Source organism: Bos grunniens, chromosome 29 (assembly GCF_055505025.1).
Source record: "Bos grunniens cultivar Pamir isolate PY7600 chromosome 29, Bosgru_T2T1.0, whole genome shotgun sequence".
In the NCBI taxonomy this organism is placed as follows: Eukaryota; Metazoa; Chordata; class Mammalia; order Artiodactyla; family Bovidae; genus Bos; species Bos grunniens.
In genome coordinates, this window is record NC_141193.1 from 47187337 (window position 1) to 47259425 (window position 72089).

Consider the following 72089-nt stretch of genomic DNA (forward strand, 5'->3'; position numbering starts at 1 on the left):
ACATTATCATGAAATAAATATTACACTGGAATATACATCAGAATACTGAAGATGTCACTTCAGCTTCATCGATTTCCAACATGGAGTGTATCTGGCATGATGTACTTCTCATTCAGAAAGTTGTGCTAAAAAAACAGAACACCCCAATCTTCTGTTTACATTTGGGAAACAAAAATAGGACAAGATAATATTATTTGTTGAATTAAACTGAATTTGTTAAATAAGAATGATACAATGGACAGTTCACAATTATCAGTAAACAATAAATAAAATGACCTTATGCAGGCCATTTTGAGCCACTCCAACAAAGTTCCTTGAGCATGTACTGTGAATAACATTCTATAATAGATGATACAAAGATAAATTCAACACTTTAATCTTTCAGGACCTTTGATGCTGTTTAGTCACTAAGTCCTGTCTGACTCTTTGTGACCTCGTGGACTGCAGAGCACCAGCCTTCATTGTCTTTCATTACCTTCCAGAGTTTGCTCAAAATTCATATTCATTAGTTGGTGATGCTATCTAACCATCTTATCCTCTGTCACTGCCATCTCCTTTTGCCTTCAATCTTTCCCAGTATCAAGGTCTTTTCCAATTAATTGGCTCTCTGCATCAGGTGGCCAAAGTATTGGAGTTTCAGTCTCAGCATCGTCCATTTCAACGAAAATGCAGGGTTGATGCCCTGTAGGATTGACTGGTTTGAGCTCCTTGGAAGTCCAAGGGACTCTTGAGAGTCTTCTCCAACACCACAGATCAAAAGCATCAATTCTTTGGTGCTCAGCCTTTTTTATGGTCCAACTCTCCCATCCATATATGACCACTGGAAAAATGATAACCTTGACTTGACAGAAATTTGCTGGCAAAGTGATTTCTCAGGTTTTTAATATGCTGTCTAGGTTTGTCATAGCTTTCTCTCAAAGGAGCAGAAGAATTGAAACAGAAACTAAGAAACAGAAGAACTGTACATGGCTAGATATATTCCACAGTTATATGGGAATGCTTTTAGGAAAACAGGTCACTGTGCCAGACTGATTAGTGTCCCTATCTGTTCAATCTGTCGATAGAATTTACCAAATGCCTGCTTTGTGCAAGCAATGGTACAAGGCTGCTCTCTCCCTTAATATCAGACCCTGGCTTAGGACTGCTTCTAAATTTAGGACTGTTTTTTAAATTTTTAATTGGAGGATAATTGCTTTATGATGTTGTGTTGGTTTTTGCTTTACAACATCACATATCAGTCATAACTGCATATATATATCAGATCAGATCAATCACTCAGTCGTGTCCCACTCCTAGCGACCCCATGAATCGCAGCACTCCAGGCCTCCCAGGCCATCACCAACTCCCGGAGTTCACTCAGACTCACGTCCATCGAGTCAGTGATGCCATCCAGCCATCTCATCCTCTGTCATCCCCTTCTCCTCCTGCCCCCAATCCCTCCCAGCATCAGAGTCTTTTCCAATGAGTCAACTGTTCGCAAGAGGTGGCCAAAGTACTGGAGTTTCAGCTTTAGCATCATTCCTTCCAAAGAAATCCCAGGGTTGATCTCCTTCAGAATGGACCGGTTGGATCTCCTTGCAGTCCAAGGGACTCTAAAGAATCTTCTCCAACACTACAGTTCAAAAGCATCAATTCTTCAGCGTTCAGCCTTCTTCAAAGTCCAACTTTCACATCCATACATGACCACAGGAAAAACCATAGCCTTGACTAGATGAACCTTTGTTGGCAAAGTAATGTCTCTGCTTTTCAATATGCTATCTAGGTTGGTCACAACATTCCTTCCAAGGAGTAAGTGTCTTTTAATTTCATGGCTGCAGTCACCATTTGTAGTGATTTTGGAGCCCAGAAAAATAAAGTCTGACACTGTTTCCACTGTTTCCCCATCTATTTCCCATAAAGTGGTGGGACCGGATGCCATGATCTTAGTTTTCTGAATGTTGAGCTTCAAGCCAACTTTTTCACTCTCCACTTTCACCTTCATCAAGAGGCTTTTGAGTTCCTCTTCACTTTCTGCCATAAGGGTGGTGTCATCTGCATATCTGAGGTTATTGATATTTCTCCCAGCAACCTTGATTCCAGTTTGTGTTTCTTCCAGTCCAGCGTTTCTCATGATGTATTCTGCATATAAGTTAAATAAACAGGGTGACAATATACAGCCTTGACGAACTCCTTTTCCTATTGGAACCAGTCTGTTGTTCCATGTCCAGTTCTAACTGTTGCTTCCTGACCTGCATACAGATTTCTCAAGAGGCAGGTCAGGTGTTCTGGTATTCCCATGTCTTTCAGAATTTTCCACAGTTTATTGTGATCTACACAGTCAAAGGCTTTGGCATAGTCAATAAAGCAGAAATAGATGCCTCTCTGGAACTCTCTTGCTTTTCCCATGATCCAGCGGATGTTGGCAATTTGATCTCTGGTTCCTCTGCCTTTTCTAAAACCAGCTTGAACATCAGGAAGTTCATGCTTCACATATTGCTGAAGCCTGGCTTGGAGAATTTTGAGCATTACTTTACTAGCGTGTGAGATGAGTGTAATTGTGCGGTAGTTTGAGAATTCTTTGGCATTGCCTTTCTTTGGGATTGGAATGAAAACTAACCTTTTCCAGTCCTGTGGCCACTGCTGAGTTTTCCAAATTTGCTGGCATATTGAGTGCAGCACTTTCACAGCATCATCTTTCAGGATTTGGAATAGCTCAACTGGAATTCCATCACCTCCACTAGCTTTGTTCATAATGATGCTTTCTAAGGCCCACTTGCCTTCACATTCCAGGATGGCTGGCTCTAGGTGAGTGATCACACCATCGTGATTATCTGGGTCGTGAAGATCTTTTTTGTACAGTTCTTCTGTGTGTTCTTGCCATCTCTTTTTAATATCTTCTGCTTCTGTTAGGTCCATACCATTTCTGTCCTTTATCGAGCCCATCTTTGCATGAAATGTTCCCTTGGTATCTCTGATTTTCTTGAAGAGATCCCTAGTCTTTCCCTTTCTGTTGTTTTCCTCTATTTCTTTGCATTGATCGCTGAGGAAGGCTTTCTTATCTCTTCTTGCTATTCTTTGGAACTCTGCATTCAGATGTTTATATCTTTCCTTTTCTCCTTTGCTTTTTCTCTTCTTTTCACAGCTATTTGTAAGGCCTCCCCAGACAGCCATTTTGTTTTTTTGAATTTCTTTTCTATGGGAACAGTCTTGATCCCTGTCTCCTGTACAACATCATGAACCTCATTCCATAGTTCATCAGGCACTCTATCTATCAGATCTAGGCCCTTAAATCTATTTTTCACTTCCACTGTATAATCATAAGGGATTTGATTTAGGTCATACCTGAATGGTCTAGTGATATTCCCTACTTTCTTCAACTTAAGTCTGAATTTGGCAATAAGGAGTTCATGATCTGAGCCACAGTCAACTCCCGGTCTTGTTTTTGCTGACTGTATAGAGCTTCTCCATCTTTGGCTGCAAAGAATACAATCAATCTAATTTCGGTGTTGACCATCTGGTGATGTCCATGTATAGAGTCTTCTCTTTTGTTGTTGGAAGAGGGTGTTTGCTATGACTAGTGCATTTTCTTGGCAAAACTCTATTAGTCTTTACCCTGCTTCATTCCATATTCCAAGGCCAAATTTGCCTGTTACTCCAGGTGTTTCTTGACTTCTTAGTTTGCATTCCAGTCCCCTATAATGAAAAGGACATCTTTTTTGGGTGTTAGTTCTAAAAAGGTTGTAGGTCTTCATAGAACCATTCAACTTCAGCTTCTTCAGCATTACTGGTTGGGGCATAGACTTGGATTACTGTGGTATTGAATGGTTTGCCTTGGAAATGAACAGAGATCATTCTGTCGTTTTTGAGATTTCATCCAAGTACTGCATTTCAGACTCTTTTGTTGACCATGATGGCCACTCCATTTCTTCTGAGGGATTCCTGCCCGCAGTGGCAGATATAATGGTCATCTGAGTTAAATTCACCCATTCCAGTCCATTTCATTTGCTGATTCCTAGAATGTCGACATTCACTCTGCCATCTCTTGTTTGACCACTTCCAATTTGCATTGATTCATGGACCTGCATTCCAAGTTCCTATGCAATATTGTTCTTTACAGCATCGGACCTTACTTCTATCACCAGTCACATCCACAACTGGGTATTGTTTTTGCTTTGGCTCCATCCCTTCATTCTTTCTGGAGTTATTTCTCCACTGATCTCCAGTAGCATATTGGGCACCTACTGACCTGGGGAGTTTCTCTTTCCGTATCCTATCATTTTGCCTTTTCATGCTGTTCATGGGGTTCTCAAGGCAAGAATACTGAAGTGGTTTGCCATTCCCTTCTCCAGTGGACCACATTCTGTCAAATCTCTCCACCATGACCCATCCGTCTTGGGTTGCCCCACGGGCATGGCTTAGTTTCATTGAGTTAGACAAGGCTGTGGTCCTAGTGTGATTAGATTGACTAGTTTTCTGTGAGTATGGTTTCAGTGTGTTTGCCCTCTGATGCCCTCTTCCAACACCTACCATCTTACTTGGGTTTCTCTTACCTTGGACGTGGGGTATCTCTTCACGGCTGCTCCAGCAAAGCGCAGCCATTGCTCCTTACCTTGGACGAGGGGTATCTCCTCACTGCTGCCCTTCCTGACCTTCAATGTGGGATAGCTCCTCTAGGCCCTCCTGCGCCCGCGCAGCCACGGCTCCTTGGATGTGGGATTGGATCTCCCGGCCACCGCCCCTGGCCTCGGTCGTGCGATTGCTCCTCCCCACCGCCGCCCTTGGCCTAGTGCTTGGGGCGTGGGGTAGCTCCTCCCGCCTGTCGCCCCTGTGTGTATATATATATACATACATACACATGTGTGTGTGTGTATATATATATATATAATATATATATCCTCCTTCATAAATATCCCTCTCTGCTCTGCCCTGCCCCCAAACTCTTTCTTTTTGGCTGTGTTGGACTTTTCTTAAGTTGCACAGGCAGCACTTTCACCTGTGTCTATTTAGATTCTTATGTACGCTTGCTGCTCTCTGAAGCGTGCATTTAATTTTTCAAAAGAAAATACCAAACAAGCGATAGATAAAATCTACCCTCAAAGATTCAATTAATTGTGAGTAACTTGAATTTCACACAGTGTTAGTTTATGCTACTTCATAATCTAAAGTGAGGTGGAAAAAATATTAATTTGACCAATGCAAGCCAGTGGAGCTGTTATGACCATGCAGATGATGACACTTAGATGGATAGCTGTCCATCTCAAATAGCAAGTTAATAATGAGCATTTTTTTTTGTCACGTGAGCCCTCAGAGAGCCTCTTATGAGTGCCCACCCTTCCACAGAATTTGCAGAAGCAGGTCAAGCACAGGGGATCATGATAATTTACAACAAAACTGTGACAGAGGTAAAGGAAGGGGATTGTTAAAGGTGCTTACTGACTTCCAGGCACTTTTATATGTATCACTTCACTTAATTCTCATGACAACCATGTGAATTAGGTATTATTATTAATATTTCTTAGTAATACAATTTAGGCACAGAGGGACTAAACAACACCATCAGGATCATATTGCGAGGTATGAACAGAATCAATTTCCCATTTTCACTACATCAATGTTTCTATAAATTGCCTGTTTAAAAAAAAAAAATCTCATGGATACACTTTAAAATTCCCAGGCTTTTTCTTTGGAAATTCTGATTTGGCATTTCTAGAATAAGGACAGAAAGTTGAAATTTTCACAAAATTTATCCCAGTTTTTTTTTTTTTTTTTTAATTGCCAGGCAAGTTTTGGAACTATTGTACCATATCATGATGTGGAGTTGACCCCAGACATCCTTTTTATGAGGCTTTTGTTTCTCTGTGGCCCTTTACTCTCCAGCCCTTTCCCTTAGGTCTCTCCCCATGTCAGTATCTACTGCTTGGGAAATGGTTTTATATCAGTCATTGGCACCTGAGTATGAATTTAATTTATAGTGTTTCCTTTCCTAGGGAGTCTGCATTTTTAGCTCTAGCTCAGGATGTGGGAGGAAAGGTTTTGCCTTATGTTTAAAGAAATATTCAGAAAACTGGCAGGTGAGGAATGTGGGAGGAATGAATAAGAAGCTATTTTAGGACCCTTGAAATCATAGCAGAGGAAAGGCAACCTTCGAGCCCTATGTTTAAAACTGCTCTGAGTTAAATTGAGGATGTGAAGAATGATTATATGAATATAACATTTTTTGTAGGAACTCGAGTGTTCACTTGGAATTTATACTTTCAAATGATTGTGACTAAAATGTAATGGAAAGGAAGAAAATCATGATGCTGTCAGGAGAAAGCACAGAGATTTCCCCATGAATACACTGCTTATACCTTAGCTGCCAGAAGCAAACATATTTCTGGTACAGTGCAAAACTTCCCAACTGAAATAATAAATGGGTCTTCTGGTTTATGGCAAAGCATTTATCAGCTGAAGTGCTTTCATTTCCAGTGTAATAAGGGATATTATCCCTTGGGTTTTGCAAATCAGTAAATTGCTCATCTTTCCCTGCACCCTATGGAGTAATGCTAGATATACTTATGAAAACAAAACAGTGACAGGATAAGATTTGCTTTGATGTACCCTGCAAATACTGTAGCTATAAGCTGAACACATGTAAGAAGTAGGAAAGTTCAATTCAGACCTGATAATAAACCATAAGTGCCCTAGCAGGTCATAAAGACAGATATTTTGTTACTACAGATACCATAGTTCATGTTGAAGTAACTTACATTCTGTAGCTCTTTTTTCTTGTTTTACTAGTGATACATAGAAATATGAAAGACATAACACCCAACATGCAGTTCACTGAAAAATGCAGTTATGTGTTGTTGATGTACACTAATATGGTGGTCATAAAAGCTCAGCTATTTATTTCTAAGGGTAGTGATATGGTTGATATATAAATAGGTAAAATTTCTATCTGACAGAATGACAGTTATTTGGAGGTTGATTTCCTAAAGTCTGCACTGAGACTGCTTGCATTATAATCCTGGATTCACATACCAACTCAAGGTCCTGCAGATAATTAGTTAACCTCTGTGTGTCTTATTTTTTGTAAAATTAGAACTAAAAGGTACACATTTCATAGTTGTTGTGCTTATTAAATGAGATATGGAGAATACAGTTACCTAGTTAGTTCATGCATTTGTTGGTTGATTAGTTACTGAGTCCCAAAGGAAATATATATAGCACATTCAAATTAAGATAACTGAAGAAGAGATTATCATCAAGAGGGTTAGTAACAGGGATGTGGGTGGAGTTTGGAGGAGCTACAAAGAATAGGGCAAAACTCTGAGCAAATGCAGCATTGTCACCACTCTGAGGCTCAAAGAGACAAGAGGAAGGAGCCTCCGGAAGCCTGAAGTGGGGTTCTGTTTACTAGGGAGGAGTAGGGGCCTTTTGTCAAGGGACAGAGCCTATGAAAAGAGAGTTCGTTTTGGAAAGGAAACATGGTTATTGAGTACCTGTTGTGTTTCAAAAAGATAAATTTTATTCTGGTTGCCTAGGTCAGTGGTTCTCAAATTTTGAGACCCCCAGGATCCTTTCATACTCTTAGAAATTATTGAGAATGTCGAAGAACTTGTGCATGCAAAGTTATTATATCTTGATATTTACAATCTTAGAAATTGACAATTAAAAAAAATGTTAGTTTATTTGAAGATAGCAATAATAAACTCAGAGATCAGCATACTTTTTCTGTAAAGGGCCAGACAGTGAATATTTTTGGCTTTATGAACCATAAAGTCTCTTGTAACTATTCAACTCTGCTATTGTAGTGCCAAAGCAGCCATAGACAATATGTTATGAGTGTGTTACCTGTTAAAGCATTTAGTAAAATCATGCATCAGTCATGTAAAAACTATTGTTCAGTATAGTGATGCAGAGCTTTCAAATATTGACACATTTTATTATACAATATTTTAAAAACCACATTTATGGATCTCATCATTATCTCTTCACAAAAATCTTAAACTGTTGAGAAGATATCAAATTCACAGTAGCAGATACAGGTTTTCCAACATTCTAATTTTTGCTTGAAAACTCCAATTTTATCACAGACAAGAAATGCTGTTTATAGTTTTCCCTGAAGTGACTGCCTTACTTTGTTTGTTTTCAAGACTATATCTGCCAAAAGTCTACATTTGAATTACTATGATTTGTAAGTCTGTTCTTCTTTCAAGTTAAAATATTCTATGAATAAAGCAGTTAATTCAGTTTGTACATCATATTAATTGCTGTTCCTCAAGACAGTCTCCAAACTTAGGTGTCCAAAAATGGTTTTAATTGTACTTATCATTTCATCACACAGAATAATTTTTACAAAATTTACTTAAGGATAGAAACTTAGAACTTAAATTTTTTTTGCTTCATCAAAAACATAGTGATAAATGTTAGTACAGTTGGGTGTTCTTGCCTCAATCTGTGATAAGGCCACAGCAGCTTTACTCACCGTTGTTTCCCACCATCAGTGCAAACATCAACACAGGAAAAATGTAAATATTTTAGCATTTTATAAAGATACTTTTGGCCTCACATCCCCCTTAAAGTGGTCCTGGTTATCTCCAAGAGTCCATATTCCATACTTTAAGAACCTTTGTCATACATGTTACCAATGAGAAAAAACTGAGACCCAAGAAAGAGTAAAAAGATCAGTTTGGTGTCAAAAACAGTTGTCTTGTGACAGAATCAAAACAAGACTTTCTCTTAACTGTAATCAGAGGTCTGTCCAGAACACTCTGCTATCTCATTTGTATACTAAGAAATCTTATAAATACTTGTCTTGCTTACCTAAGAAGTTTGTTTTAGGGGTCAAAAAAGAGAAGGGATTTTGAACTTTTAAGTTCCTACTCATTTTCAAGGTTCTAATAGTAAATCTCTGTCCTAATATTTCTTCTCACTGCTTTATTTTCTTCTGAAACATGAGTTTACCACCCTGGAACAGATGTAGCATCCTGGCTATAGAAGGGCAAGCAGGCTTCCCCAGTGGCTCAGTGGTAAAATAATCTGTCTGCTAAGCAGAAGATGTGAGTTCAATCCTTGGGTCAGGAAAATTGCCCAGAGAAGGAAATGGCAACCCACTCCAGTAGTCTTGCCTGGGAAATCCCATGGACAGAGGAACTCGTGAGCTTACAGTCCAAGGGGTGCAAAAGAGTTGGACATGACTTAAGAGACTGAACAACAACAGCAAATAGAAGGATAAAGCAGTGAACAGTTCAGTTAATCCAGATAAAAGGCTGGTTTGTTGTCAGTTGACAAAGATGCATAGTTAATTTATATTTTTACTCTGCAGTTTTTAAATTTTCTTATAATTAGGAGCTGTTCTTCCAATCAGCAAATGTAATAATCAGTTTACAGGATGCATTGCTTTTGCTTTTCTAAAGTGTTTTAGAAGTGTTAAGTAACATTTCAGAACTAAAGAAAAAGGTTTTCATGGAATGATTAAGCTCAAAAATGAAGACACTATGTTAATTAAAGCAAACCGTGCTGCTTGCTTAGATTTAGGTAGGAATTAATATTAAAGTAAATGCTCCATCAAGATTTCAAATTAACTAAAATTATTATTTTCATACCATAACTACACCCATCCCTCAATATCTGCTGAGGATCAGTTCCTGGACACCAATTGCCTACCACCATGGATACCATAACCTGTGCATATCCTCTTATCTACTTTAAATTATCTCTATACTACTTAAAATACCTAATAAAAAGCAGATGTCATATAAAGAGTTGTTGGAGTATAATAAAGTTTTGTTTTTTGGAACTTTCTTTAACATTTTTGGATATTTATGACCCAGAGTTTGTTGAATCTGTGGATCCAGAATCAATGGGTACAGAAGGCCAATCTACTAATTTCACCAAGAAACAGAAATAAGAGTCAATAATTCACTGCACCTTTACTTCTGAAAAATAATTATATATTTTCTATAACTCTAAATATGATTTATTAATATTTTCATGAATTATAACATGCACATTGCAAGATCCATCTTGGTTTTTAAATGTTAATTTTAAATTAAAATTATGTATCACTGAAACGTACTTATTTACTGGGACTTCAGTCCACCGTAGTAGAGTTGGTTAGATCTTGTTTATGATCTTGAGTGATTGGTCCATGATAATGCTATTAATCCCACACTCTGAGTTGGTAATATTGTTGATCCTTGAAAAATGTAGGGCTTCCCTGGTGGCTCAGAGGTTAAAGCGTCTGCCTGCAAAGCGGGAAACCCGGATTTGATCCCTGGGTCGGGAAGATCCCCTGGAGAAGGAAATGGCAATCTACTCCAGTATTCTTGCCTGGTGAATCCCATGGAGGGAGGAGCCTGGTAAGCTACAGTCCACAGGGTCGCAAAGAGTCGGACACGACTGAGCGATTTCACTTTAGAGACCTACCCCTTGTGTAGATGATAATCCATGTATCACTTTACAGTTGGCCCTCTATATCTGTAGTTCTACATCCACAAATTCAACCTTCTGAGTAAATATAGTACTGTAGTATGTATTTGGTGGTGCTAGTGGTGAAGAACCCACTTGCCAAGGTAGGCGACATAAGAGACTCGATCTTATGTCAATCCCTGGGTTGAGAAGATTGCTTGGAGGAGGGCACAGCAACCCTCTGCAGTATTCTTGCCTTGAAAATTCCATGGACAGAGGAGCTTGGCGGGCTACGGTTCATAGGGTCACAAAGAGTCAGACACAATTGAAACAATTGAGCACACAGTATGTTATTTACTGTAAAAGATTCACATATAAGTGGATCTGTGCTGTTCAAAAAATAAGTGTATTCAAGGGTCAAGTTTACAGTGATCTACCTACTTAACCAACTTTTTAAAAGTTTCTGTTTAAACACAACATGAATTCCCTAATAACACTGGACATTGCCTTTTTTTTTTTTTTCTTTTTTTTCAGAATTCAAACTCAATTTTCCAGTTGCTTTTTTCCAGGCTCCAACCTTGCCAAATAGCAATTTTAATAACAGGAAGTGAAAATGGTAAATACTGGGTTAATACTATAATAGTGTTATGTAAGCTGTCAAATTGTTGTGCTAAGATTATTTTATTGGTGCACAGAAATCCCTGCATCCCTGTATCAGTTCTTTTGGAGCCATTGTCTAGCAGTAGCAAGCATCAGAAAGAGCCAGAATGCAATTAGGAGCTAGTTGTGAATTTGGTAGCCCTAAAGGTACAAGCCAGGGAAAAAAATTCTGTTTCTAAACACAATTGCTAACTTTTGGTCAAAGCCAATAATGTCACAATGGACAAGGAAATGGCAACCCACTCCAATATCCTTGCCTGGAAAATCAAAGGACCCTGGAAGGCTATAGTCCATGGGGTCACAAAAGAGTCAGGCACAACTAAGGGACTAAACAGCAACAGATGTCATGAACAGTGTTCAAATAATGGTCAAAGCCAATGGTTTCCAAAGATGATAGTTAAAGAATTGTCATAGTCAAGGATTTAGAAGCCAGGAAGATTTTCATTGTGAATATTTACTTTCATGTGTCAACTTTCCTGGGCCGTGGCTTGCCCAGACATTTGGTTAAATACTATTCTGAATGTCTTTGTAAGAAAGCTTTTGAATGAGATTAACATTGGAATTGGTAGACAATTGCCCTCTCTAATGTGGGTGGCCCTCTTCCAATCAAATGAAGGCCTGAACAGAACAGAAAGGTTGATTGAGACAGAACTTTGCTGGCCTGGCTCCTTGAGCTTTGACATCAGTGTTTCCTTGCCCTCAAACTAGAACTCACACCACTGGCTTTCCTAAGTTCTAAGATCAGCAGACTCTGGAATGTGTAGTGTTTGCTCTTCTGAGTCTATATATATACATATATATATATACACACACATACACACACACACATATATATGCTACTGCTAAGTGGCTTCAGTCGTGTCCAACTCTGTGCGACCCCATAGACGGCAGCCCACCAGGCTCCCCCGTCCCTGGGATTCTCCAGGCAAGAACACTGGAGTGGGTTAGAAAACAAGAATAAGGGGTAAGTTAAAGGACTGGATTGGCTGAGAGTTCTTTTTATTGTGTACTCTTAGATTTTTATATATTTCTGATTATTTCTTATACAGCATAAAAAACATATCATCAGAAGTAGTTAAGAATAATTGAGGAGCATCATTAACAGAAAGCTATAATAAATAATTTGTCAAACATTTAATACTAAGCAGTTTATTTTAATAAAAATTTATTGAATTCCCTAAGTATGTACATTTGTGAAGAAAATTTGTCTAAAGTGATATAATGTCAGGTACAGTATGCTTATATATTTCAAAATTATTATTTAATTTCAGCTTATTATCAGATTTTCTATTTTATTTATGTTATAGTACAGTTATGATTATATTATATCCTTTCTTTGAATATATATTACTGAAATCTTTCAGATTCGTATGTAGTCAATTGACCAGAGCTAAAGAAAATCCAAAATTCATTTACATAGGTCAGGAAAAAATTTCTGGTTTCTAAGATAAGCATCATAGTTTGATACTAAAATTTTATGATGCTGAGACTTGATGCATATTTATATCATACCACATATATATTCTGATTACTTGGGGTCCTCTACAATATCAACAGGAGTTTTTAGCTGCAATCGATTTGAGGAATTCATTCAGTATAAGAAGCCAGGGTAGATTCCAGGCCTTGGAATAAAGAGAGTATCTATAAGTTTAAATGCTATGTCATCTATAAATAGGCATGTACTGAAGACCAATTTAGTGAAACTATTATATTAATTTCTTATATTTTCTTATGGAAAGGTCTAGTGAAATTTGCCCATTTCTCAAAATGAGAGTGTATCACTATTACTTTAGTTTTAGAAATATAAAAGTAATAGCACATCATAAGTATTCTAACATAAGCAAAGGACATAAAAAAACTGCACATATACTCACCATTACAATTACTGATATCATTTGAGTATTTTCTTTTAAATGCTTCCTTTAGACATTTTCATTATATTTTTATAACATAGTACATTATGGTAACAGTTCATGTATCCCCTTGGTTATAATATCATAAACACATGATATGTATTTAAGAAACACAAGCTTACTAATCATCAGTTTTAACAGATACCTAACATTCCACTGGGTAGATACATCAAAATTTTAAAATTTAATTTTATGTATTCAAATAGAGAAAAAGTTTTTGTGGGCAATGGGAAAAGGAGCATAGAAGCTATGAAACAAGTCAGAATATAAATTTATTTCATCTAATTTCTGTTACACAAGAGGTGCAACAAAATAAGTGAGACACATATAAGTGGTCAACATTGGTCACAAGAGAAATTCCCTTTCTGTGAAATATAGCTATAAGGATTAATGGGAACAAATTCCAATCTCCCAATTCTAATTTGTGAACACAATCTGACCCAGAATAAAGTGAAAAAAAGTAATGAGAGCCATATATCTTTTTTCTCAATAAATTGTACCATGTACCACTAAATTGAAAATATAATATTGAGCTGTCACAGAGAACATCTCCCACAGAGGGGAATGGAAGATCAGAGAGATCTTGCCCATAGAGATAGATACACAAGAAAGACATGTACACATCCACACACCACGCTCACACACATGGACATTGTCAATAAGATAGAGGGAACTAGTGAAACGTGTATGACCTAAATCATAACACTGGCTTTCAGAAGAAGAAAATTTCCCCAATGTATAACATTCAGGCAAATGTGAGGGGTTGTAAGGAATGACATTTACACTGATCTTTGAGGTCTTGCAAAATTTGAACACTAGAGGTAGAGATAGAGGGATAGTAGTTAAGACAGAAGAAAAATAATATAGAATGAATAAATGTAAGAAAGAAGAAAAAAATCACAAGAGATACAGGCAGAACAGTAAGTTCACAGAGGTCTAAATAAAAGCAGTACTGCTTTATTAAAATTCTATAAAAATTATGGTTATAAAAATCTCTTTAGTGAAGAAAATGAAAAGAAAATGAAAGTGAGTGAATGAAAATGTAATTTGGGGGAGAATAAAATAGGGATGTTTAGGAATTACAAGGAAGCAAGTTAGGGGAGAGAGATGATATCTCTAATGCAATGAGTATTGATAGTAAATCCCTGATTCCTTCATCAGACAGTAAACTGTTTCATACCAGAAGCTGCATCTCTTTTTTAATGCTACATCTTCTACTGAGTAAAGTGTCTGACATATAATAAATGTTTAGTAAATATTTCTGGAATGAGAGTGATACTTAAGAAAAACTTCTCAGATATCTACCAAGTAGAAGTAAGAAGGAGCAACAGAAAAAAATATATATAATGGACTGGAGAAAAATATGATTAAGATAAAGCAGTGTCATATGGTAATTTTAGAAAGAGAACAGTATAATACAGTATTAAATCTTACAGAATGAGACCAAAGTTACCTTTGGTCTTTGTCTTTGGGCTTTATCTTTAGTTACGTATAAAATTATATAGTTTCTGCAGGAAGATGATGACTATAAGATTCAGAAGGACCAAGAGATACTAGTAAGACATTGTAAGTAAGCAATTTCATGTGAGAAAATATAAGTAGCATCAACATATGTATTTTTAGAATAGAAAACAAATGATGGCTACTCCATTTCTTCTAAGGGATTCCTGCCCACAGTAGGAGATATAATGGTCATCTGAGTTAAATTCACCCATTCCAGTCCATCTTAGTTCGCTGATTCCTAGAATGTCTATGTTCACTCTTGTCATCTTCTGTTTGACCACTTCCAATTCGCCTTGATTCATGGACCTAACATTCCAGGTTCCTACGCAATATTGCTCTTTACAACATCAAAACCAGATGTTCAAGCTGGTTTTAGAAAAGGCAGAGGAACCAGAGATCAAATTGCCAACATCCACTGGATCATCGAAAAAGTAAGAGAGTTCCAGAAAAATATCTATTCCTGCTTTACTGATTACGCCAAAGCCTTTGGCTGTGTGGATCACAATAAACTGTGGAAAATTCTGAAAGAGATGGGAATACCAGACGATCTGACCTTCCTCTTGAGAAACCTGTATGCAGGTCACGAAGCAACAGTTAGAACTGGACATGGAACAACAGACTGGTTCCAAATAGGAAAAGGAGTACGTCAAGGCTGTATATTGTCACCCTGCTTATTTAACGTCTATGAAGAGTCCATCATGAGAAATGCTGGGCTGAAAGAAGCACAAGCTGGAATCAAGATTGCCGGGAGAAATATCAATAACCTCAGATATGCAGATGACACCACCCTTATGGCAGAAAGTGAAGAAGAACTAAAGAGCCTCTTGATGAAAATGAAAGAGGAGAGTGAAAAAGTTGGCTTAAACCTCAGCATTCAGAAAACAAAGATCATGGCATCTGGTCCCATCACTTCATGGCAAATACATGGGGAAATAGTGGAAACAGTGGCTGACTTTATTTTTCTGGGCTCCAAAATCACTGCAGATGGTGATTGCAGCCATGAAATTAAAAGACGCTTACTCCTTGGAAAGAAAGTTGCTCATCAACCTAGATAGCATATTATAAAGCAGAGACATTACTTTGTCAACAAAGGTCTATCTAGTCAAGGCTATGGCTTTTCCAGTGGTCATGTATGGATGTGAGAGTTGGACTGTGAAGGAAGCTGAGCACTAAAGAATTGATGCTTTTGAACTGTGGTGTTGGAGAAGACTCTTGAGAGTCCCTTGGACTGCAAGGAGATCCAACCAGTACACCCTAAAGGAGATCAGTCCTGGGTGTTCATTGGAAGGACTGATGCTGAGGCTGAAACTCTAATACATTGGCCACCTGATATGAAGAGCTGACTCATTGGAAAAGACTCTGATGCTGGAAAAGATTGAAGACAGGAGGAGAAGGGGATGACATAGGATGAGATGGTTGGATGGCATCACCAACTCAATGGACATGTGTTTGGGTAAACTCCGGGAGTTGGTAATGGACAGGGAGGCCTGGCATGCTGTGGTTCATGGGGTCTTAAAGAGTCGGACACGACTGAGCAACTGAACTGAACTGAGCTGATTTATTTTTACCATAATGGAATTTCATGTTGGAACTAGAGGACTGGATGATAATACCTGGAGATTATGTGCAAGGGGAGGGCTGCCTTTGAATTTCAGATTATAGATGCTGACAACAGGGTATTTCATAAGCTTTGAAGATTCCTTTGATAGTCGGACATAACACAATGATACACAGATGGATGGAAGGCAGAACAATTTGTTTCTTACAGCTTCAGAGGAGAGAGGGCTACTCACCTGGACCAAACAATAGGAGAGTCTATCCAAGGACTCAGTAAGAGCAAGCTGGAATCATAGGAAGCAGCTTATGTGCACAGAGTGGGGTGAGGTTAGCTAGGTTTTTCAAGTTCTTCTTGAATTGATTAATTTGAATGATTTACCTGGCTCATAGGGGCACTCCCTAGTTGTCTGATACCTGATCTGGGAAGTTTAAGGCTGGTATACAGTGGTCCTGAGTGTGAGAGGTAAATGATACAGGTATAGATCTAATCAGATGATCAAGAATAAAATTTGACTGGTCTCTCACCAGCATTTTAAAACCTAATTAAGACAGCATTAAAAAAACAAAACACTGTTTTACACGGGGACTACACATGAATCAGGTTATATTGGAAGAGGTGGATAGAATTTTCTCATGTTGTAAATTAGAGGGAAAGGGGTTGTACATTAATTTTGATTTATATGTGACAGAAGAATTTTTTGTGTGATTTGCGCTTTATGCGTGACAGAGAAGAGCTATGCCTTTGAGCTGAAGTTAAGAAAAGACATGGCTAAAGTTTCCTGAGGAGAGTCTCTTCTTATAGGGCATCTGCTTCTAGGTGAAGGAGTGCCAGCCTTCAGTGCCAGTCTTCCTCACATTAGAAATAACCAAAACCTTAAGGAGATTATCACCTGAAAATGACCAAACATGCCTTTACAGTGACTGCTCAGAGACCAGTGGGGTACCCAGCCCTGAGTGGGCAGTTTGCACTTAGGAGATTTTTCAAGGTCTGTGATCTTGAATAGTTCACAGTTTGGCTCCATATTGTCGTAAAATTCTTGCTGACAGTTGTCAAAGTGGAAACTTATCCCTAAGCTCTATAAAATTTTCTTTATTAAATTTTATAGAGCTTAGGGAAACTACCCCATGAAATATTAATTATTGGCCTATGATTTTCCTTTTTTGTTCCTAAGAGCTCCTCATAGTTAAAGTAATTTTAATAGTATAGTTTCTCTGACAAGTATTCTGCATATTTTATGGAAGTTAATATCAGTTTCTTGAAAATGACCTAAACACCATTCAAAAATAAAACAGCACCTTCCTTGGTATTCTATTAGCTCTTTGAAAAGATGGTGAATCATTGTTTCTTCATGTAATTTTCCAGCAAAGCACCTACTCTCTTGACCTGATGGTACTATTATAGAACTGTAGCCTAAAGTTACAGATCTCTTTGAATATGTCTAAGGTTTGTTGCTCAGCAGGAGAAAACTCCTATTCCCTACAAATTATTCAAATGGATTGAATGGTTCCTAATAATGATTTTTTTGATTAAGGTTTCCTCTCTATTCCTTTTATGATTTATTTGAGCTAGAGAAATATGGCATTGTGATATGAAAACTAAAAACCATCACCATAGGCAAGAAAAAGGAATATAGGATGCATGGAATGGAACCGTGGTTTTTAAAGAATATAACAGGTATCTTTCTGTTTAGAATGGGCTAACAAATTGCACTAGAGGAAGGAAGCTGTATGAAATGAATGTGCTTATCTTTATTCATGGATGATGGGGTAACTTTCCTCCTAAACTTCCTAGAGAGGAATATATTTGATTCAAATCTTGGTGGAGGAATATGCCAGACAGTTGAGAGATGTCTGAGTTTAGAGGCAAGGCTAAGGATTTGTCAGTTTGCATGAAAATAGCATCTTTCTTGGTATTTTTTACCACCCATTGTCAGTCGTAATGAATGAAACTCAGATTAAATTCTGTTAACTTCCAGATATCAATGCTAGAACTTACTCTTATTTTTTGTCAAAGAAAAGTAGGCTAGAAGGAAAATATTGCTTTTATAGATAAGATCATTGCTGAGGAAACCGTTCAGCTGGACTCTTCCTCCATGGCCTCTCTGGCTTATTTTGTATGCATTCCATGAATAGCAACCCTATGGCTTCCTCTCAAATTCAAATTTGGAAACTATGATAACAGTCTCAAAAAGGTTTTTAGAAAGTGAGTATTATCTGATTCCAGTTACAGCATCACAGACCTTACCCACTGTTGAGCCAGTTATTTTTAAGATTCTACCGACCCAGATTCTAAGAAAGATGAGCAAATTTATAAACCTATGAGAGTTTGTTCTTGGATAGGTTTGCTATTCTCATCAAAATCAGAGATTTTGCTTAAAATATAACTTTTCCCCCCAATATCTCCCCATAATCAACATACTCTATATGCTTCACAATTTACCTTGAATTAGTGACTAACGTCACTGCCGGGCCATTCAACCTCTTGCTCTTCCTCACCTTGCGTCCTTTGTCTCTCAGTGGTATTGCTCATCAGAGGATTTCCTCAGAATTCTCACAAACAAGCACTTGCGAAACTGTGTATGTCCACTAGGACTTGTCATGGGATGAACACTACATTACTCCCAGGAAAGATTGCAGCCTTGCGCAAAGGAGATTCCTTTAGCTGAGGGAAATTCCTGGATGGGACTTTGAATCTTCATAGCTGGTATCCATTCTTCAGTCCTGAATTGAACAAGGGTGACTGAGATAGTGTTTTTTATGTATCAACTTGACTATTTACTCAGCCCTCAGTAATTTACTCAGATATTACTGTAGATATTGCTGTGAAGGTATTTTGCATATGTGATTAAAGTTCACAATCAATCAACTTTACATAAGGTAGATTATCGTCAATACTCTGGGTGGGCCTGATTCAGTTATTTGAAAGGCCTTAAAAATAGAGCAGAGGTTTCCTTGAAGAAGAAATTCTACCTGTGGATAACACCTGCAGCCTATGTTGATCTTCTCCAAAGCACATCTTACAGATTTCAGTCTTTCCTAGTCTGCACCTATAAACATGAAATCTACTTCTTGAAATAAGCCTCTTAATATATTCTCTTTCTAGCCATATTTCTTTGGTTGAATCCCTGCCTGATACACTGATGAATTACAATATCCATTCATAATACCAGTTCTATCTCTTTGCAGTAATTAATTATTTTCCAGTGCCAGGATAGACTCTTTTCTTCCTTATAGATCTCTCTGAATAAGGAGTCTAAAAGTGACTGTGTGGGTTCTAAAGATTACAGTTTAATGGAACTCTTGCTCTGTGTGTAGATTAGCATTAGCCCATTCTGGGTACAGAGCCCATAACTATGTGGGAATGGAGCACAGATTTCCCAAGTGGTCACTGGGATTGATGATAAGTTAGCCTCTACCTTCTTCTATCCCTTTATTTCCTGATCACAGATTCTACATACCGGTGGCACAATACCATATAATAATTGCTGACTTAGGGTGCATGTCCATCCTTGGGAATGGCTTCCTATCTTCTCAGGCACCATTTTCAGGATGGCACCTCATCTGAATCTATAAATAGTCATTCTGCTGTTTTACAGCAGTAGCTCTTGGATGATGCAGTATGTGTATAGAGAACCAGTGATACCCTGGTCATGTACCTATGGCCACAACTCTTTGCTATAATGTGGGTCCTTTGGTCCAATATGAGGTTATGCAGTATTACGTATTTGGGGACCAAATATGGTTTAAGCTGCCTGAGAGTGATGCTGTAATTTGGGGGGTGTGGGGGAAGAAGAAGCAGACACAAACCTGCGATGATTATAGTCAAGATGAATAACTGACACTTCACGGTGCCATCATTGAATCACCTTTCCACTACATAGATGGTTGGTTTCCTTAAAAAGTGGAACTGGTTCAGGGTTCCAAAAACTGTTCCTTTTTGCTGGAAGTTTGGATGAAAATAAGAGAAGCGAAAAGCAAAGGAGAAAAGGAAAGATATACGCATTTGAATGCAGAGTTCCAAAGAATAGCAAGGAGAGATAAGAAAGCCTTCCTTAGCAATCAATGCAAAGAAATACAGGAAAACAACAGAATGGGAAAGACTAGAGAAAATTAGAGCTACCAAGGGAACATTTCATGCAAAGATGGGCTCAAAAAAAGACAGAAATGTTAGGGACCTAACAGAAGCAGAAGATATTAAGAAGAGGTGGCAAGAATACACAGGAGAACTGTACAAAAAAAGATCTTCATGACCCAGATAATCACGATGGTGTGATCACTCACCTAGGGCCAGACATCCAGGAATGTGAAGTCAAGTGGGCCCTAGGAAGAATCACTATGAACAAAGCCAGTGGAGATGATGGAATTCCAGTTGAGCTATTTCAAATCCTGAAAGATGATGTTGTAAAGTGTTGCACTCAATGTGTCAGCAAATTTGGAAAACTCAGCAGTGGCCATAGGATTGGAAAAGGTCAATTTTCATTCCAATCCCAAAGAAAGGCAATGCCAAAGCATGCTCAAACTACAGCACAATTGCACTCATTTCAAACACTAGTAAAGTAATGCTCAAAATTCTCCAAGCCAGGCTTCACCAATACATGAATCATGAACTTCCAGATGTTCAAGCTGGTTTTAGAAAAGGCAGAGTAACCAGAGATCAAATTGCCAACATTCGCTGGATCATCAAAAAAGTTCCAGAAAAACATCTATTTCTGCTTTACTGACTAAGCCAAATCCTTTGACTGGATCACAATAAACTGTGGAAAATTCTGAAAGAGATGGGAATACCAGACCACCTGACCTGCCTCTTGAGAAACTTGTATGCAGGTCAGGAAGCAACAGTTAGAACTGGACATGGAACAACAGACTGGTTCCAAATAGGAAAAGGAATACATCAAGGCTGTATATTGTCACCCTGCTTATTAAACTTACATGCAGAGTACACCATGAGAAACGCTGGGCTGGATGAACCACAAGCTGGAATCAAGATTGCCAGGAGAAATATCAATAACCTCAGAAAAACAGATGACACCACCCTTATGGCAGAAAGTGAAGAAGAACTAAAGAGCTTCTTGATGAAAGTGAAAGAGGAGAGTGGAAAAGTTGGCTTAAAGCTCAACATTCAGAAAACTAAGATCATGGCATCCGGCCCCATCACTTCATGGGAAATAGATGGGGAAACAGTGGAGATAGTGGCTGACTTTATTTTTCTGGGCTCCAAAATCACTGCAGATGATGATTGCAGCCATGAAATTAAAAGATGCCTACTCCTTGGAAAGAAAGTTATGACCAACCTAGACAGCATATTAAAAAGCAGAGACATTACTTTGTCAACAAAGGTCTATCTAGTCAAGGCTATGGTTTTTCCTGTGGTCATGTATGGATGTGAGAGTTGGACTGTGAAGAAAGCTGAGCACTGAAGAATTGATGCTTTTGAACTGTGGTGTTGGAGAAGACTCTTGAGAGTTCCATGGACTGTAAGGAGTTCCAACCAGTCCATCTTAAAGGAGATTAGTCCTGGGTGTTCATTGGAAGGACTGATGTTGAAGCTGAACTCCAATACTCTGGACACCTAATGTGAAGAACTGACTCATTTGAAAAGACCCTGGTGCTGGGAAAGATTGAGGGCAGGAGGAGAAGGGGATGACAGAGGATGAGATGGTTGGATGGCATCACGGACTCAATGGACATGGGTTTGGGTAAACTCCGGGAGTTGGTGATGGACAGGGAGGCCTGGCGTGCTGCGGTTCATGGGGTCTTAAAGAGTCGGACACGACTGAGCTACTCAACTGAACTGAACTGAAGTGGGTGTTCCCCAGCAGGTTAACAAGATAAATTTTGGTGAGTGGCAGCACATCCCAGTGGATTTTCGCATACCCTCCATTCTTTGCAGGATGGCTTCTCTGTTCAGAAGCCTAGTATGCTAGCATTGGAGTGGCAGATATCAGAGGCTAGCTGATGCTAATTGGTTGTGAAACCTAATTTGTTCACTTGGAAATTAAATGTCTTTTCTATGGTAGATGGTCTCATGATTCCTGCCCACTTCCATAGTCCCATCAGAATGTATCCTCTCCAAAACTCTCTTCCCTCAGTATCCCATTTTCTCCGTCCAAGCCGTTGAGTAACTAGACAAACCATCAAGTACTATCTGTGGGTCTTCATACAGTCTTATCTCAGGGTATTTCTTTTTCCATGTAAATTAGATCATCATGTTCATGATGACTGCCTACTGGGAAGGTAACTCCTAACCCTGTCTTTAAAAGCCATCCATGAGTAAGACTGAAGTGCAGCCACAGTCTTTTCAGCTTCCACTCATATACTGAGCTGAGTTTCCAAGACCCACAGCTAGCTTTCTGCCTCTTCTGTAAGCTGTTAATAAAGGAACCCTCTCCCCAAATGGCCATACATGTGAACTACATAAGAGACATGGGTACCCCTGTGGTGGGTAACATAGAAATTCAAGTCACCTAGTCATGAAACTTGGGTTCTCTGGTCACTTTTACCTGTAAAGCTAGGTGTACCCCTTCCTTCTTATGAAGGTTACTGGTGGACTTGCTCTAATTTTATGATGTAGTGGGTCTGAAGGAATCATTTAATGATGGGCAATCTGGCTACATGGCCTCTTGATGATTAATGGCCAGGCACTCTATCTCCATCAGAGTCTGGTTAATATAAAATGTTTTCTGTATGGTGTAAAACGATCTGTAACAGATTGCCTTTGTCCTGCTCCAGGATCCTCTAAGTTTATGTTGTGATTCTTCTATTGGAGCTTGTCATAAATTCCACATGATGCTTTCCCCCATAACTAATGTCTTTAATACTATACAAGGGGGCAAGCTATCTGGTCCACAAAGCAGAGTGTCCTGCATCCCAGTCTGAGTATGCTTCAGAGGCATATCAACACTTAAACCAGGTGGTCTTTTATGCCACTCAGTAAATGGGCTTTGGAAGGATTCCAAAGGAGAGAATCTGGTACCTCAAGAACTTGAAGAGGTCTATTAAGCCTTGTGTTTTATTTGAAAGAGGATGCACTGTAAAGACTCTGTAAAGAAACCTGATATGACAGGTCTCTGAATTTTTTAATGTTTATCAACCCCCAGCCCTAAAGTGCATGTTGTATCAAGGCTTCCATTGTACTTGCCACACTTTCTTGTAAAGCAACTCCAGTTTTTTTTGTGGGTCTGATATCTTGGTTGCCATTGTCTCCTTGCCATTTATTTTGATAATTACACTAACTTTGTTTCTTTCATTTCAGTTCAGTTCAGTTCAGTCTCTCAGTCATGTCCGACTCTTTGTGACCCCGTGAATCGCAGCACGCCAGGCCTCCCTGTCCATCACCAACTCCCGGAGTTCACTCAGACTCATGTCCATAGAGTCAGTGATGCCATCCAGCCATCTCATCCTCTGTCATCCCCTTCTCCTCCTGCCCCCAATCCCTCCCAGCATCAGAGTCTTTTCCAATGAGTCAACTCTTCACATGAGGTGGCCAAAGTACTGGAGTTTCAGCTTCAGCATCATTCCTTCCAAAGAAATCCCAGGGCTGATCTTCTCTAGAATGGTCTGGTTGGATCTCCTTGCAGTCCAAGGGACTCTCAAAAGTCTTCTCCAACACCACCATTCAAATAAGGCAGTTCTATTTCCAGTTTTTTAAGGAATCTCCACACTGTTCTCCATAGTGGCTGTACTAGTTTGCATTCCCACCAACAGTATAACATGGTTCCCTTTTCCCCACACCCTCTCCAGTATTTATTGCTTATAGACTTTTGGATAGCAGCCATTCTGATTGGTGTGAAATGGTACCTCATTGTGGTTTTGATTGGCTTTTCTCTGATAATGTGTGATGTTGAGCATCTTTTCATGTGTTTGTTAGCCGTCTGTATGTCTTCTTTGGAGAAATGTCTGTTTAAGTCTTTGGCCCATTTTTTGATTGGGTCATTTATTTTTCTGGAATTGAGCTGCAGGAGTTGCTTGTATATTTTTGAGATTAATTCTTTGTCAGTTGCTTCATTTGCTACTATTTTCTCCCATTCTGAAGGCTAGCTTTTCCCCTTTCTTAGGGTTTCCTTTGTTGTGCAGAAGCTTTTAATTTTAATTAGGTCCCATTTGTTTATTTTTGCTTTTATTTCCAATATTCTGGGAGGTGGGTCATAAAGGATCCTGCTGTGATTTATGTAGGAGAGTATTTTGTCTATGTTCTCCTCTAGGAGTTTTATAGTTTCTGGTCTTACGTTTAGATCTTAACCATTTTGAGTTTATTTTTGTGTATGGTGTTAGAAAGTGTTCTAGTTTCATTCTTTTACAAGTGGTGACCAGTTTTCCCAGGACCACTTGTTGAAGGGATTGTCTTTTCTCCATTGTATATTCTTGCCTCCTTTGTCAAAGATAAAGTGTCCATAGGTGCGTGTATTTATCTCTGGGCTTTATATTTTGTTCCATTGATCTATATTTCTGTCTTTGTGCCAGTACCATACTGTCTTGATGACTGTGGCTTTGTAGTATAGTCTGAAGTCAGGCAGGTTGATTCCTCCAGTTCCATTGTTCTTTTCAAGATTGCCTTGGCTATTTGAGGTTTTTTGTATTTCCATACAAACTGAAATTATTTGTTCTAGCTCTGTGAAAAATACCATTGGTAGCTTGATAAGGATTGCACTGAATCTATAGATTGCTGTGGCTAGTATACTCATTTTCACTATATTGATTCTTCCGATCCATGAACATGGTATATTTCTCCATCTATTAGTGTCCACTTTGATTTCTTTCACCAGTGTTTTATAGTTTTCTATATCAGTTCATTTCAGTTGCTCAGTCGTGTCCGACTCTTTGCGACCTCATGAAACGCAGCACGCCAGGCCTCCCTGTCCATCACCAACTCCTGGAGTTCACCCAGACACACGTCCATCGAGTCAATGATGCCATCCAGCCATCTCATCCTCTGTCATCCTCTTCTCCTCCTGCCCAAATCCCTCCCAGCGTCAGAGTCTTTTCCAATGAGTCACCTCTTTGCATGAGGTGGCCAAAGTACTGGAGTTTCAGCTTTAGCATCATTCCTTCCAAAGAAATCCCAAGGCTGACCTCCTTCAGAATGGACTGGTTGGCTCTCGCTGCAGTCCAAGGGACTCTCAAGAGTCTTCTCCAACACCAGATTTCAAAGGCATCAATTTTTCGGCGCTCAGCCTTCTTCACAGTCCAATTCTCACATCCATACGTGACCACAGAAAAAACCATAGCCTTGACTAGTAGAACCTTTGTTGGCAAAGTAATGTTTCTGCTTTTGAATATGCTATCTAGGTTGGTCATAACTTTCCTTCCAAGGAGTAAGTGTCTTTTAATTTCATGGCTGAAGTCACCATCTGCAGTGATTTTGGAGCCCAAAAAAATAAAGTCTGACACTGTTTCCACTGTTTCCCCATCTATTTCCCATGAAGTGATGGGACCAGATGCCATGATCTTCGTTTTCTGAATGCTGAGCTTTAAGCCAACTTTTTCACTCTCCACTTTCACTTTCATCAAGAGGCTTTTGAGTTCCTCTTCACTTTCTGCCATAAGGGTGGTGTTATCTGCATATCTGAGGTTACTGATATTTCTCCTGGCAATCTTGATTCCAGCTTGTGCTTCTTCCAGCCCAGCGTTTCTCATGATGTATTCTGCATATAAGTTAAATAAACAGGGTGACATTATACAGCCTTGACGAACTCCTTTTCCTATTTCGAACCAGTCTGTTGTTCCATGTCCAGTTCTAACTGTTGCTTCCTGACCTGCATATAGGTCTCTCAAGAGGCAGGTCAGGTGGTCTGGTATTCCCATCTCTTTCAGAATTTTCCACAGTTTATTGTGATCTACACAGTCAAAGCTTTGGCATAGTCAATAAAGCAGAAATAGATGTTTTTCTGGAACTCTCTTGCTTTTTCCATGATCCAGCAGATGTTGACAATTTGATCTCTGGTTCCTCTGCCTTTTCTAAAACCAGCTTGAACATCAGGAAGTTCACAGTTCACATATTGCTGAAGCCAGGCTTGGAGAATTTTGAGCATTACTTTACTAGTGTGTGAGATGAGTGCAATTGTGCGGTAGTGTGAGCATTTTTTGGCATGGCCTTTCTTTGGATTGGAATGAAAACTGACCTTTTCCAGTCCTGTGGCCACTGCTGAGTTTTCCAAATTTGCTGGCATATTGAGTGCAGCACTTTCACAGCATCATCTTTCAGGATTTGAAATAGCTCAACTGGAATTCTATCACCTCCACTAGCTTTGTTCATAGTATTGCTTTCTAAGGCCCACTTGACTTCACATTTCAGAATGTCTGACTCTCCGTGAGTGATCACACCATCGTGATTATCTGTGTCGTGAAGATCTTTTTTGTAGTTCTTCTGTGTATTCTTGCCATCTCTTCTTAATATCTTCTGCTTCTGTTAGGTCCATACCATTTCTGTCCTTTATTGAGCCCATCTTTGCATGAAATGTTCCCTTGGTATCTCTAATTTTCTTTAAGAGATCTCTAGTCTTTCCCATTCTGTTGTTTTCCTCTATTTCTTTGCATTGATCGCTGAAGAAGGCTTTCTTATCTCTTCTTGCTATTCTTTGGAACTCTGCATTCAGATACTTATATCTTTCCTTTTCTCCTTTGCTTTTTGCTTCTCTTCTTTTCACAGCTATTTGTAAGGCCTCCCCATACAGCCATTTTGCTTTTTTGCTTTTCTTTTCCATGAGGATGGTCTTGATTCCTGTCTCCCGTACAATGTCATGAACCTCATTCCGTAGTTCATCAGGCACTCTATCTATCAGATCTAGGCCCTTAAATCTATTTCTCAATTCCACTGTATAATCATAAGGGATTTGATTTAGGCAATACCTGAATGGTCTGGTGGTTTTCCCTACTTTCTTCAATTTAAGTCTGAATTTGGCAATAAGGAGTTCATGGTCTGAGCCACAGTCAGCTCCCGGTCTTGTTGTTGCTGACTGTATAGAGCTTTTCCATCTTTGGCTGCAAAGAATATTATCAATCTGATTTCAGTGTTGACCATCTGGTGATGTCCATGTATAGAGTCTTCTCTTGTGTTGTTGGAAGAGGGTGTTTGCTATGACCAGTGCATTTTCTTGGCAAAACTCTATTAGTCTTTACTCTGCTTCATTCCGTATTCCTAGGCCAAAATTGCCTGTTACTCCAGGTGTTACTTTACTTCCTACTTTTGCTTTCCAGTCCCCTATAATGAAAAGGACATTTTTTGGGGGTGTTAATTCTAAAAGGTCTTGTAGGTCTTCATAGAACCGTTCAACTTCAGCTTCTTCAGTGTTACTGGTTGGGGCATAGACTTGGATTACTGTGATATTGAATGGTTTGCCTTGGAAACGAACAGAGATCATTCTGTCGTTTTTGAGATTGCATCCGAGTACTGCATTTCAGACTCTTTTGTTGACCATGATGGCTACGCCATTTCTTCTGAGGGATTCCTGACCGCAGTAGTAGATATAATGGTCATCTGAATTAAATTCACCCATTCCAGTCCATTTTAGTTCGCCAACTCCTAGAATGTTGACAGTCACTCTTGCCATCTTTGTTTGATCACTTCTAACTTGCCTTGATTCATGGACCTGACATTCCAGGTTCCTACACAATATTGCTCTTTACAGCATCAGACCTTGCTTCTATCACCAGTCACATCCACAGCTGGGTATTGTTTTTGCTTTGGCTCCATCCCTTCATTCTTTCTGGAGTTATTTCTCCACTGATCTCCAGTAGCATATTGGGCACCTACTGACCTGGGGAGTTCCTCTTTCAGTATCCTATCATTTTGCCTTTTCATACTGTTCATGGGGTTCTCAAGGCAAGAATACTGAAGTGGTTTGCCATTCCCTTCTCCAGTGTACCACATTCTGTCAGCCCTGTCCACCATGACCCGCCCATCTTGGGTTGCCCCACGGGCGTGGCTTAATTTCACTGAGTTAGACAAGGCTGTGGTCCTAGTGTGATTAGATTGACTAGTTTTCTGTGAGTATGGTTTCAGTGTGTCTGCCCTCTGATGCCCTCTTGCAACACCTACCGTCTTACTTGGGTTTCTCTTACCTTGGGCGTGGGGTATCCCTTCACGCCTGCTCCAGCAAAGCACAGCCACTGCTCCTTACCTTGGATGAGGGGTATCTCCTCACTGCCTCCATTCCTGACCTTCAAAGTGGGATAGCTCCTCTAGGCCGTCCTGTGCCCACGTAGCCATGGCTCTTACCTTGGGCGTGGGGTTGGTCTTCCTGGCCGCCGCCCCTGGCCTTGGGCTTGGGGGCATGGGGTAGCTCCTCCCGGCCACTGCCCCTGACCTCAGATGCGGGGTAGCTCTAGGCCGTTCCTGTCCATCGCAGCCTGGCACTCTTGGTCACTGCCCCTGACCTCGGACATGGGGTAACTCCTCTTGGCCGCCGCCCTTTGGGCATGGGGTCCTCCTGGCTTCTGCCCCTGACCTCGGACGTGAGGTAGCTCCTCTTGGCCACGCTTAGTGTGCCGGTCGCAGCTGCCTGGGCTTAGTACGCCAGTTGCAGCTGCCTGCGACCTATATAGAGGTCTTTAATTTCTTTCAGTTCAGTTCAGATCAGTTCAGTCACTCAGTCGTGTCCAATTATTTGAGACCCCATGTATTGCAGCACGCCAGGCCTCCCTGTCCATCACCAACTCCCGGAGTTCACTCAAACTCATGTCCATCGAGTTGGTGATGCCATCCAGCCATCTTATCCTCTGTCGTCCCCTTCTCCTACTGCCCCCAATCCCTCCCAGCATCAGAGTCTTTTCCAATGAGTCAACTCTTCCATGAGGTGGCCAAAGTACTGGAGTTTCAGCTTTAGCATCACCCCTTCCAAAGAACACCGAGGACTGACGTCCTTTAGAATGGACTGGTTGGATCTCCTTGCAGTCCAAGGGACTCTCAAGAGTCTTCTTCAACATCACAGTTCAAAAGCATCAATTATTTGGCACTCAGCTTTCTTCACAGTCTAACTCTCACATCCATACATGACTACTGGAAAAACCATAGCCTTGACTTAGTTTCTTTAGGTAGATATTTTCCTAAGTATTTTATCCTTTTCGTGAATGGAATTGTTTCCTTAATTTCTCTTTCTATTTTCTCATTATTAATGTATAGGAATGCAAAGGATTTCTGTGTGTTGATTTTATATCCTGCCATTTTACTATATTCACTGATTAGCTCTAGTAATTTTCTGGTGGCATCTTTAGGGTTTTCTGTGTAGAGGATCATGTCATCTGCAAACAGTGAGAATGCATAGAAATGAATGAAAATGAAAACACAACGACCCAAAACCTGTGGGAAACTGTAAAAGGGGGGGAAGGCTAAGGGGGAAGGCTCATAGCAATTCAGGCATTCCTCAAGAAACAAGTCAAATAAATAACCTAACTCTACACCTAAAGCAACTAGAAAAGGAAGAACCCCAGGGTTAGTAGAAGGAAGGAAATCTTAAAAATTAAAGCAGAAATAAATGCAAAAGAAACAAAAGAGACCATAGCAAAAATCAACAAAGCCAAAAGCTGGTTCTTTGAAAGGATAAATAAAATTGACAAACCATTAGCCAGACTCATGAAGAAACAAAGGGAGAAAAATCAAATCAATAAAATTAGAAATGAAAATGGAGAGACCACAGCAGACAACACAGAAATACAAAGGATCATAAGAGACTACTATCAGCAATTATATGCCAATTAAATGCACAACTTGGAAGAAATGGACAAATTCTTAGAAAAGTACAACTTTCCAAAACTGGACCAGGAAGAAATAGAAAATCTTAACAGACCCATCACAACCACGGAAATTGAAACTGTGATCAGAAATCTTCCAGCAAACAAAAGCCCAGGTCCAGACGGCTTCACAGCTGAATTCTACCAAAAATTTAGAGAAGAGCTAACACCTATCCTACTCAAACTCTTCCAGAAAATTGCAGAGGAAGGTAAACTTCCAAACTCATTATATGAGGCCACCATCACCCTAATACCAAAACCTGACAAAGATGCCACACAAAAAAAGAAAACTACAGGCCAATATCACTGATGAACATAGATGCAAAAATCCTTAACAAAATTCTAGCAATCAGAATCCAACAACACATTAAAAAGATCATACACCATGACCAAGTGGGCTTTATCCCAGGGATGCAAGGATTCTTCAATATCCACAAATCAATCAATGTAATACACCACATTAACAAATTGAAAAATAAAAGCCATATGATTATCTCAATAGATGCAGAGAAAGCCTTTGACAAAATTCAACATCCATTTATGATAAGAACTCTCCAGAAAGCAGGAATAGAAGGAACATACCTCAACATAATAAAAGCTATATATGACAAACCCACAGCAAACATTATCCTCAATGGTGAAAAATTGAAAGCATTTCCCCTAAAGTCAGGAACAAGACAAGGGTGCCCACTTTCACCATTACTATTCAACATAGTTTGGGAAGTTTTGGCCACAGCAATCAGAGCAGAAAAAGAAATAAAAGGAATTCAAATTGGAAAAGAAGAAGTAAAACTCTCAGTGTTTGCAAACTGATAAGGTTTTAAAAACATTTCCCTTTCAGAATTCAAAAAGTATTCACTTCATTAATTTAAGAAGATAAACAAAATGGAAGTTGTAGAAATCTCTCTATCTTGATGATCCCCCAGAGCATAAGTAACAGGGATCTTACAAAATGTCTGATCTTTTGAGTAAAGTGAAAATGCCAGAAGATGTTTAATATAAATCCAAATAGAATCACATACTGTAAAATGAAGTTTGGTATGTATTAACTATAAGAAGAAATGGAATTCTTAGCTCATAATGGCCAATATATTTCCCCAACATAAATAGGTCAGATTAGCCATGGGAATAAGAGCTCTGAATTAACCTTTCAAGGAACTAACATAATCTTTTTGCTATAATTTTAACACTCATGTATCTCTGAAACAGAATTAATTTCTTATAACATTTTCACAAATGAGTCAGACTCCATTAAAAAGAAACTTACCAATTTTCTGATCTTCAAAATATCAAATTCAGATTTAGTAATTTTATTGAGATAAATAATTCTTTATAAATTGTAAGCACTCTCTCCCCAAATCCAGTACCATTTTCTATTTTGCCATTTACTTATGCTTAGGATTAAATGAGTATTTAATCAAAAAGAGTAAGTGCTATTGTTTGATTTGTGAGTAGCCAAAATATAATTCATGTATTTTTTATTATGTAAGTTTTATGTGAGGAAGAAATATTTATAGTGAAAGTATTATTTAGTTTTATATAAAATATGTTCTAAATAACCAAAATATGATGAAATTGTTAACATTTAGAAAGTTGTGTCTTTTAATAAAATTCATTTTTAACAGAAGTTTAACAAATCTGTAGATTAGAGACTGTTCTTAATTTGCCAGCAAAAATGGACATGAGACACAAACATATAACTGCAAATAATGTGACTCGGAAAATGGTTTTTATTTCTTTCCTTCCTTCCATCTCTCTCTTCCTCCAACCCTTCCTCCTTCCTTCCAGCCTCTTTCACTCTTCCTTCCTTCATCTTTCTTTCTCAAACTAACTTCACATGCTCAATCCACTTTTAAGAACAGAGAATAACTCCTTTTCTAAACACATGTATATGTTAATATATTTTTACTATTACACGTATAATACAATATATTTGTATGTGTATACATATACTTTTTTTAAAAAAATTTAAAAGTATATATTTCATATACACTGACAATAAGCATTACTTTATTGGATTAGGTCATTACACAACTTTAGGTTTACCAGAAAAACAAAAAAAAAGTGTGATTTTATTTTATTTTTTTTTAAAGTGTGATTTTAAAAACCTTTTTATAAATATGATGTAGGGACAGTGTAATAAAGTTGGAAACCTAGAACAATAAAAGGAATTGAAATGTGAGTTTATTAGAACAAAATTTAGTAAGCAATGCTTAAGGTATTTTGGTGCTGAACCTGTAAGTTATTAACTTGCCTGGTTGAGGCTACACGCAAGCATGGAGTATTACTCTGCCTGAAAATGAATTATGTGAGTAAACAGGAGAGTCAATTCTCCATCTAAAACAGCTGTAAAGGGTTTAAGAACTGCACAACTGCAGGTAAAAATGTAGATGCATTTAGCAGGTGATATATGTGTCTATCACATAATTTCTATCTCTTCTGTGAAAAATGAGGCAACGCTTTACATCTGTGCCTCTTTTGCTGTCTTGCATATAGGGTCATCGTTATATGTATATTACCATACGTGAAATAGATTGCCAGTCCAGGTTCTACGCATGAGACAGGGCGCTCAGGGCTGGTGCACTGGGATGACCCTGAGGGATGAGATGGGGAGGGAGGTGGGGGGGGTGGTCAGGATGGGGACACATGTACACCCATTGATGATTCATGTCAATTTATGGCAAAAGCTACTACAATATTGTAAAGTAATTAGTCTCCAATTAAAATAAATAAATTAATTCACACAATAAAATGAAGCAATGTCTTGAGTTTTTGGAAGAGATGGTAGAAGGAAACTGCAGAGGATTCAGGGAAACTGAATATTTGAAATAACTTGAGAAAAATGGAGAAGAAACTCTCCTTGTAAAATAATAATAGAAATAATAAGTAACATTATGAATTATTATTATACTTAAAATAATCGGTATAATTGAGGGCATATCCAAGATCGAGTACCATAAATGTATACTGTAAACTATTCTTTTTGATATCTTAGTTTTCCTGCAAGAGTGCTGAGCAACCCAAGTTTAACACAGAGGATACTGTTTTGTCATATTGGTGCAGTGGTGGTAAATTTCTGAACAAGTAGAGACTGAAGTTACAGGTAACAAATCAATTGAGGCTATATTAGCTCAATTTAGAAAAGGTCTAAATAAAGTAAGGAATGCGTGACATTCATATGGAGAGTCTAAGACAGAGCAAGAACTTCAAATGACCTTTAAACATTCAAAAAAGTATTTATTTCTCTTTAGTTTTAGTATGAAGTGTTGAAATATGCAATTAGCTCATGGTATGCATGTATTCAAATGACCTATTAACCTAAATATTCAACCAACCACATCACTGTACTCCCTGACTAGTCTAGTTCAACTGGTCAGGAGTTTGATTTATGTCTCTGCTCAGATACATAGTTTAGAAACTATTTAAATAAGTTTCTTACCATACATGTCATTGGAACTCTTGAGATTTATAATACTTTATATATACCAGAGGGCAATTAGTGAGAAGTCAAAGTAATTGAAAGATGATCTACATTTAAATACCAAATACAATTACTGCTGAATACTGTTTGAATTTATTCCATTAATCACCAGAGTCAATATGCCTCCTCTTTCAAATATTTTCTAATTCAAAGTTATAACTCTCATAAAGGTGATTTTGATGAGATCTTATCAAGTTACAGATAGGGCAGTCTTTGCGTACCAGAAAGAAAACCAGAAAATGACTGGTTTTATATATTGTTCCATTTCATGTTACTCTTTTCTCTATAATACTACTACTAACATTAATTGAATAGATGGCATATGCCAGACACAGTGCCAAGCATGTTGTATTTTATCTAATTTAAACATCACATAAGGATTAAATATTTTTTTTACATGAAGAAACTAAGTCTAGGAGAGATTAAATAACTTGCCCCAAATCATGTAGCTGGTCATCACTTCCTTTATTTAAACAGGTCTGTCTGCTTCTAGAATCCACAATTTAAAAATTCTGTAATTCTGTCTACATTTCACTCCTCCCACATATGCCTCACTGTTTCCAGAGGCACTCGCCCTGGAGGCCAAGCTATAGATACTGAGCCATAAGTTTCAGAAACTGATTCTCCCAAAATTATGTGGAACACTGCTCCTACTTCCTTTGTTACATACAGAGTCTGCTAGACAGGTGACACTTTGCACCCATTTCCTGTTTCACACCTTCCACCTTCCCTTCTAGATTTGGCATGCAGAACTCTCAGTCCTCTCAGACAGGACGTTCTGGATTTCCTTTTAATCCTTTTCAACCTACTTTGCTTTGCCAGTTTCTCCAGTCAAGTCCACCTTGTTTCCTTGAGTCCAGGAACTAAGGATAAACTAAAAAAAAAAAAAACAAATTTAATCTAAAATTTTACTGGTTTAATGTAACAAAGATTTGCTCTGTACTCATCCTATATGTCTGGTGATGGTTTGACAAGTTCTCACCCTATATGTCCAGTGATGGTATGATTCACATGGTCATTCAAGGACTCAGGCTGATAGGAATTTACATCTCCAAGGCAGGAAATAGAGAGAGGCTAGTGAATTATAACCAAATTGTTTTTTTTTTTCTCTCTCATCCTAGAAGTAATACACAGAATTCAGTATTTATAAAAATTATAATCTTTGTGATATATGTATACAGTGTTTGTGACATATGTATATATTCATAAATCAGGTAGATTAATCTCATTTTCAAATACAAAAGGATTTTATGGAAATCACAAAACCAGGAAATCTAGTAAATGGTGGAACCAACACTGAAATCCAAGTCTTCTCTCTTCTCTTACAGTCTCCTTCCAATAGATCGCATTGTCTCAGCAGGCTAAGACTTATAAATGTACTCTTACATGTCAACTTGCTGTTTTTGATTACAATTACAAAGACATGCAACCACAGACTAGTTCCAAATAGGAAAAGGAGTCCATCAAGGCTGTATATCATCACCCAGATTATTTAACTTATTTGCAGAGTGCATCGTGTGAATTGCCAGATTGGATGATGCACAAGCTGGAATCAAGATTTCAGGGAGAAATATCAATAACCTCAGATATGCAGATGACACCACCCTTATGGCAGGAAGTGAAGAAGAACTAAAAAGCCTGTTGATGAAAGTGAAAGAGAGTGAAAAAGTTGGCTTAAGGCTCAACATTCAGAAAACTAAGATCATGGCTTCTGGTCCCATCACTTCATGGCAAATACATGGGGAAAGCATGGAAACAGTGATAGATTTCATTTTCTCGGGCTCCAAAATCACTGCAGATGGTGACTGTAGCCATGAAATTAAAAGATGCTTGCTCCTTGAAAGAAAAGCTACGACCAACCTAGACAGCATATTAAAAAGCAGAGACATTACTTTGCCAACAAACGTGTGTCTAGTCAAAATTATGGTTTTTCCAGTAGTCATGTATGGATGTAAGAATTGGACTATAAAGAAAGCTGAGTGCAGAAGAATTGATGCTTTTGAACTGTGGTGTTGGAGAAGACTCTTGAGAGTTCCTTAGACTGCAAGAAGATCAAACCAGTCCATCCTAAAGGATATCAGTCCTGAATAGTCATTGGAAGGACTGATACTGAAGTTGAAACTCCAATACTTTGGCCACCTGGTGCGAAAAACTGGCTCATTGGAAAAGACCCTGATGCTGGGCAAGATTTAAGGCGGGAGAAGGGGCCGACAGAGGATATGATGGTTGGATGGCATCACCAACTCAATGGACATGAGTTTGAGCAAGCTCCGGAAGTTGGTGAAGCCTGGTGTGCTCCAGTCCATGAGGTTGCAAAGAGTCGGACGCGACTGAGAGACTGAACTGAATTGATAAAGATCTTTAAGGAGTATTCTGGTTACAGTGAGGCTATTCATTCAAAAAACAAAGTTACTACTGCTTTCTAATCATGCTCTTCCCATTTGATTTGTTTCAATGTTTGTCACATTATAGTTATCTCTATGGTGATAAACTGTGATATTGCAAAAAACTAACTAAATCAGGCTGGAAGGAAAAGATGCCTATGGAACAAAGGGCTTCTTGTGTATACATAAATAACCTTGTAATCATAGATTATGAGAAAGTTTAAAGAAAAATGAAAGCACACTATAAAGAGGAGTCTAATAATCATATACGATATAAAAAGAAGAAGAAATTGGTAATTTCATTTTGCAATGGCCCTAGATGCAATAAACTGAACAATCAGCTCTCAGTATGGAAAACTACCATCTTTTCAGGCTATTGGCAGTACTTCAGAGATAAAAGTAGTATCATTTTGATAAGATAGAAAAAATTATATACTCCTGAGATCTTCTAAAAACTGTACCAAAATTATGAATACAAAACAGTATTTCAGTTTTCCTCTCTTCAGTGCCAGAAGATTTACTTTGTAAAGCTACTTCACTTAATGGAGTAAGCAAAATTCATGAGCATGTTTGCTTCACACTATAGACTGTGTCATCTTTGGGAAATGCACCCCTTTCTTTTTGAAGTTAACTATATTTCTGCTATTTGCAACAGAATTCCATATGCAAAAAATTAAAATGTATGGGGCCATATGTTAACAGATGAATACGCTACATGCCCTGTTTCCTCTTGGAGACTATGAGTGACCTTGCCAAAGAGATAATTTGGACAAACTTTCCTGATCAGTAAAAGAGAAGATTTGTTTAATCACCTTGAGCCACTCTCCATTCCAGTACATTAAAAAACCTGAAAATTATGCATGTATTTATCTATTAAATTAATATTTGCTGAGTTTCTAATGTATAAAAGCACAAGTCTGGTTTTTATAGCCCATAGTTTTGGCAGTGTCAATAAGTTTTTATTTATTTAAATTTTTTAATATACATTTTTAAAAAGTTACTTTATATTTTACAGTTATTACAAAATATTGACTATATTCTCCACCTTGAACAATACATCCTTGAGCCTATCTTGAACCCAACAGTTTGTACTTCCTACTTCTCAATAATATATTGCTCCCCCGCCTCACTGGTAACCACTACTTTATTCTCTGTATCTGCAAGTCTGCTTCTTTTTTGTTATATTCACAACTTTGTTGTATTTTTTAATTTCCACATATAAATGACACAGTGTCTTTCTCTGATTTACTTCACTTAGCATAATGCCCTCCACCCATATTGCTGCAAATGGAAAAATTTCAATTTTTTTTAACAGCTAAGCAGTATTTCGTTCTGTATATATAATGTGGAGCCCTATTACAAGGTCACAAGTGTGCAGCCCTGTGCAAAGGTCACAGGATAAGACTCTCTGTAACTGACTAAGCCCCATAGCAACTGTTGCCAAGAGCCTCAGGATCTAAACGGCCAGTTCCCTGACCCTATAGCATCTTAACCAATCACCTAATGCCACTGTTCCAGCAGGAATTTTCTCTGTTTTGAAACTATAAAAATTGGCTGCAAGCCTGCGAAAGTGTTCTGCTCTACCTTGAGCTGGCCCGCTGATCTAACAGCATCTCCCACTCTAATAAAACTTTATTGTCCTCTCATTCTGCCCATGTCTGGAAATTATTTTCTAAGCCACGCAGGGACCACGAGGCATATACCTCATTGTCTTTATTCACGTACCTGTTGATGGACATAGATTTCTTCTAAAGGTACATGTAACTTTGAATACATGAATACATGTATTCAAAGATACATGTAACTCATGTAAATCATGCTGCTGTGAACATTGAGATGTATGCATCTTTCCAAATTAATTTTTTTTTCTTCAGATGTATATTCGAGAATGGCTATACCCATTGTGCATGGCAATCCACTTCAGTATTCTTGCTTGGAGAATCCCCACTGACAGAGGAGCCTGGCTGATTACAGTCTATATGGTTGCAAAGAGTCAGGCTAGATTGAGCCACTAAACATCACATGCATGGTAGTTTTATTTTTAGCTTTTTGCGAATTCGCCATACTGTTTGCCACAATAGCTGCTTCAATTAACGTTCCCACCAACAGTGTACAAACGTGACAATCCCCCTTGGCATCACCGATCGGCTCACCACTATCGCTCACAGGCCCCTTAGGCAACGCTCGCTGGGGCACAGAGGGAACCCAGCTGGGGCAAATCAGTAAGGACACCACAGAGAGGCGGCCCCAAGAGACCAGGAGGGACACTCCCTGGTGTGTGTCTTCCTTAGCGCCTAGCCTCCCTCCCCATCTCATCTGCCGAAGCTGCTCACCAGAAGCACCGCCAGGGTGGGGACCCAGGAGCTCACAGGGAACCGGCAACTGCGCCGTTGTCCAGCCTCAAGCACTCAAGGCAAGGCCTGGACCGCTCCAGGCAGGCCTGGGAAGCCCTCACTCCCAGAGGCAGGCTGGCAGAGCTGCGGGGTGCCCGGCCCCAGCCCGGCGCAGGGAGGGCTCTCCAGACCCCACCCTGCAGCGAAAAACGTGAAGCTACTGTCTGCTGCTCCAGAGAAGCCCGGTCCCCAATGCCTTTCGTCCCCTCGGAGAGACCACTGGGCAGGCCAGTTCCACACCCCTGCCTTTGGCACGGAGAAGAGGTGAGGGGCTGCGAATGGGAGACAGAAGACGAGCTGCCGCACCCACTCCGAACATCTGTCCTCTGCCCTGCAGGGCCTAGGCCTGGCCTAGGGACGCTATCATCACATCCATGGATCCAGGTACTGTCATTGTAGCAATTCGGATTCTTCCAATCTAGGAATGTTGCAGATCTTTGCATCTGTTTGTGTCTTCTTCAGTTTCTTATAGTTTTGGAGTACAGGTCTTTTGCCTCCTTACAGTTATTTAATTTTAGCTAATATATTCTTTCTCTGCAAATACATGCTAACACAAGAATATACAGTCACACCCCAGAAGCACATTTGAGAGTCATCAGATACTCTGAAATTATTCTAGATCAGAAGATATGTTATACCAAGTCATGTCCAAATTATGGAAAATTTCAAAATAGTGAAAAGGTGAACGAATTCAGAATATGTATGTATTCAGGCGTGCTCAGTCAGGTCGGACTCTGCCACCCTGTGGACTGTAGTCTGCCAGGCTCTTCTGTCCATGGGGATTCTCCAGACAAGAATATTGGAGTGGGTTGACATGCCCTCCTCCACAGGATCTTCCTGATTGAAACCAGGGATTGAAACCGCATTTCCCATGTCTCCTGCATTGCAGGAGGATTCTTAACCACTTGAGCCATAAGGGAATTATTGCCAATTATCTGTCTTATCCCATGGGGTCTGGAAGAGTCAGAGAGGCCTCAGGGACTGAACAACCTGTGTCATATCAATTAAATAATGTCAAAGAAAAACTATCATGTTTTCTCAGTACTATAGTGTGTGTGTAACTAAAAAGGGAGAATAAAAATAAATTTTAGACTAAGACCAGTCATTTAGTGCAATAAATTTATTTTTATGAAACATTGTCAAAAACCAACACTAGTCTATACACTGATATTTGTAAAACACTGATAAAGGGCTTGGAATCTCAGGCCTTTCAAACAAAACTTTTTTTTTCTTCCAGTTTTATTGAAATATAATTACATGGCACTGTACAAGTTTAAGGTGTACAGCATAATTTTTGATTTACATGCATTATCACAATGAGTTTAGTAAACATCCATTATCTCATATAAGTATAAACTAAAGAAGTAAAAAATGAATAATGCAATTTTTTATGTTATTTTGTGTTTGACACCACATTTACGTCTTTTTGCCTTGTGTATCACTTAACGATGTATTGTGGATGTAGATGATTTTACTGCTTTTGTCTTTTAACCCTCCTACTAATTTTATACGTGGTTGATTTACTACCTTCACAGTGTCTTTGCCTTTACCAATGAGCTTTTTCCTTTTTTAATTTTTATGTTTTTAGTTCTGGCCTTTTCTTTTTCACTTAGATGTGCCTTTAAATTTTCTTATAAAGCTGGTTTGGCAATGGTTGTAGGCTTTACCCTTTCACACTTTAAATATTCCACACCATTACTTTCTGGCTAGCAATTTCTGTTGAAAAGTCAGCTTCTTGCCTTATGGGAGTTCCCTTGTACATAATTTATTGCTTTCCCCTGATGCTTTCAATATTCTCTCTTTATCTCTAAATTTTGCCACTTTAAGTGTTACCTGTCTTGGTGTGATCTTTTTTGGGTTGATCGTGTTTGGGACTTTGTGTTTTCTGCACCTGAATGTCTGTTTACTTACCCTGGTTAAGGAAGTTTCCAGCTATGATATTTTCTTTTTTTTTTTTTTTTTTTTGATATTTTCAAATATGTTCTGTGCACCCCTCTCTCTTCTCCTTCTGGGATCTTTATAATTGAAACATGTAAAATATCATGTATGAAATGAGATGCCAGTCCAGGTTCCATGCAAGATACTGGATGCTTGGGGCTGGTGCACTGGGACGACCCAGAGGGATGGTATGGGGAGGGAGGAGGGAAGAGGGTTCAGGATGGGGAGCACATGTATACCTGTGATGGATTCATTTTGATATTTGGCAAAACTAATTCAATTATGTAAAGTTTAAAAATAAAATAAAATTTAAAAAATAAATAAAAGAAAAAAACAAAACAAAACAAAAATGTTGGTGCGTTTGATGCTGTCACTGGATCTTTTCAATTTTCCTCATTTATTTACTTTTTTTCTGTTCAGCTTCAATGTTTTCTACTACTTTGTCTTCCAGCTCACTGATCTATTCCTCTGTATTGTCTACTGTTGATTCTAGTTTATTTTTCATTTCAGTTATTGTATTCTTCATCTGTGTTTGGTTCTTGTTTATACTTTCTAATGGTCTATTAGAATTTCTAAACTTTATGTCTGTTCATCCACTTCTGAGAGCTTTGATTGTCTTTAAGGTCATTACCTTGAATTCTATAATTGGTGGATTGCCTCCCTCCACTTCACTTTGTTCATCTTCTGGGGTTTTATCTTTTTCCTTTCTTTGTAGCATATTCCTCTGTTGCCTCATTTTATGTAATTTGCTGTTTTTATTTCTGTGTTTCTAGTACGTTGGTTACATTTTACAACCTTGGAGAAGTCATCTTTTGTGAGAAGTCATCTTTTGTGAGAGACATCCTGTGTGTCCCAGCAGCGCACTCCCCCTGGCCACCAGAGCTATCTGCTACAGAGAATACACCCTATATGGGCTGCCTGGGTCCTTCTGTTGTGGTGAACTGACTATTGTGGGTGGTCTGGTAGGCCTGCTAATGGGTAGGTCTGGATCCTAGGGTTAAGGGAGTAAAAGTATCCTAGAGATGGTGTTGGCCTGCTGGAGGGCAGGGCCATTTATGAGTTAGGTTAGATATATGTCAGTTTCTTAACTTTGGTAAACATAATATCGATGTAATATGTTAGTACGAGAGGAAGCTTGATGAATTGCATATGGGAATTCTCTGTACTAACTTTGGATAAAAATCTATTTCAAAGCAAAAAGTCTATCTACCTCTGTATCTTTCCTCTTCTTCATCAGTACACTTAGAGGAAGAATTTTCCATATTTAATATCTCAGTTTATTAATTTCTCATTTACTTTTAAAAACCATTCAAATTTGGTCCCAGTGTTCCACCAAAACAACTCTCAATACGATTGCTAATGACCTCCATATTCAGTTCAGCAGACATTGTAGTACTTGCTTTACACAGGACTTCCTTACGTAAGGAGCCACTTTTCTATTGACCTCTAAAGTAACATGTTCTCCTGACTTTCCTCCTTTACTTCTGTTACTTCAACTCTATTGCAGGCTTATTAGTGTTGGCATTACTCAACCCTTAATATTAGAATTATGATACTTTTTATTCTATATATTAATAATTCTTAATCTAGTGTCTTTAACACAAAGCTTTCTATGAGTCCTATATTTTCAAGTATCTTCTGAACTTCGGTTCACGTGTACCTCAAACTCCATATTGTCATTTCAGAGTTTATTTCCTGTTATTCTTTTCTCAGTCTCCATCTCAGTTCAGTCTCTCAGTTGTGTCTGACTCTTTGCAACCCTGTGAACCGCAGCACGCCAGGCTTCCCTGTCCATCACCAACTCCCGGAGTCCACCCAAACCCATGTCCATTGAGTCGGTGATGCCATCCAACCATCTCATCCTCTGTCATCCCCTTTCCTCCTGCCCTTAATCTTTCCCAGCATTAGAGTCTTTTCAAAAGAGTCAGCTCTTCACATCAGGTGGCCAAAGTATGGAGTTTCAGCTTCAACATCAGTCCTTCCGGTGAACACCCAGGACTGATCTTCTTTAGGATGGACTGGTTGGATCTCCTCGCAGTCCAAGGGACTCTCATTCAAGTATCTTCTGAACTTCAGTTCACATGTACCTCAAACTCCATATTGTCATTTTGGAGTTTATTTCCTGTTATTCCTTTCTCAGTTATTCTTTTAGGCCTTCTTATTTCAGCCAGTGAAAGCCACCTTCATCCAAATAGCAACTCAGGGTCCTAAAACTCTTCTGAGATGTTTTACATTTACTCAATATGCTAAATCTGTCTCCAGTTCCTAAAATGATTTAATTCTCATCTTCATATTCAGTTGTTAATTTCTGTTTTTTTAATGCCAACCACCCTAGTCCACGTTGCCACTAATCCTTGCCTAGAGTTCAGCAAGGAAATATTAGTTAGCCTTCTTCCGTACATGCTAATTTCCTTTCCAATATGTTCTCCATAATGCTGCTAGAGTATTCTGTTCAAACAGAAGATTATTTATATCACACTCCTATTTAAAACTATTTAGTATTGTTTTGAAAAAAAAAAGAAAGAAAATTGGTAATTTTACCTTAATAAAGCCTCCCTCCTTTTCAGCATCAACATATTTTACATTCCATGTTACTTTTTTCTCCAAATTAACCTTCTTTGACCTCCATAAATCTGCCATGAGTCTTCTCTGTTTTACATCTTAGGAAATTTATGCCGTGGGTGATTGTGATCATAAAAGAATATGGATAAGAACATGGTGTCAAATAACAGAGATGTATATGTGAATCTCTGATTTATTTGTCCTGTGATTTAAAGGAACTTCCTTATCACTTTTAAGCTTTACTTTCTTCATCATTAAAATGGAGCTAGTAGTAATAACTGCCTTGTAGACCTCCCAAGTGAATTAAGTAAAATGAAACAGAAGAAGTGAAGTGAAGTCGCTCATTCGTGTCCGACTCTTTACGACCCCATGGACTGTAGCCTACCAGGCTCCTCTGTACATGGGATTTTCCAGGCAATAGTCCTGGAGTGGATTGCCATTTCCTTCTCCAGGGGATCTTCCCAACCCAGGGATCGAACCCAGGTCTCCCACATTGTGGACAGATGCTTTACCGTCTGAGCCACCAGGGAAGTCACCAAAATGAAACAGAAGAACTACCTAAATTCCAACAAGTAAGTCACTGCCTTTGTGTCTTTAGACAGTCACTTACCATTTTTAGATTTTACATTACTCCCCACATAAGAAAAAAAATATCTTGGACTGTATATGTTATATAGTGAGTGAATGCAAAATATTGATAGTAATTGCTTAGTAATGTTTAAAATATGGAATTAATAATAATAAATAATCATTTTCCTTTTTGATTTCTATTTTTGAATAAAGAGTTATTTTTGAATGATGTTTGTGTTCTCATGCTCAGTCATGTTTAATTCTTTGTGACCCCATAGACTGTGGCCTGCTAGGCTCCTTAGCCCATGGGATTTTTCAAACAAGAATACTGAAGTGGTTGCCACTTCCTCCTTCAGAGGATCTTCCTGACCACGCATCAAACCCATGTCTCCTGAATTGGCAGGTGGATTCTTTACAACTGAGCTACCTGGGAAGCCCATTTTGAATGATACCACTAGCCAAATATTATAAATAGCCTGTATAATATTGTTCATATTATGGATAATGAAAATACAGAAATTATGCACTTTAGTTTTATCAGTTTTCCATAAATTTAATATGCATGTGAATCACCTAGGGTGCTCTTAAAACCACAGAACTGATTCAATTAGGTCTGGGATGATTTCCAAAATTCTGCTTTTCTAGTAAATTCCTGGGTGATGCTGGGATTCCCACCTTTAATTTGCATTTTAGAGATACAAGTATGGATGGATAGAGGACAATATCATAAGCATAAACCAACCTATCAATGCTAATTGGAGCAATCTGTATTTTTAAGTTGATGATGAACTATGAAAGAAAGGAATATAAAAATGCATGTATCCTTCTTATCATGGTAATTGAAAAGTGAGGTTAGCTTTTCAATAGAAAGTTAATGGAAGGCCTGTTAAAACAATTTACATGCTGCTGGCTGATATAAAACAAATGCAAAGTAAGAGTAGGTTGTATACATTAGTTCAGTTCAGTTCAGTTCAGTCGCTCAGTCTTGTCCTACTCTTTGCGACCCCATGAATTGCAGCACTCCAGGGCTCCCTGTCCATTATCAACTCCCAGAGTTCACCCAAACTCATGTGCATCAAGTCGGTGATGCCATCCAGCCATCTCATCCTCTGTCGTCCCCTTCTCCTCCTGCCCCCAATCCCTCCCAGCATCAAGGTCTTTTCCAATGAGTCAACACTTCACATGAGGTGGCCAAAGTATTGGAGTTTCAGCTTTAGCATCAGTCCTTCCAATGAACACCCAGGACTGATCTCCTTTAGGATAGACCAGTTGGATCTCCTTGCAGTCCAAGGGACTCTCAAGAGTCTTCTCTAACACCACAGTTCAAAAGCATCAATTCTTTAGTGCTCAGCTTTCTTCACAGTCCAACTCTCACATCCATACATGACCACTGGAAAAACCATAGCCTTGACTAGATGGACCTTTGTCGGCAAAGTAATGTTTCTGCTTTTCAATATGCCATCTAAGTTGGTCATAACTTTCCTTCCAAGGAGTAAGCCTCTTTTAATTTCATGGCTGCAATCACCATCTGCAGTGATTTTGGAGCCCACAAAAATAAAGCCTGACACTGTTTCCACTGTTTCCCCATCTATTTGTATGAAGAGATGGTGATTGCATCCATGAAATTAAAAGACACTCTGCGTATAAGTTAAAAACACATGAAAAGATGCTCAACATCACTCATTATCAGAGAAATGCAAATCAAAACCGCTATGAGGTACCATTTCACACCAGTCAGAATGGCTGCGATCCAAAAGTCTACAAGCAATAAATGCTGGAGAGGGTGTGGAGAAAAGGGAACCCTCTTACACTGTTGGTGGGAATGCAAACTAGTACAGCCACAATGGAGAACAGTGTGGAGATTCCTTAAAAAACTGGAAATAGAACTGCCTTATGACCCAGCAATCCCACTGCTGGGCATACACACTGAGGAAACCAGAAGGGAAAGAGACACATGTACCCCATTGTTCATCGCAGCACTGTTTATAATAGCCAGGTCATGGAAGCAACCTAGATGTCCATCAGCAGATGAATGGATAAGAAAGCAGTGGTACATATACACAATGGAGTATTACTCAGCCATTAAAAAGAAAACATTTGCATCAGTTCTAATGAGGTGGATGAAACTGGAGCCTATTATACAGAGTGAAGTAAGCCAGAAGGAAAAACACCAGTACAGTATACTAACGCATATATATGGAATTTAGAAAGATGGTAACAATAACCCGGTGCACGAGACAGCAAAAGAGACACTGATGTATAGAACAGTCTTATGGACTCTGTGGGAGAGGGAGAAGATGGGAAGATTTGGGAGAATGATATTGAAACATGTAAAATATCATGTATGAAACGAGATGCCAGTCCAGGTTCAATGCACGATACTGGATGCTTGGGGCTAGTGCACTGGGACGACCCAGAGGGATGGTATGGGGAGGGAGGAGGGGGGAGAGTTCAGGATGGGGAACACATGTATACCTGTGGTGGATTCATTTTGATATTTGGCAAAACTAATACAATTATGTAAAGTTTAAAAATAAAATAAAATTAAAAAAAAAAAAAAGAAAAAAAAAAAGCAGGGTGACAATATACAGCCTTGACATATTCCTTTTCCTATTTGGAACCGGTCTGTTGCTCCATGTCCAGTTCTAACTGTTGCTTCATGACCTGCATACAGGGTTCTCAAGAGGCAGGTCAGGGTGGTCTGGTATTCCCATCTGTTTCAGAATTTTCCACAGTTTATTGTGATCCACACAGTCAAAGGCTTTGGCATAGTCAATAAAGCAGAAATAGATATTTTCTGGAACTCTCTTGCTTTTCCATGATCCAGCAGATGTTGACAATTTGATCTCTGGTTCCTCTGCCTTTTCTAAAAGCAGCTTGAACATCTGGAAGTTCACGGTTCACGTATTGCTGAAGCCTGGCTTGGAGAATTTTGAGCATTACTTTACTAGAGTGTGAGATGAGTGCAATTGTGCATTAGTTTAAGCACTCTTTAGCATTGCCTTTCTTTGGGGTAGGAATGAAAACTGACCTTTTCCAGTCCTGTGGCCACTGCTGAGTTTTCCAAATTTGCTGGCATATTGAGTGCAACCATGATCTTTCAGGATTTGAAATAGCTCAACTGGAATTCCATCACTTCCACTAGCTTTGTTCGTAGTGATGCTTCCTAAGGCCCACTTGACTTCACATTCCAGGATGTCTGGCTCTAGGTGAGTGATCACACCATCATGATTATCTGGGTCATGAAGCTCTTTTTTGTACAGTTCTTCTGTGTATTCTTGCCACCTCTTCTTAATATCTTCTGCTTCTGTTAGGTCCATACCATTTCTGTCCTTTATCGAGCCCATCTTTGCATGAAATGTTACCTTGATTCTCTAATTTTCTTGAAGAGAACTCTAGTCTTTCCCATTCTGTTGTTTTCCTCTGTTTCTTTGCGTTGATCACTGAGGAAAGCTTTCTTATCTCTCCTTTCCATTCTTTGCAACTCCGCATTCAGATGCTTATATCTTTCCTTTTCTCCTTTGCTTTTCACTTATCTTCTTTTCACAGCTATTTGTAAGGCCTCCCCAGACAGCCATTTTGCTTTTTTGCATTTCTTTCCCATGGGGATGGTCTTGATTCCTGTCTCCTGTACAATGTCACGAACCTCCGTCTGTAGTTCATTAGGCACTTTGTCCATCAGATCTAGTCCTTTAAATCTATTTCTCACTTCCACTGTATAATCATAAGGGATTTGATTTAGGTCATACCTGAATCTGGTATGGTTTTTCATACTGGTCTAGTGGTTTTCCCTACTTTCTCAATTTCAGTCTGAATTTGTCAATAAGGAGTTCATGATCTGAGCCACAGTCAGCTCCCGGTCTTGTTTTTGCTGACTGTATAGAGCTTCTCCATGTTCGGCTGCAAAGAGTATAATCAATCTGATTTTGGTATTGACCATCTGGTGATGTCCATGTGTAGAGTCTTCTCTTGTGTTGTTGGAAGAGGGTGTTTGCTATGACCAGTGTGTTCTCTTAGCAAAACTCCATTAGCCTTTGCCCTGCTTAATTCTGTACACCAAAGCCAAATTTGATGTATACATACAGATGTATAATAAATGCTTAAAATAGGACTCAGTTAATGAGAAGATTGTTGCAGAAATAATTGGGCTGATTAGGCATAATAACTGGGTATGATGCTTTCAAATTGTGGTGCTAGAGAAGATTCTTGAGAGTCCCTCTGATGGCAGGGAGATCAAACTAGTCAATCCTAAAGGAAACCAACCCTGAATATGTACTGGAAGACTGATGCTAAAATGAAGCTCTAATATTTTGGCCACCTGATGTGAAGAGCTGATTCATTGGAAAAGACTGGGACTGGGGAAAATTGAAGGCAGAAGCGAAAGGGATGGCAGAGGATGAGATGCTTAGATGGCATCACCAAGTCAATGGACTTGAATTTGAGCAAACCGCAGCTGGTAGTGAAGGATAGGGAAGCCTGGCATGTTGCAATCCATGAGTAGCAAAGAGGCAGACATGACTTAGCAACCGAACAACAATAAAGGAAAAATAAAACTTGAATTGGGATTTGAAGGTTAAATGGCCATTAGATTCTTGGCACAAAGAGGAAAGAGCTGTTAGGATGGAAAATTGATATTGGTCAAAGTCACTGAAGCAGGAATATGCACCACAAAAATAGTACACATACAGTGTACACAACCTAGTGAAGTTCATCTGGAATTGGAGGCCTTGGAAAAGTTTGACTCAGCAACAGCTGTTGACATGCTGCTAAGACTTGGTGTGCTATGTGCAATTTGTTAGTAATGAGATTTTTATGGACCCAACATTCACATTGTATAAAGTCAGTATTCAATATTATTTGTATAATAACAATATTCAGTTACATCTTAATTTTATTCCTTGAATGCAAAAGAAGAATTAAGCAACAGCAACAGTTGTCATTTCATGATATTACGTATTGGAGGTATGTCTCATAGGCGAATGCCATCTCTAATGTATGTAACAGTAGTATAAAAGCTGAAAATCTTTGTGTTAAAGACTAGTACCTAACACATAGAAGATACTCTGGAAAATACTTATTGTTTGACCAAAAGGATACCTGACCAACAGGCCGGGATGCTCCTTGATAACAGAATCCTTGGTGCTTAAACAAATTATAGGTGGGAATGCTTTTTGTTGGAAGAAAGATAAATATAATACGGCCTTATTGTGTCAAAGACTGTAGAAAGAACCATGAATATTTATTCAAAATTCTGTCTTATTACTATCTACATTTATAATCAGAAGACTGAGATAACTAAGCAGGTAGATTTATCATTTCAGAGGGACGACCCTTGTTTGAGGTCCCTATATATCTGCCATAAAGGAGCCAGACATTTTAATATCTTCTCAAATACCTAAGGTCACAAATCACTTGAGAGATAAAATTTTACAACAGTTTATTTAAAGAAATACTGTTTATAAGCATTCTGTATTCCATGAATAGAATCTTGCAATGCGTTTTCCAGATTTGAAATAGAGGTATTTATATTGTTATACTTTTACCTAGCTGTTGTCCCAAGTACCAAAGTGATGCTGTTCAGATTAAATTAGTGTTCCAATATTGCAAACTTTAACTTCTTATGCCACTCTTAAACTAGCAATGTAACTAGATACATTACCTCCAGGTATTTATTATTAATGGGAAGATAATAAAGTAGGTGATTAAACATTTGCTAGTTATTCTTGTAATCATTAGGCAGCCTCCTGAGGAGGCCAGGTTCAATAACATGTCACCAATTTGATAAAATCTTAATGAGTCATTAACTTGTTGTGGAATTGTGAGCTATAGAGCTGAGTTATTTTGCTGGTCATAAGAAAAAACATTGAGGCTAAGAAAAATATGTAATAATTTGGGTCACCTTTATTAAGACAAATGAATATGTATATCCTAATGCTAGCTTTTCTAATTTGTCACTTTCAGATGCTCTGAAACATAGGTAAATTATTTTCCCCTTTATCTTGAAGTACTTTTATATAAGAGTGATTTAAGAAAAATACTTCCAAGCCTCATAGTACCTTCTTATGTGCATATATATGTTTGTTATAATCAATCAAAAATCATCTTATCTTACCATTTTCTAGTTTCAAAGTTAGATTGTAGTTTTCTGTCTTTTGTTGCTATATAGATAGACAACCACAGGTAAGATACACTTACCTATTTTTATATCCTCTAATTCATATATGCATATATTTATCAAGATGATTGATGTAGTATGGACACTATTATAACCTCTACAGCTAAAGCAGCCTAAGTTGCTAAAGGGTGAGCTCCCAGGTGGCATGAGGAATGCAGTTTCTGGCCTGTGGCACGTAGTTAGGTGATGGAGCTGTAGGGGAACCCTGAGATACAACTTGTTTTTCATGTTGTCAGCCATCCCCGCATCAAGGCTTATAAACGCAGCTTTAGATACCAGCTGGAAGTTTTAATGGATTCTAACTAGAGGAGAGTAAAAACTTTCTCAATCAGTTGGGCCACCATGCTGTTTGAGAAATGTTTCTAAGGCCTAGAAACAGCATTTGTTTTCTGTTCTGAAAATATGTAAATAAAGATGTGTCCTAAAGCCAGTGGTGTATTGGATAGAATGTATTAGCTTTATTCATCACACTACTTGCAATGGTCAACTTCTCTTTCCAAGTGAAACTGCCAGTTGTCAGGAATTTTGCTTTTGGCTTATGTTTGTTCAGAAGCAACCCTGAATCTGGAAGTGGATCCAGAGCCAGTGTTGACATACCTCGGCTTGTTACCACGAGATGGCCAGAACATTGCCTTGCTGCATGTTAGCTGTTTGTATAAACTTGACTAGCTCTCTCTATAATTTGGCCTATAGAATATAAATAAAGATTGCTCAGAGGGAAAAGATGGGTAATGGAACAGATACATAGAGAAGAGCATGGATGCTATGAGAAAGGATGTTTCCTGAGAGTGACTTATCCCTAGGTCTAGGTTCTTCCTGTTCTAAGTACCAACAAGTTTCTAACCTTTAAAATATGCCTAACATCTGCCCAGTTAGGATGGAGAGTATCAGTCTCAATTCACAAATACATTAGTATGTATGTCTGAGGTTGAAAAAGGTATTTAAACAGAATCAGAGATTTGGCAACCCTGAGAAGTGGGACACTATCCTAAAAGTTAACCTCTTATTTTTAAATTAATTTTAATTGGCATATTGTTGCTTTACCATGCTGTGTTAGTTTCTGATGTGCAACAAAGTGAATCCATTTTACATATACCTTATATCCATTCTTTTTTAGATTTCCTTCCCATTTAGGTTATTACAGATCAGATCATTGAATAGAATTCCCTGTGCTATAAAGTAGATCCTCATTAGTTACCTATTTTATACATAGTGGAAAATCCCATGGACGGAGGAGCCTGGTAGGCTGCAGTCCATGAGGTCGCTAGGAGTCGGACATGACTGAGCGATTTCACTTTCACTTTTCACTTTCATGCATTGGAGAAGGAAATGGCAACCCACTCCAGTGTTCTTTCCTGGAGAATCCCAGGGACAGAGGAGCCTGATGGGCTGCCGTCTATGGGGTTGCACAGAGTCGGACACGACTGAAATGACTTAGCAGCAGCAGCAGCAGCAGCAGCAGTGTGAATATCTCAGTCTCAGCCTCCCAGTTCCTTCCACCCTCCCTCCCTCCCTTTGGTAACATAACTTTTTTTCTCTACATCTGTGACTCTGTTTCTGCTTTAAACTAGGTTTATCTGTCCCATCTTTCTAGATTCCACATATAAGTGATATTATATGACATTTGTTTTTCTGTTTCTGACTTACTTAACTCAGTATAACAATATCTAGGTCCATCCATGTGTCTACAAATGACACTATTTTGTTCCTTTTTATATGACTGAGTAATATTCCATTGTATATATGTGCCACATCTTCTTTATCCAATCATCTGTTGATGACATTTGTTTCTATGTCCTGACTATTGTAAATAGTGCTGCAACAAATGAATGAAAAGATGCTCTACATAACTAATGATTAAAGAAATGTGATCCAAGTTATAATACCACCTCACACCAGTCAAAATGGGCATCATCAGAAAACATACAAACAGTAAATGCAGGAGAGGGTGGGGAGAAAAGGGAACCCACCTACATTATTGGTGGGACTGAAAATTGATAAAGCCATTGTGAAGAAACAGTATGGAGAGTCCTTAAAAAAAATAAAAATAGAGCTACCATATGACTCAACAGTCTCACTCCTAAGCGTATAACCAGAACAGTTTAGTTCAGTTCAGTTGCTCAGTCATGTCCAAATCTTGACAACCCCATGCAGCACGCCAGCCCTCCCTGTCTACCACCAACCCCGAAGTCCACTCAAACTCATGTCCATTGAGTCAGTGATGCCATCCAACCATCTCATCCTCTGTCATCCCCTTCTCCTCCTGCCTTCAATCTTTTCCAGCATCAGAATCTTTTCCAATGAGTCAGCTCTTCACATCAGGTGGCCAATGTATTGGCGTTTCAGCTTCAGCATCAGTCCTTCCAATGAAGATTTAGGACTGATCTCTTTTAGGATGGACTGGTTGGATCTCCTTGCAGTCCAAGGGACTCTCAAGAGTCTTCTTTAACACCACAGTTCAAAAACATCAATTCTTCAGCATTCCACTTTCTTTATAGTCCAACTCTCACATCCATACATGACTACTGGAAAAACCATAGCCTTGACTAGACGGACCTTTGTTGTCAAACTAATGTCTCTGCTTTTTAATACACTGTCTAGGATGGTCATAACTTTCCTTCCAAGGAGTAAGTGTCTTTTAATTTCATGGCTGCAGTTACCATCTGCAATGATTTAGGAGCCCTCCCCACCAAAAAAATAAAGTCAGCCACTGTTTCCACTGTTTCTCCATCTATTTGCCATGAAGTGATAGGAACAGATGCCATGATCATAGTTTTCTGAATGTTGAGCTTTAAGCCAACTTTTCCACTCTCCTCTTTCACTTTCATCAAGAAGCTCTTTAGTTCTTCTCTTTCTGCCATAAGGGTGGTGTCATCTGCACACCTGAGGTTATTGATATTTCTCCCAGCAATCTTGATTCCAGCTTGTGCTTCCTCCAGCCCAGCACTTCTCATGATGTACTCTGCATAGAAGTTAAATAAGCAGGGTGACAATACACAGCCTTGACATACTCCTTTTCCTATTTGGAACCAGTCTGTTGTTCCATGTCCAGTTCTAACTGTTGCTTCATGACCTGCATACAGATTTCTCGAGTCAGGTCAGTGTGGTCTGGTATTCCCATCTGTTTCAGAATTTTCCACAATTTTTTGTGATCCACACAGTCAAAGGATTTGGCTTAGTCAATAAGGCAGAAATAGATATTTTTCTGGAACTCTCTTGGTTTTTCGATCATCCAGCAGGTGTTGGCAATTTGATCTCTGGTTCCTCTGCCTTTTCTAAAAGCAGCTTGAACATCTAGAAGTTCACGGTTCATGTATTGCTGAAGCCTGGCTTGGAGAACTTTGAGCATTACTTTACTAGCGTGTGAGGTGAGTGCAATTGTGCAGTAGTTTAAGCATTCTTTGGCATTGCCTTTCTTTGGGATAGGAATGAAAACTGACCTTTTCCAGTCCTGTGGCCACTGCTGAGTTTTCCAAATTTGTTGGCATATTGAGTGAAGCACTCTCACAGCATCATCTTTCAGGATTTGAAATAGCTGAACTGGAATTCTATCACCTCCACTAGCTATGTTCATAGTGATGCTTCCTAAGGCCCACTTGACTCCACACTCCAGGATGTTTGGCTCTAGGTGAATGATCACACCCTCATGATTATCTGGGTCATGAAGAGGTTTTTTGTGTAGTTCTCCTGTGTATTACTGCCATCTCTTCTTAATATCTTCTACTTCTGTTAGGTCCATACCATTTCTGTCTTTTATTGTGCCCATTTTTGCATGAAATGTTCCCTTGGTATCTCTAATTTTCTTGAAGATCTCTCTAGTCTTTCCCATTCTATTGTTTCCCTCTATTTCTTTGCACTAATCACTGAGGAAGGCTTTCTTATCTCTCCTTGCTATTCTTTGGAACTCTGCATTCAAATGGGTACATCTTTCCTTTTCTCCTTTGCTTTTTGCTTCTCTTCTTTTCACAGCTATTTGTAAGGGCTCCTCAGACAGCCATTTTGCTTTCTTGCATTTCTTTTTCTTGGGGATGATCTTGGTCCCTGACTCCTGTACACGAACCTCTGTCCGTAGTTCATCAGACACTCTGTCTATCAGACCTAGTCTCTTAAATCTATTTCTCACTTCCACTGTATCATCATAAGGGATTTGATTTAGGTCATACCTGAATGGTCTAGTGGTTTTCCTTACTTTCTTCAATTTAAGTCTGAATTTGGCAATAATGACTTCATGATCTGAGCCACAGTCAGCTCCTGGTCTTGTTTTTGCTGACTGTATAGAGCTTCTCCATCTTTGGCTGCAAAGAATATAATCAGTCTGATTTTGGTGTTGACCATCTGGTGATGTCCACATGTACTCTTGTGTTGTTGGAAGAGGGTGTTTGCTATGATCAATATTAGCCTCATTTAATTTGAAGTGTTTAATATTGGTAAGGAAGTTGTCAAGTTAAGTGGGGCCTTAGCAGACCTTTTTATTAACTTAAGGTATAAAATTAGAGTTTGAAACATTATCATTATCACTAAGATTTTGTAATGAGAGGATTGCTTATAGGAAATTAGTTTAAATATTTTTCCTATTAATGGAGGGGTCTTTAGAACTATTATATCATGACCTATCTCAGTAATAGAGACTGCTTATATGTTCCCCATGTCCATTTTCTCTACTTCTTGGAGGGTTAGGACTTTTGCTTAAAGTATAGAGAATAGTTGTTTAATCAGAATGCATTTTCCATCTTCCTTTGCAGTTAGAAATGACTACGTGACTAAGCTTTTGCTGATAGAATGTGAGCAGAAATGATGTATGAAACACCCGAGTCTCTTTTATACTAGGAAGCTGCTTACTCTATGTTTTTCATCTGGAGAAATGTGGGCTGGAATGAAAGCCAGCACTGACTATACCGGTAAGACGAACACGCTAATGAATACAGAACATCAAGACAAAGTAACATAGGCCCTTAGATGACCTCATGGGACAGAGAATCCCTTTTAATGATGTCCTCAACGCTGGCTTCTGAAAGATTTTCCTTTATCTGCTCCCTGCATGTGCTTACTGCTTCATCACACGCATGCCTTTTGCTCAGGCTTCCTGTTGTTACCTGAGTTATTTGAGAGAGAAATTTCTATCTTACTTGACCCATAATATGTGTTGTCTCTTATTTTTTAGGAAGCTTAGCCTATACCACAACTGATACATTATCTAATGTTCTTTAAATGAGGTTGGGATGATTACTCTTTCTTATATTGATTGTCTGATTGGTTGTTGTTGATTTTTCTGAAAATAAATGTGAATCTCTTCAAGGTCCTTTGCTCACAAATAAGATATATGCTGAACAAAAACCTCTCGGTATCATGGAACTGAATCTCTCCTCATAGATTTAAAGATGACTTTAAAGTTTTCAAATTTAATAAATCTTATAGTTAAATAAATAAGTGAAAATGAAGAGGTTTTCAGTTGAGTACTGCCTGCTTAACCACAGATGTCTCTAGAAAGGTCAGCTGTGGCATTGAGGCATGAAATCTGAGTAGATCAAGAAATTTATGAAAAGTGTTGTCACTTAGAGAATATTTTATTCTGTAATTTTAAAGTGGTTTCTCTTTGCCTGGGAAAATACAAGGGAAGGTTTTATATACACTTTGTTTTGACTGGATATGTATACACATATAGGTATACACATATACCTTTATATATTTGGATTTGGAACTCATTTTTTAAATAGGACCCTCTTTCTCAAATGAGCTGAATATAGTGGGGTTTCAAAATAGTTTAATATCCACAGGAAAATTTTATATAATTTTTTTTAAATAAATAACTATTGTCCTGTTCTCTGACATTGTCTTACTTCTCCCAGTGAATTTTCCACAAAAGCTCAAGTAGCATTCATGTTGTAGAAATAGCATGTGTCTAGATTACGAAGGATAGAAATGACAATCATAAAAAATTCTAGTAGTTGGGTCTGCATGCTCAATATAAAATGCAGATCAATAGCTTCATTCCTTCACTGATAGTTTGAGCTGGAAGCAATCTCAGCTCTATTTCCTTGACTCATAAATAAGAAATTAGAGGTCAGAAGTTAGCAAAGTAATGAAATTAATCAAGGTCACAAAGTTAATTGAGCCTAGAGTCAAGATTAGAACATTGGTTTCCAGGTTTCCAGTCTTGAGTTCTTCTCACTAAGTCATATCATCCTTAGGACACTGTTTTAAAATATTCTTGTTAAAATTACAATGAAAGAGAAGAAACAATTCTCTCCAAGAAGCTCAACCAAAAGCAAAATTCCTGAAGCTTCATTCACATCTGGCTAGAACACCAGTATCTTGTTATAGCAGTGTATATTAAATCAAAGAAATTGGAGTCTGAACATGCCAGGAAAGGGCTGCAAAGTATAACACTCTGGGCAGTGGGATTCAGGCCACATTTTGAACTGCTAGAAAAAGAGGAGAGGATTTAAGCCCCAACTAAGGCTTAAACGAAGAATAAATCTGTTAGCAGAGCAATTACTCATGTGCTCAGTAAACTGCCTTCTTTAAGGATTAGCAGATAAATCTAGGCCTAGGCATTAGAGTTTTCTTGGCACATCTTCCTCCTTCTGCACATCAATAACAATGTATTTACCCAATTATCAGATAATCCCACTTAAATTGATCAATTGATAGCTCCCCAGTCCTTTCAAAGCACTGCTTTGTTTTCTTTGGCCTCAAACACCTAAAAATATTTCTAGAGGTCAGGAAAGTACAAATTGCAAATTTATTATTCTTGGAGTTGCAGGATGACCTTTAACCCTGTGTTTCCGAACCCTGCATGGTGCCTTGGAAAAGTGATTTCCATTAAAGTAAATAGGAGTCCTGGGCAAAAGGCTGAAGGGAGCTCTGAAACTTAACCCTTCGCATACTTAGCCTACACTGAGAAGAGGAATTGGGAATGACAAATAGTACTTGTCATTTTTAAGTCATTTCACTCTGAAATGGCCAAATTGTTTTCTGTTTTTTCCTTTTGGTTTGTTTTTTTCCTAGCCCTTGCAGCTAAACAAAATCAAGTACAAACTGTTAAAAGTGATAAGTGCTATGGAGAACATCATTTTCCCTTTGTACAGTAGACATATAAACATTAGATGGGTTTAATTGAAATAAGAATACCACAGATTCCCAACTTCTCATTTGAACTCTTTAGAATTTAACAAAAAAAGAACTGCTCAAGTCCAATTTCTTTCCTAGTTCTAAGAGAAGCTAAGAGACTCAGCAAGTAAAAACATAGGATATCTAGTTAAATTATAATTTCTTTTAAACATCAGAATTTTTAGTGTTATTAGATACTAAATATTTCATGAGACATATGAAAAATGTCTCTATTGTTTATAAATCAAATAAAATTGGGCATTCTGTAGCCTAGCATTTTGTCTGACAGTAGAACAATGGCACCCCACTCCAGTACTCTTGCCTGGAAAATCCCATGGACGGAGGAGCCTGGTGGGCTGCAGTCCATGGGGTCGCTAAGAGTCAGACATGATTGAGCGACTTCACTTTCACTTTTCACTTTCATGCATTGGAGAAGGAAATGGCAACCCCCTCCAGTGTTCTTGCCTGGAAAATCCCAGGGACGGTGTAGCCTGATGGGCTGCCGTCTATGGGGTCGCACAGAGTTGGACACGACTGAAGCGACTTAGCAGCAAAAGCAGTAGAATAATGAGAGACCCTAGCATTTCAGCAGTTGATGGTATCTGTGTGTGTATGTGTGTTAGTTGCTCAGTTATGTCCAACTATTTGCAACCTCATGGACTGTAGTCTGCCAGGCTCCTGTGTCCGTGGAATTCTCCAGGAGTGAAGAACAATGAAATGGGCAGCCATTCCCTTCTGCAGGGGATCTTGCCAATCTAAGGATTGAGTCCAGGTCTCCTACACTGCAGGCAGAGTCTTTACCATCTGAGCCACCAGGGAAGCCCATTGATGGCACCACGGTTGACAAACAACAGAACAAGCTACTGCCATAATAAGGCTCCTTGGCAGATTGCACATTTGAAACAGAAAGGTGTTGAGGAAATGGCAGAAACAGGAAGGTCTCTGACCTTTCCCCATCCTTCTCTTCTGAATCAGGTCATAAGACCTTCCTATGAGAGATGATCTCCCTATACTTATGTCAGGAAAGCAGCTCTTTTTATCTTTCCTGTTTGTCATTTTCTGTTCCCCTCCAACCTTAAAAGGACCTGATTATAGGAGGTGAGATCACTAGGCAATTTGACCTAATTCCCGATTATATGCCACTGAATACACACAAGGCCTTGTCTAGACTATTGAGTATTTCCTAGATAAACAGAAGTAAGAACGAAAAATTAAGTAGTGAAATAATGACTACCTCTCTAGTCCCAGCAGCTGTCACAGAACTCATGCAGGCTGACCACGCAGACATCCAAAGAAAGATCATGAAGGGTCAGCCAGTCAGCATGAGATGGAAAATGACTCAGAACCCCACCTCCTGCAGAATCTTTGGAGCTGGATTGGGACTGATGCTGCTGTTGCTAAGTCGCTTCAGTTGTGTCCGACTCTGTGTGACCCCATAGATGGCAGCCCACCAGGCTCCTCCGTCCCTGGGATTCTCCAGACAAGAATAATGGAGTGGGTTGCCGTTTCCTTCTCCAATGCATGCATGCATGCTAAGTCGCTTCAGCTGTGTCTGACTCTGTGCACCCCTATTGACAGCAGCCCACCAGTCTCCTCTGACCACAGGATTCTCTAGGCAAGAGTACTGGAGTGGGGTGCCATTTCCTTCTCCATGGACTGGGACATGAATCTACTTTCTCCCAAGGTTGTCAGTACTCTGAATGGAAGCACCTCTCAAGTATTGGCTTTTGAGTGGGGAGCAGCTGCACCTAAGTTCATTAACAATCAGGATGAGAGAACGTCCTTATTGCAGGTCTTGCTGTTTCCCCAGTTTACTACACTCAGCTCTTACTCTTTGTGCTATTATACCTTTCCGTGACTGTCTACATCAAACCCAGCACAGTAGCACTCAGGTTTAATTGTTTCTTTAGGTCTTTTATCTCCTTATAAAGGTTCCCTTGTCATGTAAAATTTATATTCAACAATTTGTATGGTTTTCTCCTGTTAATCTGTCTTTAAGAGTTTAATTCTCAGACCCAAGCAAGGGTCATGAGAGGGTCAAGGAAACTTTTTTTTTTCTGCTCTTCAGGACACATTCTGTCATGCATCAATTTCACTAATAATTAACACAGCAAAGGATTTCCACAAGGGTTAAGTTCAGTTCAGTTCAGTCGCTCAATCGTGTCTGACTCTTTAAGACCCCATGAATCGCAGCACGCTAGGCCTCCCTGTCCATCACCAACTCCCGGAGTTCACCAAAACTCAGGTGCATTGAGTCAGTGATGCCATCCAGCCATCTCATCCTCTGTTGTCCCCTTCTCCTCCTGCCCCCAATCCCTCCCAGCATCAGAGTCTTTTCCAATGAGTCAACTCTTCGCATGATGTGGCCAAAGTATTGGAGTTTCAGCCTCAGCATCAGTCCCTCCAATAAACACCCAGGACTGGTCTCCTTTAGGATGAAATGGTTGGCTCTCCTTGCAGTCCAAGGGACTCTCAAGCGTCTTCTCCAACACCACAATTCAAAAGCATCAATTCTTCGGCGCTCAGCCTTCTTTACAGTCCAACTCTCACATCCATACATGACCACTGGAAAAACCATAGCCTTGACTAGACGGACCTTTGTTGGCAAAGTAATATCTCTGCTTTTTAATGTGCTATCTAGGTTGGTCATAACTTCCATCCAAGAAGGAAGCATCTTTTAATTTCATAGCTGCAGTCACCATCTGCAGTGATTTTAGAGCCCCAAAAATAAAAGTCTGACACTGTTTTGTTGTATGATGGGAAAAAGCCCTTCTTCATCACACTGCCTTTCCAGTTTGCCTGGTGCTTTCATTTTCAGCTGCACCTCTCAGTCTTCTCTGGTTTCATTTCCTCCCAGCCTCGTTTCCTTTTCTGGCCCCAAGAAGGTACTTGGCTGCTCCCCACACTCATGTGGGTTTGATCACACTGTTCCCCCATCTGTACACAGTTTTCCTATCTGTATCTTTTCCAATCATTTAATATCAGTCACTGTTTAAATCCATTTGCCTTTGTGAAGTTTCCCTTGTTATGCAATGGCCCTCTTCCCCATCTTGAAGACTGTGAGAACGTTCTACATCCTTTATTTGGCACTGACATTTCAATGTGATGCCTTTAGTCTCTCTGTCTCTCTCTCTCTCACACACACACACACACATACACATACACAAACACACACACTCACCTTGGCTTTTTACTTAAAGGGTGATGTCCTCAGTGATGGTAGACAGATTTATTTAGTTGTATTTATCTTTCAGTGATAATAAATGTGCCAAGTATATACCTAATTTGGGTTAATTATTTTGATATTCAAACTTCTAACTTGAAGCCATTCTCTCTTTGAATTCAATAATATTTTCATTCAATAATGTTTATTGGGCCCCTATCATGTGCCAGATGTTTCCTCAGTTTTCAGATCACTAAAATCTAAGTCACATGAAGGCAGAGGTTATGTTAGTATCATTTGGCTAAATATTCAGATACTGGAAAATGCCTATCACAAAGTAGGTGCTTGGTAGATTTTAACTGAAGCAATGAAATCAGACCTACTACCTGTTTGTTGTCTTAAATCCAGTTTTCCTTTTTTCCTGAGAATTTTCTCTTTCTTTTAGAGAATTGCATCAGTGTCTGGTTTTGTTACAGTTCCCTCAGTCTTTAACTTAGAGGTTCCTGCTAGGATTAGGGCCCCCAGCCAGTTCTAATAGCTTTACTTCTCAACTTATGCACCTTCTGTGATATCCTCTTACATAAAAGATAATGTCGACATTCTCAAGAGTGTTCAGCTCTTCACAACCTGGACTAACCTTAGTTTCCAGATTTAGCTGTTTTATTCTCTACTTTGCTCTTAATGCTTCAGCCAAATCCATTTAATTCCCCTTTGATGAGGCTGTTAAGAGCTAAAGTTTTCTGGGGTCAGATGTTTAGTAAAAGGAGTGTTGCAGTTCGCTAAACAGTCTCACTTTTAAACTCACCAGCCCTCTTGTATATAATTCTTTGCACATGTGTTACAGATAGTAAGGTTTTGTTTTTTCATTTCAGATAGAAAGTTTTCTTGTTTGTCTTTGCCTGAAAATCCCTAGATTTCTGTTCCAGTTCTTCTTAAGTGGGCACTAAGTTATTCTCATCTACCTGCCCAATTTAAAAAGAGAAGTTCTGTTCTGTATGCTCTTATAACACTTTGCTTTGTCTGTTTGTCTGCCAAAGTGGGCATGGTGAATTGCAACTTGACTAATTTCTGAACTCCTTGAAGGCAGAGACCTTGTCCATCTCTATGCCCATCAGATCTCTAATGTGTGTTAAATAGAAAATGAATTATTTGATATGGCAATTCCACTTGTGGAGGGGGTTTCTCTTTTCTTGATGTTTGTTATATGAATATGTCCCTGCCCTCATTCTGGTTCTCCTTTTGCTGTCTTTTTTTTTTTTTTTAAGGAGATCAGCCCTGGGATTTCTTTGGAAGGAATGATGCTAAAGCTCAAACTCCAGTACTTTGGCCACCTCATGCGAAGAGTTGACTCATTGGAAAAGACTCTGATGCTGGGAGGGATTGGGGGCAGGAGGAGAAGGGGACGACAGAGGATGAGATGGCTGGATGGCATCACTGACTCGATGGACGTGAGTCTGAGTGAACTCCGGGAGTTGGTGATGGACAGGGAGGCCTGGCGTGCTGCGATTCATGGGGTTGCAGAGAGTTGGACACGACTGAGCGACTGATCTGATCTGAAACCTCAGAGTTACAGGTGAGTACAAGTGGTCCTCAACCTAGTTCCACTTACAATTTTTCACCTTTATGATGGTGCAAAAATAATATCATTCAGTAGAGACCATACTTTAAATTTTGAGCTTTTCTCTTTCGCTGGCCTCGTGATATGTTGGATGATACTCTAATGATACTAGGCAGCTCCCAGGCAGCCACAAAATCACAAGGATGCAAACAACCAATATACTTTGTGGTTGTACTCATAAATTCTGTTTTTCACTTTTAGTAAAGCATCCAATAAATTACATGAGCTATTCAATCCTTTATTATAAAATAGGCTTCGTGTTAGATAATTTTGCCCAACTGTAGGCTAATGTAAGTGTTCTGAGCATGTTTAAAATAGGTGAGTGTTGACTGTGGTGTTCAGTAGGTTAGGTGTATTACATGTGTTTTCTGCTTAGGGGATTTTCAGTTTATGAGGGGTTCATGGGGGTGTAATGCCATCATAAGTAGAAGAAGCCCTCTAGCCCCTCCCATACATATGCAAAAGCAAGAGAGAGCTAGCACCCTCATACAGATTTCTGTAGGAAGGATACCATTTCAGTGATCTCTAGATCTGCCAGGGTTGTGACTTCAGAATTACAAATGTCAGTCCAGAAGCTCTTTGCATACCTGTGCGGTGCCTCACAGAGGCCCGCATAGCACTTACCAACTCCAGGAGAGGAGCTTTTATCTCCTGTGTTCGCATTTCTATCCCCAGCACCTGTCACTGTGCTGCTCGTGCTCTGTCGCTTCAGTCCTTCCGGACTCTTTGCAGCCCCATGGACTGTAACCCGCCAGGCTCCTCTTCCCATGGAATGCTCCAGACAAGAATACTGGAGTGGGCTGCCATTTCCTTCAGGGTATCGTCCCCACCGAGGGATCAAATCTGCCTCTCCTGCACTGCAGGCAGTTTCTTAACCTCTGAGCCACCAGGAATATCCTCACTGTTTTACTCTTGGTTAAAAGCCACTTGCCTGAAGCCACGCAGCTGGTAAACATCAGGATTATAACTGAAAATCAGAACAGTCTCATTCCAAAAATAATTCTTTTTTTTAATAATCTGCTGCATTTTAGATGACAATTATTTTAATCTAAGCTCAAGCTCTAGAGTTCAAAGTCTAGAGACTTCCCCACCTACTCAATCTAATCTATGTATTCAGACTTGATCTTCTGGTGCTAAGTGCCTTGTCATTCTTCCTTATGAAAATAGTTAATATTTATTGATCTAGCATTATTAATATGCACCATTGTAGGCATTTTACATTCATAAACATAATCATTACAAGAAAACTTATTAACATCATTTTGAAAATGGTGAATCTGAGGTATAGAGTAGTTAAATAATATGCTCAAAGTCATATATTAGTAGTGTTGGTTTTTTTTTTTTTTGGTTTGTAGCTTCACAAACTAGGTCCTTGATCTCTTTACTCCAGGAGAGTCATATTAGTCTGTCTAAAAGGTATCAACAAGGGAAGAACTAATAGCTTGAGTCTAGCACACCGACTGCTGGAGGTTTACCAGAGTCTTCAGAGTAACATATGAACCAGCTCCTGCTATGCTGTTGCCATGAATGATGTGAAATGGTGTCTCCCACTGATTACTTATGTCAGTAATAACAACATTTTACAGACCCCTCCACTTGACCATAAATAGGTGTTATGTCTGTGAAAGCTAGAGGAATAGCATTAGCAAGGGACATGAAATCACTTAATGTACCACCAGACATCAGCCTCAGTATTAGAAATACAGAATTACATGTTGAATTGTAATTGATGGTTAACATACTGAAAACATATGCATCTCAAAAATCAGTTACTGCTTTTTTAATAAGCAATATTTTATTTTTCATTAGATTAAAGTGATTTTTTCCCTCCATTTATTTGTTCCAGAGACAGATGTTGAAGCAAAGCTGTTAGGGGGAGAAAGAGTGAAGTCAGAAAATCTCTAAATTAGAAAGCTATACTTAGTAGATTTTTATTCTGTTTTTGGGAAAAAATGAAAAGTATATGTAATATTAAAAATATATGAGTGTAAAAATACACTTAAAAATATTTGAGTATAAAAATACACTCAAACATACAAACATGAAATAGTACAAATACAAGAATAGGATGTGTGTATATCTCTGTTTTTTTAACTAGTGAAAACATGCACATAGATTTTTTTTTTAATTTGTAGTATTTGTAATCCAATGCATACCCCTAAATTCTCCCTGTTGCTTAAAACTTATTCTGGTATGCTGAGGCTGATTGCCTGTCTTTGGGAGTGAAGCAAACTCAAAGCTTTTATCTCAGAAAGGGGCTGTTTAGTTACAAGGATTAAAATGGCTCCTGTTTTCCTCTGATTTTCTATCTATGCCCCAATTTTAAACTAAAGTCTTTCTTTTCCTTTTAATCCATTACAGTCTTCAAAGTGTTCTTCTAGTTGAACTATCTGTATTTGTGTTTACTCTTGCTGTTGATACTTAGTTTTAGGCCATTTTATGCATTAAACAATATTTTTATTTACCACTGTAAATACAGTGTGTGTTTGTGTGTTTATGTTTGTAGGTATGTGTGCAACATTTAAAGTATAAAGAAGTATAAATATATATAAAATATAGGTATTTTCTAAGGGTGTTATAATTGTTTTAGTGATGGTGCTTTCTGTTTTCAGGTTATATTAAAGATTTATGTAATTGATCAGTCTTTTCTCCAGATATTGTGTCATGTTCGGAAATGTCTTCCCAATTTCAGAGTGATAAGATGTATTTCCTTATGTCATCCTGAACTTATGTATATATTTTTCCATTTAAATTTTTTGATTCAAAATGGAATTTGTACTGTTGAAATTATGAGAAATGGATTCAACTTTATTTTTCCTACGTGACTATCCAATTATTTGAACGTCATTTGTCGATTAATTCACATGTTTTCCACTGACATAAAATATCTGTCTTAAAAAAACAAAAACAATATCCCCATATACTTGGGTTGTCCAACATTTTCTCTTCAGTTTCACTGATATGTTAATTCATGAGTTTTATTCCATATCACTTTAGCCCTTTATTACTTCTTTAAATATTTGTATTTCATCACAGTTAAAAATTGCATAACAATTTTTAGAGTATGGTGACTTAACGACAGTTTCATCATCCCAGTGTACATTTTCTATAAGGATCTTGGAAGAATTTCTACCTGTTTTGTTCATTTGCCTATATAGTTTTTTTGTGTGTGTATGGACATGAGACTAAGTTTATATGATGAGGTATGTGTATAATGCAAGAACATTGAAACTCAGTAAAGATATATTTTTAATTAAAAAACCACACTTTTATTTCTTTCAACTTTATAATACATTTCAATAACTTATAAGAATAGTTCTCCATTATATTTTTCCCCTGGCTATTCTTGTTTATTTTTCCTTGTGAACTTGGAAATCAGTTTATTTCATTAGGAGATGAATCTCTTTATATTTTTATTGCTGCCAGAGTTTGACTCCCTTCTGGACAACAAAACTCTGTAGGTTCCTTTACTTTTCAGGGGAAAGTCATGTCTTCTAACTGCAATTGCTGAATAGTGGCCAACATTACTTTTTGCTTTTAACTTTTCATTGAGGCATAGTTGATTTATAATATACTTGTTTCAGGTGTACAACAAATGGTTCAAAATTTTCTAGGTTATACTGCATTTAAAATCATTATAAAATTTTAGCTGCATTCTCTGTTTTATAAAATGCATCTTTATAACTTTTTAATTTTATACATAGTAGTTTGTCAAGGCTGTATATTGTCACTCTGCTTATTTAACTTTTATGTGAGTACATCATGAGAAACACTGGGCTGAAAGAAGCAAAGCTGGAATCAAGATTGCCGGGAGAAATATCAATAACCTCAGTTATGCAGATGAAACCACCCTTATGGCAGAAAGTGAGAGAAACTAAAAAGCCTCCTGATGAAAGTGAAAGAGGAGAGTGAAAAAGTTGGCTTAAAGCTCAACATTCAGAAAACGAAGATCATGGCATCTAGTCCCATCACTTCATGGGAAATAGATGGGGAAACAGTGTCAGACTTTATTTTTTTGGGCTCCAAAATCACTGCAGATGGTGACTGCAGCCATAAAATTAAAAGATGCTTACTCCTTGGAAGGAGAGTTATGACCAACCTAGATAGCATATTCAAAAGCAGAGACATTGCCAACAAAGGTCCATCTAGTCAAGGCTATGGTTTTTCCAGTGGTCATGTGTGGATGTGAGAGTTGGACTGTGAAGAAAGCTGAGCGCCGAAGAATTGATGCTTTTGAACTGTGGTGTTGGAGAAGACTCTTGAGAGTCCCTTGGACTGCAGGGAGACCCAACCAGTCCATTCTAAAGGAAATCAGTCCTGGGTATTCATTGGAATGCTAAAGCTGAAACGCCAGTACTTTGGCCACCTCATGTGAAGTGTTGACTCATTGGAAAAGACTCTGATGCTGGGAGGGATTGGGGGCAGGAGGAGAAGGGGACGACAGAGGATGAAATGGCTGGATGGCATCACCAACTCGATGGACATGAGTTTGAGTAAACTCCGGGAGATGCAATTCATGGGGTCACAAAGAGTTGGACATGACTGAGCGACTGAACTGAACTGAGTTTGTATTTCTCAATCTGGTACTCCCTATCCTGTACACCTCTACCTTTTTCTATTCCCATGGGTAACCACTACTTTGTTCTTTGTGTTAGTGAGTCTGTTTTGTTATATTCATTGATTTGTTTTATGTTTTAGATTCCGCATATAAGTGATAATGTACAGTGTGGTCTTTCCTGGCTGACATATTTCACTAAGCAAAATGTGTTTCAGGACTATCCATGCTGTTGCAAATAACATAATGACATTTTTTATGACTTAGTAATATTCTGTTATATTTATCACATTTTTATCCATTCCTCTGTTGATGAACACAGTTTATTTCTATATCTTGACAACTGTAAATAATACTGCTATGAGCACTGGAATGCATATGTTTTTTTGAATTAGTATTTTCATTTCCTTGGTGTACAAACCCAGGATGTAATTGTTGGATCATATAACACTTCTATTTTTGGTTTTATTGGTGCTAAAACTTAGTGTTAGTGAGTTTTTCCTGAATAAAATACTTTTGAATCTATACTTGCTTTTTTTTTTTCTATTCTCCTAAATTAATATTTCACACCAAAGTTCTCTGATAAATTAACCATGATCTACAAATGATTGTCATATTTAGCTGATTAGTCAGTAATTATGTGGCTGTTGCTATGTCTTTGCCTAGTAGATTCTGGCAGAAAAAGAATACAATTGCTTATCTGAAATGCCTTTACTGTCTGAGAACTTCATTGTACAGGCTGCTATAGTTTTCTTTTCCTAGCAGCAATCATAAGATTTGTGAAATGTAGACCTTTCTATTGTTATAGGAAAGCAAAAGTGGTTTCCTGCTTTAAAAATTTCCCAATAAAATTTTAAATCATAAGCCTAAATATACCCTCCTCCTCTAACAGTGTAGCCTCAGGTTAAATAATGTTAAATAAGTAAATTCTCTGAATAGTGGTCAACTTTGAGTAAGCATTGTCTGATTTGGAATTTAATAACTATTATATGCTTTCATATGCAACTATAGCATACTAAACTCAAATAACATTTTTATTGCTATTGTACTACTCAATGTTAATTTAGCACAGCTCATAAAAAACTCAATAGAAGTGATGAGAATAGATATTTAACCACTGACCTTCACCAAAGAAATTTGCCTAAGCAGTTCTCTTCAGCTTGGAGACAACTTGGCCTGATTCAGCTAGCAGTCATTTTAAGCTGAGATTTCCTTTCTTCTTTCTAAGCCCTGTCACTGTCACTCCTGTGCCCCCTTGAATAGTTTGCCCACTGTTTCTGGTCTGTTTTTTCACTAGCAAAATTCATAATGAAAGGAATGGTATTATTTTAATCAACCACATTTATTGAATGCCTGCCATGTGCTAGAACCTGTTCTAGTTGATGGGACTAAAAACAAACTACAGGTCAATATTTAAGCAAACGATATTTGTTATTGAATAGTGAAAATACTTTGGAGATAAGTAGGGTTAGATAATAAGGAGAGGGAAAACTGAGGCAGGAAGTTTAGCCATAGGATATTTAGGAAAGTCTTCACAGACAAGGTGATACTTGAACAGAGATCTAATGGAGGTCAGAAAGTGAATCTTGAGCATATTTGGGAAATGGGCAATCTATGCAGAAAGAACAGTAAGTCCAAGTGTCCTGAGGTAAGATTTGTGCTTGTGTTTGATGGTCTGAACTGGGTTAATTAGAATTAATGTTATAGGTGGTAAGATCCCAGAAATATTGGGATGGAAACAGATTATAAAGACCATTGAGACTACAATAATGACTTTGGCTTTTACTCTGAGTGAAAAGAGAAGCCATTGCGAGTTTCTAAATACAGAATTAGCATGATCAAATTTATATTTTAAAAGTATCAATTTGGTTTGGGGTTGAAAATGAGCTAACAGTGAGGAAAAGATAGAAGCAGGGAGACATCTTAGAAGATTGTTGCAGCAAAGTGTAAAATGAGGATTTACACCCGGGAGGTATTAGTGTCATTTAGAAGTAGACTTGGGAACTGAGTATTCTGAGTTACAATAAGCAAAATTTGTTTGTAAAGTGAATATGCACTATGAACTTGGAGTTAAGAATGACTCCATGATGGAAACATGGAACTGACACTTTTTAAAATAAAGACAAATGTGGGGAAAAAAGATAGTTTTGGAGGGGTATGTATTTCAGGAGCTTGTTTTCCAGGCATATTAATTTTGAAATGTCATTTAAACAAGTTAGAGATGCAGTGTGTGCAGTTGAACATCAAAGTCAGGGCTTCTGGGAAAAAAAAATATATATATATATAAAATATATTGGTGTATTATTGTTGTAGAATTGGTATTTAAAGCCACAGGCCTTGATATGATAACTTAGATGATAAGTGAAGGTAACAGAAAGGCGTTATTTGTTACTTGATTAAAAAAAAAAAAGATTTTGTCTTAACTGACAAAATCCTTTTCTGTCATTAGTACTTAATATTCCAGATGATCTTAAAATGAGGATAGATAACCAACAAATTGAGTTCAAAGATTTGGACATAGAGGAAACAGCTGATTAGAATAAGTCACAGTGTGTATGTAATATGTAATCTTGCTAGGGATAGAATGATTGGAGAAAGGAGCTCCAGTTCTTTGTGTTCCACAAATGGTGTGGCAGATTTGAACCTACTCTGATTGAGAGGTTTAATTTCTTTGTGGACATCAAACTATTTTTAGGGCTTTAGGAACCCCAACCATAATGATACAGTAAGCAAGCAAGCTTATATAGTAGAAATAGAAAGGAGTATGGAGTTAGAGGAAACCAGTTTGTGGCCTGGTCAGTTTTATTAGTTATATTACTCTAGACTATTCATTGAGATTTCTTGGATTGAGAAAAATGCATACTTAAAATGTGCATGATAATTTTTGCCTTGAGCACCTCAGAGAACCATTTTTGAGAATCAGAGCAATATCTGTGAGTTTTATGAATTATAGAGCCCTTAGTAGATGTGAGATTTCATTACTGTTTTTCAGATCCGTAAAGCTTGGTAATATTGATATGAAGCAAATGACCATTAGGAAATAAAGAGTCAAAGCTCCCGAATAGTAGCAAATCACTACTTTTTTTGTTATATTTCCCCTTACACAGTTCAAAGTTAGGAAATCTACATGGTCAGTGTGTTTGAGACATTGATTTGACAGAAGCAAACTGAGTTGTTGAAAATAAAAGGAGAAATAGGACTGTTGATTTGAGACAGAAGCTGCATCGAACACTCCAGATGGTATGATTGTTTATCAAAGAGACAAGTGGGGAGTATGAGAGATTGGGATAGATATATAATCAGCACTGTGTTTTCCGTATTACAACATTCTGATTGCCTACAAATGTTTTTCAGTAGATATTTGTACATTAATGTTTCCTATGTGCTTTTTGATATGATTTCCCTAACATCATGTCTCAATCACAGTAGCAAATGTTGGTATAGGATTCAGAGTAAAAACTCCTGGACCACAGTCTTGTAAGTAATAAAAGTAATAATAATAGTTCCCGATTGGCCATACCTGAAGTAGTTTAGGTATGTAACCAACATTTCTGTTTCTTACATTAACCTTATAAGATAGATGAAAATATTGATATTCAAAATGAATAAGTAACTTTACCACAATGGCAGTCCTAATCAGGATAAAAATCCAGTTCAGTTAGACTCCAGAGTTTCTTTATATCCTGTGGGAAAAAATTATCTTTCAAAAAGATACAAAAAATTATGTGTCATAAAAAGCCTTTGATGAAATTCAGCACCCATTTATGATTAAAACTCTTCAAAAAATGGGCATAGAAGGAACTTACCTCAACATAGTAAAGGCAATATATGATAAGCCTACAGCAAACAGTATTCTCAATGGTGAAAAGTTGAAAGCATTCCCGGTAAGATCAGGAACAAGACAAGGGTGTCCACTTTCACCACTATTATTCAACATAGTTTTGGAAGTCCTAGCTACAGCAATCAGAGAAGAAAAAGAAATAAAGAAATCCAGATCAGAAAAGAAAAAGCAAAGCTCTCACTGTATGCAGATAACATGATATTGTACAGAGAAAACCCTAAAAACACTACCAGAAAATTACTAGAGCTAATCAGTGAATTTAGTGAAGTTGCAGGATAAAAAATCAATACAGAGAAATCACCTCCATTTTCATATACTAACAATGAAAAGTCAAAAAGAGAAATTAAGGAATCAATACCATTCACCACTGCAGCTAAAATAATTAAATATCTAGGAATAAACTTACCGAACAAGACACAAGAACTCAGAAAATTATAAGACACTGATGAAAGAAATCAAAAATAACATAAACAGATGGAGAGATATTCCATGTTCCTGGGTAAGAAGAACCAATATTGTGCAAGTGTCTCTACTACCAAATGCAATCTACAGATTCATGTGATCCCTATCAAAATACCAATGGCATAGAACTAGGACAAAAAAATTCATAATTCATATGGGAATACAAAAGACCCCAAATAGCCAAGGAATTCTTGAGAAGAAAGGAGCTGGAGGAAGCAACCTTTCTGACATCAGATTATACTACAAAGCTACAGTCATCAAGACAGTATGGTACTGGCACAGAAACAGAAATATAGACCAATGGAACAAGATAGAAAGCCGAGAAATAAACCCATGCACCTATGGGTACCCTATTTTTGACAAAGGAGGCAAGAATATACAATGGAGCAAAGACAGCCTCTTCAATAAATGGTGCTGGGAAAACTGGACAGCTACATGAAAAAGAGTGAAATTAGAACACTTCCTAACACCATACACAAAGATAAACTCAAAATGGATTAAAGACCTAAATGTAAGACCAGAAACTATAAAACTCTTAGAGGAAAACATAGGCAGAACACTTGATGACATAAATCAAAGCAAGATCCTCTATGACCCACCTCCTAGAGTAATAGAAATAAAACCAAAAGTAAACAAGTGGGACCTGATTAAACTTAAAAGCTTTTGCACAGCAAAGGAAACTTAAAAAAAAGTGAAAAGATAACTCTCAAAATAGGAGAAAATAATAGCAAATGAAGCAACTGACAGAGAATTAATTTCCAAAATATACAAGCAGCTCATACAACTCAATACCAGAAAAAAAAAAAACAACCGAATCAAAAAGTGAGGAAAAGATCTAAACAAACATTTCTCCAAAGAAAACATACAGATGGCTAACAAACACATGAAAAGATGCTCAACATCACTCATTATTAGAGAAATGAAAATCAAAACCACAGTGAGATATCACCTCACACCAGTCAGAAAGGCCATCATCAAAAAGCTCTTGCACTGTTGGTGGGAATGTAAATTGATACAGCCACTATGGAAGATGGTATGGAGATTCCTTAAAAACTAGGAATAAAACCACCATATGACCCAGCAATCCCACTCCTGCGCATATACCCTGAGGAAACCAAAATTGAAAGAGACACATGTATCCCATTGTTCACTAAATCACTATTTACAATAGCTAGAACATGGAAGCAACCTAGATGCCCATTGACAAATGAATGGATAAAGAAGTTGTGGTACATATACACAATGGAATATTACTCAGCCAAAAAAGGAACACCATTGAGTCAGTTCTAATGAGGTGGATAAACCTAGAGCCTGTTATAGAGAGTGAAGTAAGTCAGAAAGAGAAAGATAAATATTGTATTCTAGCACATATATATGGAATCTAGAAAAATGGTACTGAAGAATTTATTTGCAAGGTAGAAATGGAATAACAGACATAAAGAATAAATTTATAGACATGGTGGGAGGGGATGAGAAGGTGAGATGTATGTTGAGAGTAACATGGAAACTTATATTACCCTATGTAAAATAGATAGCCAATGGGAATTTGCTGTGTGTCTCAGGAAACTCAAACAAGGGCTCTGTATCAACCTAGAGGGGTGGGATGGGTGGAGAGATGGGAGGGAGTTTCAAAAGGGAGAAGGTATATGTATACCTATGGCTGATTCATGTTGAGGTTTGACCAAAAAAAAACAAAAAACTGTAAAGCAATTATCCTTCAATTAAAAATAAATAATATTTATTTATTTTTTTAGTATAAGTGCATTTATTTTAATTAGAGGCTAATTACTTTACAATATTGGACCCAACTCCCAGAATACTGGAGATAAAAGCAAAAATATAAACAAATGGGACCTAATTAAAATTAAAAGCTCTGCACAACAAAGGAAACTACAAGCAAGGTGAAAAGACAGCCTTCAGAATGGGAGAAAATAATAGCAAATGAAGCAATTGACAAAGAATTAATCTCAAAAACATACAAGTAACTCCTGCAGCTCAATTCCAGAAAAATAAATGACCCAATCAAAAAATGGGCCAAAGCACTAAACAGACATTTCTCCAAAGAAGACATACAGATGGCTAACAAACACATGAAAAGATGCTCA